Source organism: Macrobrachium rosenbergii, chromosome 41, assembly GCF_040412425.1.
Source record: "Macrobrachium rosenbergii isolate ZJJX-2024 chromosome 41, ASM4041242v1, whole genome shotgun sequence".
Taxonomy (NCBI): domain Eukaryota; kingdom Metazoa; phylum Arthropoda; class Malacostraca; order Decapoda; family Palaemonidae; genus Macrobrachium; species Macrobrachium rosenbergii.
Genome location: NC_089781.1, coordinates 23015381 through 23082880, shown reverse-complemented (window position 1 = coordinate 23082880; position 67500 = coordinate 23015381). Strand labels below are relative to the sequence as shown.

Below are 67500 nucleotides of genomic sequence, written 5' to 3'. Positions count from 1 at the left end.
TTTAAAGGTGACAGGTTTCGTATCGAAGCTCGAAAACTTGATTACCTGAATTAAGTTGGAGATGACCACGGTGATGATCATAACCGCTGACTTACACAAACCTGAGAAGTAGTTTTGCGCACATACGCACACACACACACACACGTATACATTCATATGATATATATATATGATATATATACAGTATATATATATATATATATATATATATATATATATATATATATATATATATATATATATATATATATATATATATATATATATATATATATATATATAAATATATATATATATATAAAATGTTTGTATGTCCGAGAGAGAGAGAGAGAGAGAGAGAGAGAGAGAGAGAGAGAGAGAGAGAGAGAGAGAGAGAGAGAGAAGATGACCCACTTCAGTGCCTTGCAGAAACCAACACAACTGGTATATAGGTGGCGTAGAGAGAGAGAAAGAGAGAGAGGTGACCCATTTCATTTCTTGCGAAACCAACACAACTGGTATATCGGTTGCTTAGAGAGAGAGAGAGAGAGAGAGAGAGAGAGAGAGAGAGAAAATGACCCATTTCAGTTCCTTGCGAAACCCCAACACATGAATGACGGGTATATCGGCGGCGTCAGTTTTGCTTGGTAAATAAAATCTTTTCCGATCGAAAAACCTGATGATGCGCTCGCATGACATTTTTACGGGCGGTCGTTTACGGCCGCGCGCAGACGATAAGCGAACGTCGTTGAGGATGTAAAGAACTGCAGTCTATTGATTGCGCGGACGTTAGAGATTTGCTCTTTTTGAGAAATGGACCCCACGGGTGATTGGTGAAGGTCCTGGGAAACCCCCCCCCCACCCCGCTAGTCTTATATTTTAAGGCGGGAGGAAAGTGGTGGGGGTTGTGGCAGTGGCCAGGTTGCCTTGTTTGGGGGTGCAAGGGGAGAGAGGGGGGGTTTACTTCGTGTTGGTTACCCCTTTCTAGTTTTGAAAAGAACTGTCCTCCGTGTAACTCTCCATCCAGCATCCCCAGTTTGCAGTCACAAACCCACTACTCCCGTCTTGGAGCATTTTTGTGTCATTTCTGTTTACCGTATTTTCGGATGCTGTCTTTATGGTTATATATGGTTATCGTAGTTAAATCATAACTTTCTTTCTGTATTTATCTTTATCTCCTTCTTCCTCTTCTTAATGAGCGCCATATTCTTTGGAAGTTCGGGTTTCAAGTCAGTGGCCCATGTGGGCTTGTCTCATATGAATAGGGCTCATCTTCTGAATAATAATAATAATGATAATAATAATAATAATAATAATAATAATAATCATCATCATCATCATCATCATCAGAATTCTATCGTATTTTCGGATGCTGTCTTGATGTTTCTGGATGGTTGTCATAGTTAAATCACAATTTTCTTTGTATATATCTTTATCTCTTCTCACTTCTTCTTAATGAACACCATATCCTTTGGGAGCTTGAATTTCAATTCAATGGCCCATGTGGGCTTGCTCCACATGAATAGGGTTCATCTTCTGAATAATAATAATAATAATAATAATAATAATAATAATAATAATAATAATAATAATAATAATAATAATAATAATGAATTTTTACAACTTTTGAAGTAGCTCTTGATGGGGCATTATTGTCATTACGGAATTAGGAGGGTCTAAAGTTTTGCCTGTCGTTTCATTACTTATTACTTAAGAGGGAGCCTTTATTCGTGAGAACACAGTACGTGATATATAAATGCATCGGAATCCGAAAGAGTTTTTAATGTAATGCTAAATAGATTTTACTAATGAAGACGTTTAATTCTTAGAGTTACGATCATGATAGAGATTAAACTGTTCTAACGCACATGGTTATAGCTTTTGTAGGTATTTCGTAATGACCACTCATTTTATCGTTCATTAGCTAGAAATTAGGAAGAGGAAGTGACTTTCTACAAATGCAGTATTTTTTTTTTTTTTTACATCGTTGTGATTTTTCTGTCGGTTGTGTAAACATAGTTTAAAATTTTGAATAGCCAGTCCCCAGTTAGGTAAGAAATTCGCAGTTTAATGTACCTGAATAGTTTCTCTTAATAATGTCGAGTTCGCATTGGTGTTCTAAGAGAAAAATATGAAAGATTACATGCTGTGTAATTGTATCTGTAAATGTTGTAGGTGAAGTCCGGACGCATTTTCTTGAGATGTAACCGAGTACCGAGACCTTTCCCTGAAAAAAGCGGGACGTCATACCTTAAAAACAAACCATAGAATTTCTTGAAAATAATCTCATTATGTTTCCCACACCCAAATTACAAAGTAGGTGCGAACTCTAACCTAACCTAGCCCAACCTAACCTAACCTAACCTAACCTAACCTAGGGACATGGCAAAACAACCAGCGCTGGTGCAGTACCAGCATACATCTCTCAGGCATTTGCAGTCGGGACAGCATTTGAAAGTATTTGTACTACTGCCTGTGGCAAGTGGGACATGCTATGTGACATTAATTTACCCACCACCCAATGAGCAGCACATGATCATTGGCCTCTGTAAGTTGCTATTCACAACCTTGAGGGCAAACTCTTTTGTTCAGGCACACTTTCTATATTAAATCAGTTATTTTTTAAACACAAATTGTGTTAGTTATATCAGCATTTCGCTTTAGCCTTTCCTCTCCTAATATTGCCATATATGAATATTGCTCTCAGTTATATCAGCATTTCGCTTTAGCCTTTCCTCTCCTAATATTGCCATATATGAATATTGCTCTCCGTGGAAGATTGCATAGCTAAGCAATATTATTATGGACAGTTCGTTAATGTTAGCTCAGTGTCTGGAATGAGAAGGATAGTAAAATATGTATATCGACTGATAACTCACATCTTACCAAGATTTAAGTTAGCTGTCCCTAAGAGAGGACAACAGTTGTATTGTTGTATTTTATACGACATTTATCAGAATTGACCTGTAGAAATTTTCATTTCCTTGTGAAAATGACTTTCTCAGGGATTTGCAGCCTTTACCCCTTTGATCTTTCACTGGCAAATAGGGATCTGCAGTCTGCTTTTTCAGGTCAAATACAGAAGGAAGTATTTTAACTGCTAGGTTATCAGTGTATTATATAGTGCATGCTTCTTTTGCCATTTGATTAATATATATTTATATATGTAGAATCTACTGGTCACTTTTACCAGATACGTATGTAATTGTAATAGCCACAATGCCCTCTTAACTTCTCGAATTCTTCGCGCTTTTTTGGATATGCTTGTCACTACAAAGCCGTAAGATCCAAGCGCAAAAACTGAAGAGACTTTGATGCCCGGTCGCGGGAAACGAACCCGCGTCACCATAATCAAAAGGAGGTCAAGTTGCCGACCTGACCACGACAAGGGTGAAAGTCTATTACATCTCGTACATACATATACCTGTCGTTTTCAGATATATTAGAGCTGGAATAGACGCATCCTCACCATCGTAGCCAAGTGGGCAATCGTTTTTATTGCTTTTTAGGCTGAAATATATATGTAGAATCTACTGGTCACTTTTACCAGATACGTATATAATTGTAATAGCCACAATATATATATATATATATGTATATATGTATATATATATTTATATATATTATAGTTTCTATATATATATATTTATATTTATTATAGTTTCTGTGTATATATATATCTTTTGCCATTTGATTATATATATATATATGTATATATATATATATATATATATATATATATATATATATATATATATATATATATATATATATATATATATATATATATATATATATATATATATATATGTATATATTGAATTTTTCAATCAAGGCTAAGACTTTTATACCTATCATTTTGAATAATTTTCAGTATGAAAAGGTTGCTGCTGTACTTTTCATCTTTGTTGTCAGTGGGATGTGGGCAGCTGGTATTTTTTCTGTTTTTTTAGTATTGCAATTATGCTTTGCCGTGGTGATATTTGTTATATGAATCTACACTGCTACACCTGGGTTATAGTTGGCTGTTTGCAGTAATATAGGCATTTTAGTTTTCATGAGTTTTTCCATAAAAATATAGTAATCACATTGTGGGTTCTGGTACCTAGATATCGTTATGTTTTTGGTACAATTTATTCTACCCTTAAAATATTATACAATACATACATACGTACACGTATATATAGTTATATACATGTATATATATATATATATATATATATATATATATATATATATATATATATATATATATATATATATATATATATGTATATATGTATGTGTGTGTGTGCATACATGCATATGCAAAGACATATAAACACCAGATACACATGATACGTATAATTATGAGAAAGCAAGAGAAGGTGAGAGAAACACATATAAAATAGTATGAATTCTAGTACATAACCTTTCAACCTTTTCACACGCATACACCCTCACTCAGACAGAGAGAGAGAGAGAGAGAGAGAGAGAGAGAGAGAGAGAGAGAGAGAGAGAGCGTCTTAGAAATGGAAAATGTAAATGGTGAAGTAGAGAAGGAGCGAAATGAGCAAGATAAGACAACAAGTCTCTCAAATGGAATTCTTCGTCTTCCTATCCCCACTGTCCCTCAGGCGCCTCTCTGATAACGGGCAAAGAGCATTCAGGTGAAGTGCCAACGTTGGCACTTTTACTTTCCCGTGTATTTTCCGAGTAATGGCACGCAGAAAGTAGCTGCCTGGTTCTTTCGATTGAGAGGAGCCCTTTGGTGCCAAGTCATTGGTTAAGGATCTGCCCTCGACCAGTCAGATGGATCCATACTCTTTAAGGCGCTGGAAGGACCGGCAGGCATTTTTCATTTTCCACCCTGGCCGGTCCTCTCAGTCTCTCCAGTTAGGAGATAGCCTCGGAAGGCAATGCCCTCAAGAACTCAGCGGGACGAAATGGTGGTAGAAGCTGAAGACATAAGGTAGCCTTATCTCATTACCAAACTAAAATGAATCTTGACGTTTTGGGAGAAAAAGGTTTTGAGTTGTTCGGTTGCATTTCCAGACGTTACACGAGAGCGTTCGTCCTCGAGGATTTGTCATTGAATTTTTTGGATTTGATGCTGCTTTAAACAAACGGTTAGGAACTTTTAAGCTTTAGTGAATGGTTTATAGGCGGTATTTTAGTACTTGGCACTTTTAGTACAGGAAACGTTGTGAAATTAAAGACAAAAGGAGTTGAAAAGTTAAATTGAATCAATACTCAGTAAAATAATGATTTACTCATAATGAAACAAGTATATAAAAATTTTGTAAGGCCAATGTGATGAATAACAGCTTCACCATATTTCGGAAACTCACTAGAATAGTGAAATCAAGATCATTTCTTCATGTTGAAACTTTATTATAACATCGTCGTGCTAAAACTCTTAACAAGAGATCAGCGAAAGTTTCCCCAGCTCGGTATTTTAGTAAATCGAATGCTCTTATCTCTTCGTTGCTATTCGCTCCTTCTCATGACATCGAAAGCACAGAGGAAACCCTCAGGCAGTGTATCCGAATGCCTTATTTGCCATCTCTTAAGGTTCAGACATCACAAGGTTGTACGTCACCATCCGCGAGAAGCAGCGAATCCCCTTGGGGAAGTTGCGAAAGGTGGGAAAATACAACGCTCTGAAGAGTGGGCATGGAGGAAAATCCTAGTCACTCTTAAATATTAGATTTAGCAACCTCTTTATTGCTATGAGAAACAGGGAAAGGGATTTGCTTTTTTAGGCGAATTTAACCGTGGCATAAAATGCTTTTTAAGACACACAGAAACTGAGACATTCAATAAATGGAATTGTCGTTTTTGACCAGTTGCGAAACACTAAAAGTGTCTCCCGGCTTGTCCGCTGTAAGACATACGAGCAATTATCATTATCATTGATTGTTTTGTTGTTGATATGAATAATAGTTGGAATGTCAGTTGCTTTACTTTATCCAGTAGAAGCATGTATTTTAGTGAAAGCAACAAACCAATCATTACCGTCCTAAACATTAAAGTTATGGCCCAGGAAAACAACGTGGCGACATTCTAGTGTAGTAGCTACTAATCGACAAGGAATGAAAATGCAGGAAAAATGGATTGCCTTCCCAATGAGTTACAGAAATCTAAAGGATTCAAGTGACGTATTTGCCCCATTGCAATTTTAAACATGGTCCTTTCACAGACTTCAAAATGCATTACAATCTAAACACCCAAGTTTTTTCACGCGTTAAACCGTGCCAGCAGTGAATCGATAGATTGGCAGTAAGAAGTAACAATAATTAATTCATAGTCTTTCAAATGTCCCTGTGAAATTGATGATAATTTTTATTCCTCTCAGTGAATATTAAGCACCGGAAAAATAGTTCAGGCTTTACATTTTAAAACAGATTCTGCTGACTTCATACATTCTCTCTCTCTCTCTCTCTCTCTCTCTCTCTCTCTCTCTCTCTCTCTCTCTCTATATATATATATATATATATATATATATATATATATATATATATATGTATATATATATATATATATATATATATATATATGTGTGTGTGTGTGTATATATATATATATATATATATATATATATATATATATATATATATATATATATATATATACATATATATATATATATATATATATATATATATATATATATATATATATATATATATATATATATATATATATATATATATAATGAATATAACAAGAGAATTGAAAAAAAAAGTATTAACTTTTGAACAAAGAAGTAGAAATTACGCTGGTTTTTTTCCATGGACATAAATACTGTACCTTTTCCAAACTTCCATTTTCTCTTGTTTTCACATTTACTTGACGACTTGAATACACAAAGCATACTTTTGCGCTTGAGCCGTAATTCATTTTCCTCAGATTTCTCATCCTAGCTGTTCTTCATTTTCACTGAAACTTCCCCTACTTGGAATTACACCCCGACTCTGCCTTTTTCTCCCCCCCCCCCGCCATCTTCTTCTCCGGCGGTCTGTCATTTGCCGTCTCGTTTTCATCTTAATGGTTTCAGACTCTCGCTCAAAGACCTCCACAGCACCTCCGTTCCCTCTCGCAGTCACCGTTCGCTTCCTTATATAATTGTCATTTTATCGAGCTTAACCTCCTTCGTGCTCTGTTCATTTATCTGTCAAAAATTGTCCACCTTGTTCCTTTTTTCTCACACTAACACATTTGCTTCGCAACTTTATGCACAGAATCATTTGATTGTTCTGGAGAAATGTGTACATGATGCTCATGCTTGAATTTGCAAATGAGTCCATATAGGTGAATGGAAACTGGAGCAATTTCACCAAAGTGAACAAACTGGTAAACGGTTGCTTCAGCATCTCCGAATTGTCTGGAACCTCCGCTTTGAACTGACCCCCACTCATAATGATGATAATGAAGAAGGAGACAAAGACCTCATAGAATGCTATGAAGAATGGTGTATGCCAAAAGGGCATCGGGAGTCACTGAAGATCACCATTCTGTGAGCTAAATTACTTTGAAATTAATCGATTCTAGTGCCAAGGGGATCTAAATTGTACCTTCCTTTAAACGTTAAAGTTTCATCTATATGGACTCATTTACAAATGCTTGCATTTGCATTTGTAAGTGAGTCCATATCGATGAAACTTTAACGTTTAGAGGAAGGTACAATTTACAGTAGATCCTCTTGGCACTAGGTTTCGATTAATTTCAAAGTAATTTAGTTCATATAATGGTGATTTTCAATGGCTCCCGCTGCCCTATTGGCACACATCATTCTTCATAGCATGCTATGAGGTCTTTGTCTCCGCCTTCATTACCATCATTATGAATGGAGGTCAGTTGAAAGTGGAGGTTCCAGGCAATTCAGAGATGTTTAAGCAACTGTTTACCAGTTTGTTTATTTTGGTGAAGTTGCTTCAGTTTCCAAAATGACAAAAAATTAAAGCAGAGAAATGCTTATTTAGCATATAAAATAAGGAGCATTGAATGTTTAACGCACACTCGCCTCTCTCTAAAAAGTCTTACTCAGTTTGTGGCACTGCTAACATGTTGGTTCAGTTTGGCTAAATGTTTTAAGCAAAGAACCTCTAGCTTACTTGTTGCTGTGCGAGGTAACCTCGCAGTGGGTCAATTTTTTCGTGCCTTTGGTCTGAATTTAACTCTTTGGAGGTCATATAAAACTGTAGTCTGTATTGCATCTTTAAAAATTTAGGATTTAGGGTACGTGAGCTGAGTGCTGTACTCTCTCTCTCTCTCTCTATGTATATGTATATATATATATATATATATATATATATATATATATATATATATATATATATATATATATATATATATATATATATATATATATATATATTATACACGTTTCACAATGACTTCTTAGCTTCTCAGTTTCTTCACACGCTTTGGATACTCATGGCACTACAAAGCCTTGAATCCGAAATGAAGATTTAATGAAGAAATCTCAACTTCACGCGAGGAAATTCCAGCTCTTGCACCGCACATCGGATTTGGGGTGAGGTTAAAGTTTCCAGGCTTGTCCATACATATACATATAACATTTTTAAGTTATGAATATTTATAACTGGAACCACAGCAGATAACTCTAGATGTTTTCCTTGAAGATTTTACGAGCAACGTCTACTAGTGCAAGCACATTTCTGTTAAGATGTTTATAGTGTTTTCATAGAATTTTTCATGAAAAAAAGTTTCTAGAAATTTCGCAATGACAGAATACGGTAAAATGTATTCATGGTTCCCTATAGGTTTCGCGTTATAGTCACGCCGTTACGTCTCAGATATCTTTCCGTATCCGAGAGCAAACTTAACTTTTCCTCTTTCTCTTCTTTATTTTAACTAAAAAGTGTTCAATCTAGATACGTCATCAAAACAAATAACAACTTCTCTGAAGACTGTAATATTTACCCGTAGACCTAAAACTGTTCGAAGAACACTGCCCTATTAACTTTTATGTGAAAGTTTACTAATAATGTACTCTTGGATTAGAGTTTTATTCCGGCGAGTTTGAAATTCCTGAAAAGGAAAGAAAAAAAAAAGGCAAAATAGTTCTACCACCTTTTGCTAGACGCTTTATTGTAGCCGTCAGCATTCATTGATGCACAAAGACTTAATTAGATTTCTAAGCGAAGATCTAAACTATTTACGTTGTAAGAGTTCCTAGGGAATCATTTTTTCTTCTGGTACCCCAAAGTATACACGTTCTCTCAGCATAAAACGCTGAATGTATATCCATTTACCGATCTTTTGGTGGTGAATGTTCCTTCATAATTAGAATAGATTTTCAAGACAACTAGTGCCGCGTTTATCCTTTGAAAGCTAGAACAGTGTTGAACGTCTGTTCATAAACTCTACAATATTTTTCATACTTGATTGACCTATGTAGAGGGTTCACGTGCTGTATGTCTGAGTTCTCACAGATACGGCAGCGCAGTCATATTCAAATTTCAGTACATTTCCGTTCTGCACAAATACCTGAATTTTATTTCTCCAGTATTTTTGCTTATTGATCGTTCCAGGGGTATCTTCTGGCTACTCCCGTCCTTCCTCTTAGAACACCTGTTATGCATGAAGTAATTACTGTTGCATGTTGTCTGTTCAGTGTTGTCAGTTCTTACCCTTGATGTATACGAATATGTAAGCTTTCGTACTTTCGTATTACAATACTTCAGAAAGTGATTTTTATTAAGCACACTTCTTTAATTCATTGCAACTTTTGGATCCCTAAAAAGCGTTCTCTTTTAAAACATCTTGTTATTGTTTGCCGTAAATGGCTGGCTGGGAAAATCCTGTGCTGAAAAGATTTATTTCTTTAAATCTTACTTACATTTATTATGTCTCCAGGCTCGCATTTCCTTCAGCTACGGTCAGAAATCTGTGATATTATTTATTTATTCGTTGTTTCACTTTTCCTCCGTGGCATTTGCCTTTAGACATTTATCACGTTCCATATCATCGTGAATCAGTTATATATATACATATATGAACGACAGTTCAACTCGAACGTTTCGTCAAAAGTTTTCAGCGAAAGCTATGTTGGGTATGCGATAACAGTTGGAATGGCAATCATTTGTAGCAACTAGAACGCACATTAAGTAGAAACCAAACGAGAGTCAAGACTTTAATGTCATCTCTTGATGGGAAGAGGTGGTGGGGGGGGGTGAAGTGGAGGGGAGGGGTAGGCACTGTTGTTTAGGCTGGTTGTGGAAGCTTTGTTTAGAGACAGGGGATGGCGGGTTGGGGGCGGCTAGGGTTTAGTTCCTTAAAATGCGAACGGGATAAGACCACTTAAATGGTGTAACGAGTCTTAATGAAAACAAACAGCCGCGATTTTGTTTTTCCTCAGCAGAGACGACAAAGCTGAGTTTTAATGAGCTTTGGAAGGATGGCTTCGTAACGGCAGTCGAGTGGGTACTAAGGAAAGGATGCTGGCGTTTTAGATACAAGAGATAAAGAACATTGTGTATATATATATATATATATATATATATATATATATATATATATATATATATATATGCCTATCTATATGCATCTGTGTCTATCTCTATATATATATATATATATATATATATATATATATATATATATATATATATATATATATATATATATATATATATATATGTGTATATATATATGCACACACACAGAGAAAAAATGAATATTGATTTTTACAAGTCTGTCTCTCAAAATTATGGTAAAGTGAATTGAGGTGTTAAAGGTAATATTTTAAGAAATATACAGAGGTATTATTTTAAAAATATAAAATTTTAATATGATGGTCATGGAAGAAATAACAAGTTTAATAGTCATTCAGAATAAACAAATAACAGAAAGGGTTGGATGGGATTCCATTCTTTACATCATGAATTTACTTTCCGAGGAAGTATACGAGCACATTGTTGAGCAGTTTCTTAAATTTACGTGGCACTTTGAAACTAACTTATGGAATAGAAATTACGTCATCTCATTCTTGGAGCTTGAGAAAGTATATTTACGTGTATTCTCTTATTCAGAAAAACATTTCTCTTGTGGTAATATACCAATTCTTTTCTTGGCGTTCTGTACGCAGGCGTAATGGAGCTTTTTTTTTTTTTAAATTTTTTTACGTTATTTATTTATAAAATTGAATGATTCATAATATAAAATAATTGTTAAGCTTAGAGATTAAGTTGGCTTTCATTTTCGAACGTATATGTGAAGCTCATTATAATTTAAACTCAATGAATCAGTGGATATTCGTGCAGACTCCTCCAAGGAATGTGTTATTGTATCGAAGTGCTACCCCTTTTATCCATTAACTTATAACAGTTGCTAATAGATGTTTCTAATATCACGTAATGGGGATCATTGGGAAAGCCCTAATGGGCGATTGTGACGTAACCCCACAAGAGTGATAGGCCTATTTAGTACCGTGTAAGAGGGATATCTATCAGGCCTATGTCACAGGAACTTGGAAACCAATTAGGACTTAATTTAGTCCCCTCTCTCCTGCCCTCATTCCCTTCTCTCACACCGTTGGTGACAAATGTCGCAATATTTAACCCTCGGAGGACTTTGGATCACTTCAAAACTCGCTGCATTTGAGGGACGTCTAAGAATAACGTTTCTAACAACGTTTTGCGATGGGTCTCCACAGGAAATTGGGTGTTTTTTTTTTTATTGTAATACACACCCAGATGTTTCAAAACACCGAGGTAAATATAAGTGACCCTCTTTTAAAGGTATCTCCCTCAGGGGGTTAGTGCCGTCAGTGCGCCTCGTTCGGTGCACTGTAGACATTACTTATGGTTCTTTGCGGCGTCCCTTCGGCCCTTAGCTGCAACCCCTTTCATTCCTTTTACCGTACAAACTTTCATATTCTTTTCCCTCTTACTTTCCACCCTCACTAACAATTTTTTCATATTGCAATTGCGGGATTTTCTTCCTGTTACACCTTTCAGACCTCACTGCCAGGTTTCGTTTCAACGCTGAATGACCCTGTAGGTCCCAGCGCGTGGCCGTGAGCCTCAATTCTATATTCTATTCTTTTGAAGGTATCATCATCTTCACTGGTTTAGTTCGACCTTCGGTCATACTGAATCGTAGTTAAAAAGGTATGGACAACATAAAAAGGTATGGACAGCATTTTTTCGTACTGCTTCTTCAGAATACTCAGTTCAGCAGTTTTGTATTGGTGCTGAAAAAATTCTAGATGCCTCATGCGATAAATGTTAGTATTTCATATCCTTTTGCTACCTATTCGCTGTGATCTGGTGATCAAATTCTGTTTGCATTGCTCTCCCTTTTATGAAATCAGAATGAAATCAATATACTTTCTCTTCGAAGAATTAACCCGCAGGTTCAGTCTGTGTAATCTGTTCAAGGAAAAAACAGTCGGCTTTAAGTGATGTGGTACAGGTCTCTAGAGAATCTGTTGTCGTCTCTCTTGATACCTTTGCAATCCGGCTTATGGCTAACTCGTTTGTAGCTTTTAGTTTTCTGTAAAAGGAAATTATTGAGATGGCTTTGTTTGTCCGTCAGCACTTTTTCTGTTTGCACGTTTTCTGTCCGCCCTCAGATCTTAAAACCTACCGAGGCTAGAGGGCTGCAGATTGGTTATGTTGACCATCCACCCTCCAATCATCAAACATACCAAATTGAAGCCCTCTAGCCTCAGTAGTTTTTATTTCATTTAGGTTTAAGTTAGCCATGATCGTGCTTCTGGCAGTGCAACAACACAGGCCACCACGGCCGGCTGAGAGTTTCATGGGCCGCGGCTCATACAGCGTTATACCGAGATCACCGAAAGATAGATCTGTTTTCGGTGGCCTTGATTATAAGCTGTACAGAAAACTCGATTGCGCCGAAGAAACTAAGGCGCATTTTTTGCTTGTTTTATTGAATCACTTCCTTCTTGTTTTGGTTTGAAACGACTCTTAAGTTTTCCGCCTTTCCTATTTAGTGGCCTAATCCAGTCTACCTAATTTCCTTTTTTTTCAAGCTTCTGCTAACGATCCATCCATTTATATTTCTTATTTCTTTACTTAGTCCGTTTTTTCCCCGTATTCAATCCGGAATTGGTATTTTTTCATTTATTAAGTCTGATCTTCAGAACATATTTGATTAGGGATTCAATAGCGAGCTGAAGTTTAATACATGCACACAAGGCACAGCAACATCCTAGTTTTGTTTCTTTGAACTTCTGGTGTTCAAGTCTGTTTCATTCAAATGCAATAGACCATAATGAGTAAAAAGCCACAGTAATGTAAATGATAGACTGTATTTTTCCAAAATACAACAAGGAAAAATACGGCCTATCACTTACATTATTGTGGCTTTTTACTCATTATTTCCGATCACAATATAGTGATGCACCACAGATAAGATATACCTTAGTTGCATTTAAATAATAAAACAGTCTGTTCATTTTATCATACTTCGAATGGCTAAATCCGGTTCGAGAAAATGAGGTTTATTGTGTAGATGCCGCATATTCTTGTCATCCTAAGTATTGTAGTTTTATGTTAACTTTTCTTGTCATCCTAAGTATTGTAGTTTTACGTTAACTTTTCTTGTCATCCTAAGTATTGTAGTTTTATGTTGACTTTTCTTGTCATCCTAAGTATTGTAGTTTTACGTTAACTTTTCTTGTCATCCTAAGTATTGTAGTTTTATGTTAACTTTGCTTGTCATCCTAAGTATTGTAGTTTTATGTTAACTTTGCTTGTCATCCTAAGTATTGTAGTTGTATGTTAACTTTTCTTGTCATCCTAAGTATTGTAGTTTTATGTTAACTTTTCTTGTCATCCTAAGTATTGTAGTTTTATGTTAACTTTTCTTGCCATCCCAAAGTATTGTAGTTTTATGTTAACTTTACTTGTCATCCTAAGTATTGTAACTGTATGTTAACTTTTCTTGTCATCCTAAGTATTGTAGTTTTATGTTAACTTTTCTTGTCATCCTAAGTATTGTTGTTTTATGTTAACTTTTCTTGTCATCCTAAGTATTGTATTTTTATGTTAACTTTTCTTGTCATCCTAAGTATTGTAGTTTTATGTTAACTTTGTCCTTCCTCGTTCTGAATATGGTTCTCTTATTTCGAGTACCTTTTCCATGGTCCTTTTTTAACTGAACTGAATCAGTTGGAATTCTCTGTCTCCTCTTTTCAGCCAAAAGATTACTTCTGCTTTGCTCTTTTCTGTTGGTTCTATTTCCCCAGATGTTAAACTTTGAAGAGAATCCCTCTCCTCCTCCACCCAGGTGTCCCCTAACACCGGTTAGGCCTCCCCCTTTGACATTTACTTTGTGGAAATCAGTAATCCCGGGATTACAATGTTCGGTGACTCTTTCTTTCCCCGAGATCTTCCGTTAAAGCTCTGATCTTTGTTCCTTCTTTCCATTCTTTAAGAGATGCTCCTTCATTTTCCTCCGGGTTAAGACGCCCCCCCGTTGTTGTCTTTTAAGATTCGTGTACTTGTAAGTATAGTGTCTGATAGCTTTGTTGGATATGTCATATTTTGTCGAGTAGTTCGTATAACCAAAATCGTAACTCCTTATAGGATTCGGTAATCTCACTGGAGATGAGTGGCCGCAGAGGAGGAGTTTTATGAAGTGGGTCCTAACACAATTAGGGAATGGCTTTTTGAGGGAAGGGACCTTCGACCCGTTAAATATTGACGTCATCGAAAACTGATTATATTTTCGTATTAAGCAATATAATCTCCCCTCCTCCCCCACCCCCGAGTCCTCTCTGTTGTTTATTTCTGTTCGTTTACCAGTATCTGGAAACTTGGTGTTTGCGTTGGTCCTTTTCGTTGTGTGTTTCTTGTAGGTTACTTTTATATCTTGATATTATCTCATACTTTATAAGTTTACTTTACTTTTCAGTCTGTAAAGGCTAGGGGAGAAGAATAAGAGTTATTATAGATATAGTTATAAGGGAAGGTTGACCATGGATGGGATGGATTTCCTCACTTTAATAGAGAGATCCCCTCGGTTCCTCACGTCCCACAGGGGAATATTTAAGGGTCGTGGGTGGGTGGAGAGGGAGGGGAGGGGGAAGGGGGGGAGAAACGCATCACCTTTACTGGGGTATTTAAGTGGAGTTTAGGCAGATAATAATCACCGGGAAAGCTCCCTCCTCTTTGTGGTTTCTACTTAAGGAATGAGAATTAGGAAGAGGTGGAATGTAATTTAACCTCTTTTTTTTTTTTTTTCCTACCGAGGATTTTTCTACGCTAGTTATTATTTTATTTTTATTATTTTATTTTTCTTTTGATTTCTTGCTGGCCTTCACTGGGAATCACTCAACAGTCAGTCATGTTGAAGGATATATTTATTTTCCGTCGAGATTATTGTTTGTAATGATTAATGATATTATTCCCTGGGGTTTTATTGCATTATGGTGTTGATAACAAACAATTTGTCTCAAATTTTCCAGTGGCGTGTGATGCAACACAACAGTGGATTAGGTAAAGCCTCAAGGGGTTCGTGGAATTATGATGATTATGATTGACATAAATTGAAGGCTGATTCCATTATGACACCCATTATAATCAAATGAGGTGGGTCTAATTGGCCTTTAATACGACCCTCCCTCTGCCCAAAATAGCATTTTGGGTACAAAGGAGATTAGTATTTGTTATCCCTTTAACAGTTACTTACGCAGCACTTATGCAGAGTGGATATATTAACATTGGGCGTTCGGAATTTTCAAACGGATTTTGAGCAGGCATCTTGAAGTACGTGTAGTGACATTTGTTTTCAGTGGGCTTCTCCCTAGGGGGGTTAGTGCCGCCAGTGCACCTTATGCAGTGCACTGTAGGCATTACTTAGGCTCTTTGCAGCGTCCCTTCGGCCTCTAGCTGCAACCCATTTCATTCCTTTTTACGGTACCTCCTTTCATAGCGTATGCCTCTTTGCAGTTTTTAATTTAATTTTCATTCATTCATCACCCTACCAAATGACCTGTTTGGTCCCAGTGCTTCCAAAACCTTCGGGCTAGCCCTATGAGAGCTGACAGTCAGCTCAGTGGTCTGGTTAATCTGTTTATAATAATAATAATAATAATAATAATAATAATAATAATAATAATAATAATAATAATAATAATAATAATAATAATAATAATAATCTGCCATCTTACTTTCCATCCTTTCCTGACAATTGATTCATAGTGCAACTGCTTTGAGGTTTTTCTCCTGTTACACCTTTCATACCTTGTACTCCCAATTTCCGTTTCATACCTTTTTGCTGTCCGTTTCCATTTCAGCGCTGAATGACCTCATAGGTCCCAGCGCTTGGCCTTTGGCCTAAATTCTATATTCTATTCTTCTTTTCTGTTCAATGGGGCTTATCGTAGAATACCTTCAGGGTCCCTCACGAAGGGTCCTTTCTTAGCTATGATGCTTATGGTTCTTCGAAATGTTTGCTCTTTTAATGGATTTACAGGGCCTTTCGGGTGGGTTCTTCGTAACGTGTAGTGACTTAGTCTTTGACATAGATATATATACTTTTACTGGGCGAATCTTCACTAAACTCGTCTGGCTTTCCGATTAACATGAATAAATATAAGATGATCACTCAGAACGTATCTAATAGGATGTACGGGGAAGTAATTTACTTGCGTCAAATTAATTATTGGTATCTTTTTGTGTAGACTAAACTTTCCCTGGAGAGGGTCACGTCTGATGACACTTTTTTTTTTTTTTTTTTTTAAAGGGCGAGCAACCATCTTTTGCTTTTTCTAGCTTGAAATTGATGGATGTTGCTGAGTGTCATTCACGTTTTCTAAGAGGTTATTTACACGTATATTAGTGTGAACATTGGGCATATAGTAAAGCAACAAACGATTCAGCTTATATTCATAATTATTCTGGACGACATATTACTATAAAAATCTGTATATTCTCTTCGTTGTTCCTGTGAACATTGCGTATTCTCAGTCTGGATTCCTGGGTGTTTGCAGTGTTCCTGACTATGGCTGGAAGTCTTAGTGTCACTGTCGAGTAAATAAAAGTCGTGTTTGTCACGTCTCTTTTAGTTTTCTTTGAAAGAAAACTATTGAGATGGCTATTTCCCTGTCCGTCCGCACTTTTTCTGTCTTAAAACTACTGAGGCTAGAGGGCTGCAAATTGGTATGTAGATCATCCACCCTCCAATCATCAAACATACCAAATTGCAGCCCTCTAACCCGAGTACTTTTTATTTTATTTTAGGTTAAAGCTAGCCACAACCGTGCGCCTGGCACAGCTATAGGTGCCAACAACACAGGCCACCACCGGGCCTTGGCTGGAATTCTCATGGGCCGCGGCTGAGAGTTTCATGAGCCGTGGCTGAGAGTTTCATACAGCATTTTACGCTGTACAGAAAACTCGATTGCGCCGAAGAAACTTCAGCGCATTTTTTTACTTGATTTTAAGAGACTTCAAATTCCGTAGCCTTTGAATACTTACGAGACGCGGGTGGCATTAATTTTTTAGATAGCCATTTGTCTCCCCGAGAATTTATTGACCCCTTACCCAGGTATATGATTAATTTTGTCTTCATGCGATTAGAATATATGTATTACTCCTTTTCACTTCGCGAGAACCTAAGAATATGATTAATATTGTCCCATGATTAGAATGTATGCATGTATTACTCCTTACACTTCTCTACAACCCACGTACATGGTTAATTTTGTGTTCTTATGTGTAGAATGTATGTATGTATTACTCCTTACACTTCCTTACAACCCACGTAGTGGTTAAATTTGTCTTTTTATGTGTAGAATGTATGGATGTATTGCTCCTTACTCTTCCCTACAACCCACGTACTGGTTAATTTTGTCTTCTTATGTGTAGAATTTATGTATGTATTACAGTCTTATGTATAACATTCTTATGTTTAGAATATATGTACAGTATGTATTACATTCTTACACTTCGCGAGAACCCAGGTATTTGGTTGATTTTGTCTTGTGATGAAACTGTATGTATGTATGTATGTAAGTATGTACAGGTATGTATGTATGGGAAATGACATGTAAGCTGTGGCGTCACGACAGAAATGTAATATTAAGAATGAGAAAATCTCGAGGTTCGTTAAGCTCACTCGATCAAAGGTCCGTAAAAATCGCTAATACGGATGAGATGACAAACGGGACAGCCAAGAAAACAAATTCAATTTTTGAATGACATCAACCATTTATTCACGGTTTGCTGGCTGCTTATCTGACTGTAATACAAATAAAAAAAAATACATGTTTTGCTCTCTGTATGCCACCCATTGGGGGCGTGGGGGGGAAGTTAATAAAATCGTTCGTTGCTCACGAATGTCGGTTTGTTGACAGGAATCTGTCGTATGGGATGCTTTGTAATGATTTCTGGTGGCCTTGTAAGCCTCACTCACAGTAGGTATTTCGTATGTTTCATAGATGTCTTTTATAGATAAACACGCTTTCTTTAGGTTCCGAGTACTTGGAAGTATGTTTAACTGCAAATTGACTTTGAAGGGTGCTTTAATTTTTTCATTCAAGTTCTAATAATAATAATAATAATAATAATAATAATAATAATAATAATAATAGTAATAATAATAATAATAATAATAATAATTATTATTATTATTATTATTATTATTATTATTATTATTATACTATTATTATTATTGCTAATAGATTCACAATTTCGTGAAAAACAATGTTTAACACTGATGAGGAACACCGTTCAGGTGTTCGAAAGTCTTTGATTTTTTACGTAGTAATATATTTACTATATAATTGTGGATTTTTATTACTCACATTATTATTATTATTATTATTATTATTATTATTATTATTATTATTATTATTATTATTATTATTATTATTATTATTATTTCTGTAGTTGTTGCTGTTACATCTAAATATGCCTGAGTGAAACCTTTCTCATCCCTGTGTCAAGAACATCATTTACATCCTGTTCTTGACAAGAAGTAGATTCTTTCCTTCTAGCACCTCATGTGGTGCACTGTGTGCGTTACTAAAGGTTCCTTGCAGCATCCCCTGGACCGCTGCAACCACTTTCATTCCTTTTACTGTACCTCCGTTCATATTCTCTTTCTTCCATCTTACTTTCCACCCTCTCCTAACTGTTGATTCATAGTGCACCTGCGAGGTTTTCCTCCTGTTACACCTTTCAAACCTTTTTGCTGTCAATTTTGCAACTGGGAGGTTTTCCTCCTGTTACACGTTTCAAACCTTTTTACTGTCAGTTCCCGTTTCAGCGCTGAATAACCTCATAGTTCCCAGCGCTTTGCCTTTGGCCTAAATTCCAGATCATCATCTAACCATCAGACTAAAGAGAAGTTATACATTCAACCGGGACTCCATAGCCACCATTTCCACTTCTTTTACGAGGAAGCTCCATCGAATTTCGTGGGACATAACTGGGACTGTATTCCGCGTTTCAATGCGCGGTCAATGGTTTCTGACAATCCGCCGACGAACGTAACGTCCTCCTGGGGTTTTATAACCCGCGGCAGTTGACCGTATCGGGCCGTACCACTACTGCCGAGGTCCTTGGGGCTCTCTACTACCTGTTGGCCGAACGACCTCAGGCCGAACTGGTCGTTCCGCCAGGTATTGACGGCGGCATGAGTAGCTTATGTGAGTGATCACCCCATAATGGAAATTGAAACCCCCTCCCTCCCACCCGCCCCAATCCCCATCCCCACTCCCCCGTCTTCCCCCTTCCCCCTCCACTCCCCCTGCAAGTTTAGTAGCAAACGTGATCTTTTCTGTTCATTTTGCTTCGAGGTTTGTTTCTGTCGGATATCGAGACGAGTCTTTTCTCCGAAGTCTTATGGTTTTTGAGTCTTTTCTTGAAAGACTTATGACTTTTTTCTTTTATTTCGTAGAGCAAGAATTTTCAGTATAAGTGACAGTTCATTGTTTTCTGAGCGCGGTTCCTGTTGATTAGAAAAAAGAAAAATACTACTAAAATGCTTGATGGAAAGTACACACTGAGAAAAAATGTCGTAATATCACGACGTAGGTTGATATTTATCTCTTTATAAATTTCCGACTCGCAATATTTGTCTCTATAAATTTCTGACTTATGTCGGGACCGAACTCCGGTCTCTCAAATGCAAAGGCCAGGGCGCTGCCAATTGAAGAAGGAAGGAATTGAGACGGGCAGTTCAGCTCAAAAAGTGGGCTTTCAACAAACACCCTTAGTTAGCTATGGGTAAATATGTTCAGTAATTCCACAGGTGTGTCGTTAGCTTCTTGAATTACGAGATGTCATTTGTCTTGAAACTCTAATGCAGGGTTAGTAGAATACTCTATTAATCTTGCTCTAATGAAGGTAAATTTGTATGACAAGCGTGCTTTCCAGCAGGCTAGCGAACGTGGAACAGACAGGTTTAAGCTGCAATGAAGGGAAAGTACTGGTTTTGACCGCAGGAATCTTTATTTTACCGCAGCTGTTCATGAATTCATCATTGGTACGAAAAAAAGGGGATTATATATATTTATATATATGTATATATATATATATATATATATATATATATATATATATATATATATATATATATATATATAAAAACGGCTCACCTATGTCTAAATGGGTACTAGCATCGACTAGGTCAAGCGGACTTGCTGAAAAACCGAAAGGGTGTTCCTCAGAGGAAATTATATATATATATATATATATATATATATATATATATATATATATATATATATATATATATATATATATATATATATATATATATGTATGTATGTATGTATATATATGTACTGTATATATGTATATATATATATTTGATTGTACGGATACTTGATAATGAAGACTATTTGCCCAAGAAAGCTTGTAACTTTTTCTGAATAAATACCCCATTAGATACCATCCAGTTTGAATGAGGTCCTTTTAGTATATATATATATATATATATATATATATATATATATATATATATATATATATATATATATATATATATATGTGTGTGTGTGTGTGTGTGTGTGTGTGTGTGTGTGTGTGTGTGTGTGTGTGTGTGTGTATATATACATATGAGTATTTATATAAATACATATTTATAAATTATATATAAATGTATATGTATGTATTGTGCATCAAGATGAGAGTTACAGAGACACGACAAAGTGGTGAAAAGGTTAGGATAGGATAAAAAAAAGGGGTAAATATGTGTACGTTCATGTAAGGGATAATTATGCAAGCTCTAAAAATGATGACGCCACTGGAGTTACTGCTGCAATAGTGATAACTATTTTGCCGCCTTCGTAATTTTACAGAGTGATCACCGACACCCTGTTTATTTTTTGTTTTAACACATGGTTGAAATTAGAATGACTGAACGTTGACAAATTGAAAACTTGGAAAGAATGGGACTGTTGACAATTTATCATAACGACAACAATCTGACGTGGAACATATAACAATATACTAAAGTGAGTAATTGCCTTTTGCTTACGGAACCAGGTGTTATTGGTATCCGTTTCATTAGAACGGACGATGTCACGAAATTCTTATACCTTTTTAACCATCTGTCTTTCTACGTAAGCAATGTTCGTTATACGTCGGTCATTCAAAGAGATTCTTACGACTAAAGGGAAACTTCACTGTACATTACTTCATAATAATGAAAATTTCATTATTAAGTACTTCGTAATGGGCGTGCTCGTACGCATATGCATGTACACACTGAACAAATGCACATAGATGCGCATCACTTAATATAGGCAATCCTGTAGGTACCAGGGTAGTCATGGATACAACTTGTTTATATATAATGGAAAAAAAGAGCGTATTTATTCAAATAATGAAATGCTATAGATTTGTTCGCCTCTTCCTCTCAACCAATATCATCATATTATTTTTTTTATATTTACACAAAATATCAGTAGACTAATTTTCTTTAGCATGCTGAGGATTGCTAAAGGACGATACAAACACAAGTTTAGGGCATGTGAAGATATTTCTTCTTGGTAAAGTAAATATATATCTTCAGTGTGTCTCGTCCCCAAGACATTGGCGATCATGGATTTCCAAACTTCCCTTTTTCAGTCCCTCTTATTTTCACTTAAAAAAATACACCAACTCAACGCTATTTTTTTATAGAAATTTTTGCCAGCAACTCATGTTGTTCTCTGTCAAAAGTTCCGTAGAGGGGTATTGCCATCAGTGCACCGCACGTGGTGCACTGTAGGCATTACTCAAGGGTCTTTCCAGCGTCCCTTCGGCCCCTAGCTGCAACCTCTTTCATTCCTTTCACTGGACCTCCGTTCATATTCTCTTTCTTCCATCTGACTTTCCACCCTCTGCAACAATTGTTTCAAAGTGCAACTGCGAGGTTTTCCCCTTGTTAAACCTTTCAGACCTTCTTACTTTCAATTTCCCTTTTAGCGTTGAATGACCCCACAGGTTCCAGTGCTTGGCATCTGGCCTAAATTTTACGTTCTATTCTGTTCTTCTGTTATAAAAGCCTTTTCTTGATTTATGAAGCACCCTGACATATCTTCATGCACGTCAGTTGTAGGTAATAGGAGTTAGATTTTGAAATCATTAGATTTTGAAATCATTACAGTGTATCAATACAAGTCATTGAGACTGTAATGCTTTCACCCTTCCTTTAAGAGCAAAACGCGAGTATCAGTGGAAAAGAATATCACAGTGAGCGCACACACATTGCTATAAAATGAATATTTATCGAAGTAATAAGGGAACATTAAAAAAAATCATATTAAATCGTTTACTGCCGTTTATCAATATCTCCAAGATTTCATATGAGATTTTTAATTTTTATTTCACAAAATACTAACACCACGATACAAAGACCACAACACTCCGATTTTATCTTTTAGGTCAACAGAGCTACAATGTATTTTTCACGAGACGTGGGATCGATCTCAGGTTCAGCTGGCAAAGCAAGGTTGTGCTGGCGCCGAGACTTATACGGGGCCCCATATATGTAGCGTACGTTGCACTGCGGAAGTTTTCGACGAAAAATATTCCTGTACGCACGTGGAAAGAGTAAATGCAAAACACTGAAAGGTGGTATCCGAACCTTTTCCGGGTATTCCAGCTCAGAAATTTATAGCAAAATGGGAAACGTTTCATTCGAAGTTTTGTTTATTTTCTCCTTTCATTTTCTTTTTGGACGATTTTTTTTTTTTTTTTTTTTGTGTGTTTTCGCCGTTTGTACTAATAGCAAAAACGTCCAGATAATATCAGCTTTTTCCTCTTAGTTCCTTTGCCCGTCTGACCTGTTGTATTTTTCGCCGAAATACGATTAGTTTTTTTTTTTCGTTAAGTCGTAGTTGAATGTATTACAGTATAAGCTACAGAGTTCATTTGCCCTGGAAGTTTCCATTTTATTTTTGTAGTGCTTTTATGTAGCATGTCAATTTTCGGGCCATTTTTTTTTTTATAAGGATTTACCTTTTGAAGGATTTTATGTGAATCAGTGTATTTCCCATAATAATAATAATAATAATAATAATAATAATAATAATAATAATAATAATATGCAATATTTTATCTGTCTTATTCCTTTTCGGATGTACCCATGAATGATGAATAGAGAAAACAATCGATTGTACAAAAAAAAAAAAGTTTGCATGTGTGTATTTCCCTTGATTGTATATAACAACAACAACAACAACAACAACAATAATAATAATAATAATAAAAAAAATAGTTTGCATGTGTGTATTTCCCTTGATTGTATATGATGATAATAATAATAATAATAATAATAATAATAATAATAATAATAATAATAATAATAATAGTGAGCAATGTTTTACCTGTCTTAGTCCTGTTCGGATGTACCCATAAACGGTGAATAGAGAAAACAATCGATTGTGCGAAAAAAAAATTGTTTGCATGTGTGTATGCGTGTGTTTCCCATAATAATAATAATAATAATAATAATAATAATAATAATAATAATAATAATAATAATAATAAGCAGTATATTGTGCGGAAAAAACAGTTTGCATGTGTGTATGTTTGTATTTCCCATGATTGTATATAATAATAATAATAATAATGAGCAATATTTCTCCTGTCCTAGTCCTTTTCGCATGTACCCATAAATGATGAATAGCGGAAACAATCGATTGTGCGAAAAAAAAAAATTAGTTGTCCTTGTCCGTAAAAGAGACCTCGGAAAAGGCTAACGTGGCGTGACCTCTATCAGTGTTTTAGGGGTCCTTAATGTCACCTTGGGGGTGCTAAACCAAGAGGCCGGCGGCTTACAGGTAGTAAGGGCGAGCATCCCCATATGGCCGGATCTTTATTAGCTCGCTTACGGATACGGGTGCGCTAGAATTTACTCCGGCTAATGGACCACAAACGCGGATGTTTATTACATCGTCAAATGGCGCACATTAGATATAATGGGGGGTAACATGCACCCATGCCGCCGGTCATAATGAAGGCTCCATTATCGTCATTGTAAATTTGCTGTCGCCGCTATGGCAGTGGATAATAATAATAATAATAATAATAATAATAATAATAATAATAATAATAATAATAATAATAATAATAATAGTAATTTTCTAAAGGGTCCACAGTAATGTAATTGTTAAAGGCTCCGGTAGAATTTTATAAAAGCTTTCGAACCCTTCTCTAGGTTCATCTTCAGAGAAGGGTTCGAAAGCTTTTATAAAATCCTACTCGCGGCTTTAACAATTATATTATTGTGGACCCTTTAGAACGTTTATGAACTCTCGTGATAGAGAGTTTTTTTCCCAAATAATAATAATAATAATAATAATAATAATAATAATAATAATAATAATAATAATAATAATAATAATAATAATAATAATAATGGTGAAGAAATCCACAATGGTGTAAGTGTGAATATGAATTAAAAATATATACAAAACTAGAGCTTTCGAGAAGAAATCCGTAGTAATGAAGAAGAAATCCAGAGTGGTGTAAGTGCGAATAATAATAATAATAATAATAATAATAATAATAATAATAATAATAATGGTGAAGAAATCCACAATGGTGTAAGTGTAAATATATACTAACAATACATGCGAAACGAGAGTTCTCGAGAATTTGAATCTAGCAGGTTCCCGAAAGCTCTCTTTCTATATATATTTTTCATGTATATTTACACTTACACCTTTGTAGATTTCTTCACCAGTTTAGTGACTCATACTATTATGAAATAATAATAATAATAATAATAATAATAATAATAATAATAATAATAATAATAATAATAACTATCGGCTGTTACTCCACTTTATTTTATCGATAAAAAATTCCACCGTTCCTCGCCATAGATATTCCTCTGTGTCTGGAATAATACCCAAAGTATTATTAGTTTCGCCTTTGGTAAGTAGCTGACATACCTCGGAGAGTTCATAAATATTTGTGTTGAAATTTGGGCGCAGCATAACACTTGGTTATGGCAGAGTATCTGCGCTTTAACAGTTCTAAAATGCCACCAAAATCTTATTAGTTTTTTCGTCAACCATGAACAATGCCTCAAACATATTTTCTAGAAATCCTTGTGCGTTGTGTTATCGTGGTTTAAATATTTTATATAATTTTTAGTTTTCAGTAAAAGAAAACTATTGAGATGGCTTTTTTTGTCCATCTGCAGTTTTTTCTGTCCACACTTTTTCTGTCCGTCCTCAGATCTTAAAAACTGCTGAGGCTAGAGGGCTGCTAATCGGGATGTTGATCATCCATCCTCCAATCATCAAAGATACCAAATTGCAGCCCTCTAGCCTCGGTAGTTTTGATTTTATTTAAGGTTAAATTTATATATATATATATATATATATATATATATATATATATATATATTATATATTATATATTATATATTATATATGTGAATATCCCTTCTGGCCACCCCTCAGTGGTAATGGTTATCACACTATAGCAATATTATTAGCCGTCAGGTAACAGAAGGAATAGATGAAACTTTAAAAGCAGAACTGTCAAAACTAGTAATATAATCACTGAGAAATATTTTGCTTTCTTTACTAGACCAGAGTAAATTGACAGGATCGAAATGGTGCCTCATACTGCAAAGATGCCGTGTCCAGGTTGTCTTTTCAAAATGGCTCACATTTTGTGAATAATGACTCGTGAAACTCCTCCCAGTCGTCGATTCATTTTGGGTGCTTGCGAAAAGAAAGACGATTTTTTTTTTTTTTTTAGTTTTCAGTAAAAGAAAATTATTGAGATGGCTTTGTCTGTCCGTCCGCACTTTTTCTGTCCGCCCTCAGATCTTAAAAGCTACTAAGGCTATAGGGCCGCAAATTGATATGTTGATCATCCACCCTCCAATCATCAAAACACCAAATTGCAGCCATTTAGCCTCAGTAGTTTATATTTTATTTAAGGTAAAGTTAGTCACGATCATGCGTCTGGCACCGCTATAGGTGCCAGTAACAGGCCACCACCGGGCCGTGGCTGAAAGTTTCATGGGCCGCGGCTGAGAGTTTTATGGGCCGTGGCTGAGAGTTTCGTACAGCATTATACGCTGTACAGAAAACTCGATTTTTTACTTTTTATTATATAAAACATAACTGCAGTCGTGTCGTTTCGAGTTTTCCTATAGGAAATTGCCACAGTATGTTAAGCATAACCTTGAAGCTGTTTTAGCCGTTCAGGACAGAAATCTCCAGCGTGGCATGCTCCTGGGGTTCCTTGAAAATGCAGTTGATGGTCGAGGTTTGTTTTTGTCGGCGCAAATCTCATTTTACGAACTCGCAGACCCACCAGATATTGCGTCGAAAAAAAACACGCCATCGATTTGAACTGCTGAATAAGAATTGTAATAGCGATTTCATTATGGAGGTTTATTGCGTGCTTCAGCCGCCAGGATTGGCTCGAAATTGGCCGTGAGAGCCGCTGGTTAGGGAAGAATCGCCTCCGTGATATTTCCATCTCCTAAAATGAGCCATGTTTGAACCTTTTTTTTTTTTCATGTGATTTTTTTTCTTAAGATGAAATGCGCATTAAATTTTCCAGCAGCGTTCTTCTAGACTTCAGCGAGGAGGAGGAGGAGGAGGAGGAGGAGGAGGAGGAGGAGGAGGAGGAGGAGGAGGGGGTCCTGGAATGCAGATCTGGTTAAGTGCTGGGAATAGGCTTCTTTAGTTATTTATGCACTGAGTATGCAGTGCATTGGCATGTTTTAGACTGAGCTTCTTTATTATATATGCTGATATTTCTCAATGCACTTTAACGGGGCATTTTTGTTGTCATCGAATTTTTGCCCCGACAAATCTGAGGATCCTTGGATAATCAGATTTTTAATAAGTTTTTCGAATTACGATATGTTACTGATTTTAAATGTAGATGGTATAACTCCAGATTGGATCGGTACCTTAATCCCAAAACTTTTGACAAAATAGGGTTTGGACGCGTAGTTGATCTTTCCTTGGCTAATATCGATGGCCTTTGAGGTATTTTTAAACAAGGAAGATTGCTGTTGAAGTAAATTACGTAGCACCTTTAGGAACGCTATATATTTTGCCATGATAAAACAAATGTTCTTACCATGTTTATGAAAACATGTCTCATTGTGTTTTACCCTTGAAAATTCTTCATTTTCCGGCCAGAATTAGCGAAGTGGCCTCAAGACATAATATATAACCTCATTTCTTAATGCAGACTTATGACACAAGTCTTGTGGTATTTCATATTCCTCTAATTATGAGCTTTATATTAAGATAATTCACATTTGCTTTATAGACAGAAAATTTTCTTGATATTTAGCCCATCGCTTGATTCAGTTTAAGGTGCATTCAGCTTTAGACAAGTGAAGAGTTGTCATCACGTTTGGGTTTTTATTCCAGATATTTGACCCAGATACGTTCATGCATATAACTGTGTACATAAGCATGCCCAAACATATGGACGTAAGCACAAAATTGCGCATCTTTCACTTCCTTTTGTGTGGTTGAAGCAGAACTTTACTCTGTCCGATTGTGTTTTGATATGTTTGATTTTATGAGCTCTATATTCTGTAGTGGGTCAAGCATACTGAATCTGTATTTTGCAGTGGGTCAAGCATTTTGAATCTGTATTTTGTAGTGGGTCGAGCATATTGAATCTGTATTTTGTAGTGGGTCAAGTATATTGAACCTGTATTTTATAGTGGGTCGAGCATATTGAGTCTGTATTTTATAGTGGGTCAAGCATGTTGAATCTGTATTTTGCAGTGGGTCAAGCATATTGAATCTGTATTTTATAGTGGGTCAAGCATATTGAATCTGTATTTTGCAGTGGGTCAATCATATTGAATCTGTATTTTATAGTGGGTCCAACATATTGAATCTGGATTTTATAGTTGGTCAAGCATATTGAATCTGTATTTTATAGTGGGTCAAGCATATTGAATCTGTATTTTGTAGTGGGCCAAGCATTTTGAATCTGTATTTTGTAGTGGGTCAAGCATATTGAGTCTGTATTTTGTAGTGGGTCAAGCATATTGAATCTGTATTTCGCAGTGGGTCAAGCATATTGAGTCTGTATTTTGTAGTGGGTCAAGCATATTGAATCTTTATTTTGCAGTGGGTCAAGCATATTGAGTCTGTATTTTGTAGTGGGTCAAGCATATTGAATCTGTATTTTGCAGTGGGTCAAGCATATTGAATCTGTATTTTGTATTGGGTCAAGCATATTGAATCTGTATTTTGCAGTGGGTCAAGCATATTGAATCTGTATTTTGTATTGGGTCAATCATATTGAATCTGTATTTTATAGTGGGTCAAGCATATTGAATCTTTATTTTGTAGTGGGGCAAGCATATTGAATCTGTATTTTATAGTGGGTCAAGCATATTGAATCTGTATTTTGTATTGGGTCAAGAATATTAAATCTGTATTTTGCAGTGGGTCAAGCATATTGAGTCTGTATTTTGTAGTGGGTCAAGCATATTGAATCTGTATTTTATAGTGGGTCAAGCATATTGAATCTTTATTTTGTAGTGGGTCAAGCATATTGAATCTGTATTTTATAGTGGGTCAAGCATATTGAATCTGTATTTTGTATTGGGTCAAGCATATTGAATCTGTATTTTATAGTGGGTCAAGCATATTGAATCTTTATTTTGTAGTGGGTCAAGCATATTGAATCTATTTTATAGTGGGTCAAGCATATTAAATCTGTATTTTGTAGTGGGTCAAGCATATTGAATCTGGGTTTTATAGTGGGTCAAAAGCATATTGAATCTGTATTTTGTAGTGGGTCAAACATATTCAGTAACAGATGCAAAAACAGTTAACAAGTTTCCGCCAGTGATTCATCTCCAAGAAACGCCTTTTTCTGAAACATTACAGTTATGGCGTCCTGCTGTCGCCGCTGTAATTAAAATTGCTCAACAACCCACCCCCTAAAAAAAAAATGTTGCATCGCCACCAGTACGCGACAGTAAACGCGCCGTAATATACTTTTGCAAACAGGCACGTGAATAAAGAATTTGTATGCATGCATGGATTTCATCCCTTTTATAGATGAACGTAAACAAATCCAAACTATTTCGGGCATTCCGTTCGACTATTGGTGGGCAAACAGCTTACAAATGTTCAAATGCAACGCAATCTAGTTAGTGTCATTTATCCTATCTACCCGTTTGACAAAGTAATCGAATTGCAGCCATTAATTATAGGAGCAACAAGAGCGCAATATAGCTTTTATTCGTAACTTCCAGTTGTGTTTGTACGTATGAGAGAGAGAGAGAGAGAGAGAGAGAGAGAGAGAGAGAGAGAGAGAGAGAGAGAGAGAGAGAGAGAGAGAGAGTGGAGGGTCGGCGTTTGTTTTTCATCAGGGACTTTGATTCATTGTTTTATTTGGATCGATTTCAATTTTTGTTTATTTCCTGCGATTTTTATTTAGATTTTACTTGGCTGCATGAACGGCGTAGGAATGTTTGAACTCTCTCTCTCTCTCTCTCTCTCTCTCTCTCTCTCTCTCTCTCTTTATTTTTCTCATTCCCTTCCTCACGCCGAAACACGCCATTTGAAGAGCAATTAAAAGGTACTCTTACCTGCCTGTTGGCGATGGTCAGTTTATTTCAGTTTTGTTTATTGACCCCCGTTGACATTAAACCAATGGACCGTCGGTATTGGCGATGAAATATATATGCTGATAGAGACCAGGGGCCCGGTTGTCAACTGCTCTCCGGCACCGGAGTGGACTGCGTGTCAGCGATATCGTCCGTTCGCAACACTACGCTGACACGAATATAATTCTGCCGTTTAGGAGGGCTGAAGATACGTTCCAGAAGGGAACGGGGCGGCGGTGGATTTTACTCACCAGTATTGGCATCCTGTATCTCGTCTCTCTCTCCCTGAACATTTATTTATTGATTATTATTGCTAGAATCGCCTGCTAGTTTTGCTTCAGTTACCATTAAAGTGTTTTATTGTTTCCAGTTGTTAATGACTTCCATTCCCTCCTCGGACAGGAGCGGTTTTACAATTCGCAAGGCTCTTGCTTGGTTATAAAGCCACAGCCGACTGATTTCCTTATGTCTGGAAACTGGAAACTCGCCAATTTCTTCTTCTTCTTCTTTTTTTATTCTTTGGGTAATTGTGAGAAAGAGTCTGGAGGGAGATGAAGGACGGGAGACCCCCACGCTTTCGTGTTTTTATTTTTCGATTTTTTTCATAATGCTCGAATGATTTTTGGTCTTATTGTTCTTGCCGTTTCTTTGTAGGAAGTTTATCCAGCTTTTAATTGTTGTGTTACCTTTTTGTGACTCGTGTGCACTGAGTTCAGAACCCGGATGTCACGTCTCTTGTGCACTGAGTTCAGAACCCGGATGTCACGTCTCTTGTGCACTGAGTTCAGAACCCGGATGTCACGTCTCTTGTGCACTGAGTTCAGAACCCGGATGTCACGTCTCTTGTGCACTGAGTTCAGAACCCGGATGTCACGTCTCTTGTGCACTGAGTTCAGAACCCGGATGTCACGTCTCTTGTGCACTGAGTTCAGAACCCGGATGTCACGTCTCTTGTGCACTGAGTTCAGAACCCGGATGTCACGTCTCTTGTGCACTGAGTTCAGAACCCGGATGTCACGTCTCTTGTGCACTGAGTTCAGAACCCGGATGTCACGTCTCTTGTGCACTGAGTTCAGAACCCGGATGTCACGTCTCTTGTGCACTGAGTTCAGAACCCGGATGTCACGTCTCTTGTGCACTGAGTTCAGAACCCGGATGTCACGTCTCTTGTGCACTGAGTTCAGAACCCGGATGTCACGTCTCTTGTGCACTGAGTTCAGAACCCGGATGTCACGTCTCTTGTGCACTGAGTTCAGAACCCGGATGTCACGTCTCTTGTGCACTGAGTTCAGAACCCGGATGTCACGTCTCTTGTGCACTGAGTTCAGAACCCGGATGTCACGTTTATGTTAAAGCCTTGTAAATGATCCACAATATTTCTGGAAGCATAGTGAAAAGATAAAGACGAATTTTGTCCATTATTTATCCATTTGCCACTGAATATCTTCATTCCATGCATAAGAATATAATTTGAGCGGTGTCTCTATCTTTTATTTCACGTGCTGACAACCAAACATTGTTTGAAAACCTTGCGTACGCTATGGTATTCATTTATTCTTATACTTAGTTCCCTGTAAAAAAATAAAGCGAAGAAAAGCAGGTTTAGGCTTTTAGAAGTTCGTTGTGACGCTGGTTGTGATATCAATGAACATGCATCGCTGTGTATATTCAATAACATTGTTTTTAATTAAATGTGCCCTGAGTTAAATCCACTATTTGCAACAGAAATTATTCTCGTAGGGTTTGCTTATAGACTGTAAGTAGCTTAGATATCATAACGCTGACAAACGAAATAAAAGCCTTGTATGTATGATGAGTTTGCTTCTATAATTATAGATGATTACGATGCAGTTAGCTATGAGAATTCAGTCAGATTTGTTCAAAGTAAGTAACTGGGAGACTAGAGCAGCTCCCAGGAAGCTCCTCTTTCAAACAGTAGATTTTTTCCTTTATATATATATATATATATATATATATATATATATATATATATATATATATATATATATATACATACATACATACATATATATACTGTACTGTGTATATATATATGTATATATATATGTATATATATAATGTGTGTGTGTATGTATCAGTATCAATTAATGTAATTTTCAAAATCAAGTTCTATCCCCTAGCTGACGATGGATTACAAAAAAAAAAAAAAAAAAAAAAAAAGCTTTTACTGCCACATTCCTCCATTCTTTTAACCGATGAATCATGGGTTACCTGCCACAACACCAACGCTCGTGCACACACACACACACACACACACACACACACACACACACACACACATATATATATATTTGTATATATATATATTATATATAGTGTCGGTGTGTACGTAGTTTGGGCATACTTAATTGTATACATTCCTGCTTTAACGTTGTTGCACGTGCTTGATGTATCGTAGGCCTGTGTGTTTACTGAACTCCTCTCAGATTCTTGTATGGTAAAAGAGTCTTTTATGAACGTGCTTGACAGTCAAGCTTAAATTATCATTCACTCCTATCGGCTGTTGTCATTATAATGCTTCCTTGAGCCAGAAAGATTAAGCTGGTCTTTGAGTCGCGGCCAAAATAAAAAAAAAAAAAAAGGCAGTTGTCGTTTCAACTTTTAATTGCCCGACTCATCCTTAGTCTTTGGAAAAAGAACCTTCTTGTTATAGAACGAAATAATGCCGCTGGCTTCGCTGAGCAAGGTATTAGAAATAATCGCACCGTTACCTTTTCCATCCGAAGCTTTTATTGATATTTTGACACTCGTATTAGGATTGCTGAATATTCACTGCATTGTCCTTTTATTTGAGAGTTAGTAAATTCGTCACGTTTGTCAATGCAACTGTTTTTTTCCCCTTCCGACGCCGACGAGTCAGGTATGATTGGCTTTGTCCATGGGATTTTTTTTTTTATTAAAGAGAGTAAATATTCAGGTGCTAATGATTAATTGAAAATATCAGTGCTAACATGTCGTGGGCAGATCATTTTCATTTTAAAATTATGCGTGCAGTCACGAGTACACACACACACGTATATATTTATATATATATATATATATATATATATATATATATATATATATATATATATATATATATATATATATATATATATATATATATGTTTTTTTATTTTTTTTAAAAGAAAGTAAATATTTAGGCGCTAATGATTAATTGAATATCAATGCTAACATATCGTGAGCAGATAATTTTTATTTTAAAATTGTGCGTGCAGTCACGAGTATACACACACCTACAATCATATACATATATGTATTTTTTTATTAAAGAAAGTAAATATTCAGGTGCTAATGATTAATTGAATATCAGTGTTAACATATCGTGGGCAGATAATTTTATTTTAAAATTGTGAATGCAATCACGAGTACACACACACACACACATATGTATATCACACACACACACACACACACACACACATATATATATATATATATATATATATATATATATATATATATATATATATATATGTTTTTTTTATTAAAGAAAGTAAATATTCAGGTGCTAATGATTAATTGAATATCAGTGTTAACATATCGTGGGCAGATAATTTTTGTTTTATAAAATTGTGCAAACAATCACGATTACACACACACACATACATGCTGTATATATATGTTATATATATTTTATATATTTGATTTGAAATCCCGTGCTACGCTACGGCACAGTACGCGGATTTAGAAGAATTCGCTTTGCGGTCAGCTATTAGTTTTCAGAAAGCATATGAGGCACCTTACATTACCAAACTCCGGTACTGATACTCCCATTAGCTGTGCAACACGTAATTGAAAAGCGGGATATTTAGTGTCCTTAGCCTGCAACCCCCTCCAGAATAAAAGCTCGTAAATTTTCCCAGGCCTCTAAAAAATTACCATTGTAATGGCTGCCCTTTTTTTTTTTTTTTTTTAATTCCAGATCTGCAGTGTTTAAAATTTTTGCAACTCTTGGAGTTCCTTAGTATCTGCAGTTTTTAAGACGTTTTACATTCTTCAGTATTCTGAGAAATCAGTAAAGGCCTTATAATGAATGCTGCATATAAAAGGCTGTCTAATTCGTTATATCTTTCTAATGGATACCCTGTGATGGAGGCGAGTCTAATTCATTATATCTTCCTAATAGATACCCTCTGATGAAGACGATTTTGGCGAAGCTGTTATTGCCTGTAATGGATTCCAGATTCCAGTCTTGAAGAGACGCATTAAGTTTTAGTAGTCAGTTTTGTGTATCGGTTTTAATACCGACTAACTAGGAACATCAGCGGTTAGGAATTCCATATAAGTAAGGGGAGGGGGTTTGGGGGTCGCGTTTAATTAAATTCATATTGGCCTTCCATCTACTAAGGCCTATCCAATTTTGAGTGGAATTACTCTGGCTGACTTTGACGGTGGTTTGCTTCTGTCAAGTGTAATTTGATATTAGTATGTCTCGCGTCGTGGGTTTTAATAGTCTCGTGAAAGCTGCTGCTCTTCTCTCACGGCTCTTCATGACCTGACATTTTGCTGTGGGTGCAATGTCTTTTCTCTTTCTTTAACTACGACGCTCCTGCCGTTGAATGTCTTTCCAAAAATGGTATGTATTATCACAAGTTCTATATCAAAATCATAACTGGCTTTTCCCTGGAGATTACGACTCTCCTGCCGTTGAATGTCTTTCACAAGTTCTGTATCAAAATCATAACTGAAATGGTAATGTCTTTCCAGAAATGGTATGTATTATCACAAGTTCTGTATCAAAATCATAACTGGCTTTTCCCTGGAGATTACGACTCTCCTGCCGTTGAATGTCTTTCCAAAAATGGTATGTGTTATCACAAGTTCTATATCAAAATTATAACTGACTTTTCCCTAGAGATAACCAATAAAACTCTCATATGTCAACCCTCAATTTATGTAAACATTGTTATGAAGTGGAATGTCATTTCAGGTTTCGAACAACGAAATATTTTTGTTTGTATATAAACTGGGTTGAGGCTGCGTTTTTTTTTTCTGAGGATAATTTCAGGACGGATTTTATAGGAATGAGTATCTTTGCAACCCACAAAACTGTATCAACGATAATAGTTGCATGTTTTCAGGTATTTATTAAAATCACAGTTGAATAGACAAACCAAAAATAATAATTTTAGGAAGCGTTTGTATGAAGGAAATTTCTAAATGATTCAACTCGGTTTCAGTTTATTTACATACGACAGTGTTTGCTTTTGTTTCCCGTCTTTTCTTTCTTATGTCAAATCTTGACTTTTTATTTGTGTCCTCAGCTGGGAAACAAAAAAAAATTATACCTCTCTTGACTGGGAAAGTATTCGAGAACTGCCAGTAATGCTCCTTAGAGTCGGTAACTTAATACTCTATTAGTATTTTGTATGTTATCAGCTTCGTGGGCGCTTGATAATATGGATGGCACCTAAAAAAAAAAAAGATTGTCGCTATATAGATTCGAAATAGGAAAAATAAAAAAAAAAAAAAAAAAATGTGTCGCTTTTTAGAATTTTGCGAAAAAACAACATAAATGTTATAATGGGTTTATCACTTTTTGATACAGAAATAATTCGTTAATAAAGAAATGAAATAAAAAAAATTGTGAAATATTGATAGTGAAATATTTTGAATTTCATCCTTTTCATAGCAGAATGGCATTCTAGTATATATATAGTATTTGGAAACAAGGTTTTCGACTTTTTTTATCTGATCCCGCAGGCTATCACACTTTCAGACAACTTAAAAAGCAAAAAATTGGTAAACAACAAAAAATAAATTGTGTCTGTCACAAAACAAAAATATGTTCGTACTTTTAGTTTTATCAGTGGAAAAGAAATCATTGTGTTTTTCGGAGGGCTGTGTCGACTTTTGTTTAGGACTATTCCAGACTAAAAAATCTCACTGCCCATATATATATATATATATATATATATATATATATATATATATATATATATATATATATATATATGTATGTATATGTATATATTTGTATATATATACACATGTATATATATACTAACACACACACACATATATATATATATTATATATATATATATATATATATATATATATATATATATATATGTATATATATATATTTGTATATATATACATATGTATATATATACTAACACACACATATATATATATATATATATATATATATATATATATATATGTATATATATATATATATATATATATATATATATATATACATACATATATGGGAGTGAGCATTAAAATGTAATTAATCAAGCCAGTGTTTTTTAGATCGCCTCTGACTTCTTTAACATATAAATTCTGTGACATGTTTCTCTAAGCTCTGTCAATCATTAGATCACCTCTGACTTCTTTAACATCGAAGTTCTGCGATATATTTCTCTAAGCTCTGTCAGTCAGAAAGATTGTAGATGAAAGTTTATACCACCAACAACAGTCACCCGTAAATATCTGATGAAATACAAATGTTGGCTGTCAGGCCGTTCAGAAAAGAAAAATTGTGTCCTAACTGTTATGGAATATCATTAATTCGATCTGAAGGATATAACATCCTCAAACAAAATGGAAGATGGTTCAGTTTTAAGGAAGTCTAAAGAGAAACGTATGCTCTTTATACCTCTCTCTTCCTTTCCCTCTCCTCCTCCGCGTCTGGTGCCCATTCATCTCTCTCTCTCTCTCTCTCTCTCTCTCTCTCTCTCTCTCTCTCTCTCTCTCTCGACTTCGACACAAATTGGGTTCATCTCGGCTGTGTCTCATGAGATCGTCAGGAAGCGATTCGAAGCTGAAATATCATTCCAGGGACCAGAGAATGGTTATGAAAAATCTCGGAGCATGAATCGAAATATAAATGATTGCATATCTTTAGTATCTAGCACAGATGCAAGGGAGAAGTCGGTATTCAAAAAATTTGGGAGGAGGAATTGTTGGAAATATAAGATGTTGATTATTAAACAGACATCTGACAGACTATGAATTTATTAATTTTTCATTAACAGTCAGAAATCTCTCTCTCTCTCTCTCTCTCTCTCTCTCTCTCTCTCTCTCTCTCTCTCTCTCTCTCTCTCTCTCACACGCATTTTTCCTCAGGCGATAGACGATTTGTGGCTTAGTGTAGCAATCGGAATTATAGAGCGCGGTATCGCAGAAGAACCACTGATCACAACGCTAAATCCCTTTCCAATTGGGAAAGGTTATATCTGAGAGAGAGAGAGAGAGAGAGAGAGAGAGAGAGAGAGAGAGAGAGAGAGAGGGGCCTGGGTGCAGGGGTCGGGGTGGGGTTGGTATCAAGTATACGATGGGTATTTGAGAATTGTTAAATCTCATATTATGAGGTTTTATTGTTATAGTTCTCTCGACATTTTTTGTGGCACTGCTTTTAGAGGGAACAGCTATAAAGTTCGAAATTTATACTTTAGTACAATACAGACTGGGTAAATGATTAATGGGCCACCTTCAAATTATTGATGCAGTTGATTTTTTCCTAGGTTGATTTTTCACATATATTGATTATTGGACAACTGAAAAACAATGAATGTTCAGTGAATGATCATATTTGATTTGTTTTTAATTTGCCTATTTTATAAATGTTTACTAATAAGCAACCAAATAGTCATTCATTTGTAACTGAATGTCTAAAGTTGATGAATGATGTGGGTGCATTTGAATGCATTTCTCTGAGCTGCAGACATATAAATGTCTGCAGCTGAGAGAAATAAATTAACTGGTTTTTTAAAGGTCTCTATTGCTGGGTATTGTAAGTCTTCATCCGTACTCATTGGGCTTATTCAAATGGATCCGTTACTGCACAGTCGAAGAGCAATACAAAATTTAGACATGCTCGTAATATTTCGACTCGATTCATTCCCACCCCATCGGACGATTTCAGAAGAAAATTTCGGTAAAAGCAAACTAGTGTTACACCCATTTGCATTTTCGCGAAGGCCCTCCAGAATGTGTTCAACTCCTCCGGACGCTCTCTCACTTGCTCGAGCGCGCCACACCTCACGTTCCTCCGCTCTTACAGACTCATCATCGAGAGCGATGGCAATTCAAAAACCCATTTACCATGAATACCCAAAATTGGTTCTCCAATTATCCTCTTCTGATAAATCGTAGAATGGAAACCCAGGCTAAGCCTTGCCCATCGCAGCTCTTCCCATCCCCCCCTCTCCCCACCCCCCTACCCCCCCTCTCACCCTCCCCGTTCCCTAAGCCTGTCGCTCCTTCGCTCTCTCTTTTCATCTCTTCGCAGTAATCCTAGCAAACTAATGCCATGCAATGTTCCAGTTCAGAGAGAGAGAATGTGTCTTGAGGGAAAGAAAAGGAACACACACTCAGAGAGAGAGAGAGAGAGAGAGAGAGAGAGAGAGAGAGAGAGAGAGAGAGAGAGAGAGAGATAGGGAAGATAATGCAGAGAGAATAAATCTAGGGATAAGACCTCCTTCGCCCCGCATTATCACACCCCGATCATCTATAAACAATTGGTGGAATCGGTTCCGATCCTTTACCGTGCGACTCGATTCTCGTCACGTCCCGGGAATTAGCGTCTGATCCTCCGACCCCGATGCTGCTGCTCTTCTTTCTCTTGCATATAAGATGAGTTCGAACACTTCTGTTCTATTATGTACACCGATTCCTCTAAGTGGATCTCTCTAGGAGGCTGGAGTACTCCACACGCTGGTTTTGTGTGATGAGCGTTGTTCTCTCCGCCTTTCATCTTTCCCCGAAGGTTATTTGCGTTTTGTGAGTTGTGCTGCATAAATCAAATCTCTCATCCTTGTAGTTCAGAAGAAATATAGTTTTATTTTCTTTTTGTTGTTATTACTATTCTGATATTCTGATATGCTGTCCCCTATACCTGTCTTGTATCACTTGGGTACATTTATCAAATGGTGAGGCACTTATAATGGCCTTGAATTTACATGACGTATCGACCGCACAGGCTTTTAGTAACTTCTACTTTTAGATTTCATACATATTAAAGAATATAGAGGTAGAATGAGAAAGTTGAGAGTGAACGTGAGGAAAAGCATGGTTATGAGGAAATTGAGAAAATCAGAAGATGGAACAGTTTATGTTGGTATGCATTGTAGAAGAATGGAACCGGTTGATTTGTATAGGTGTTTGGCAGTAAATGTTAGCATATAACAGTAAGACGAAGGGATAGTCACAAGAGTAGGTGAGTGAAGGAAGGTAACTGGGTATGTTGAGACGATTAGGAAGAGACAGGGAGTGTCCATGCTGCCCTGAAATGGAAAACCGCTGTATTTGCAAAATTTGCGAAATTGAGATATGCCACCTACTGGGCTCGTGAAACACTAATACACAAGTTACTGCAGTTTCAGGATGATTCTTCAATGCTTTCCACGAGTATTTAAGGGGTCCCATTTGCAGTATCTGCAAAATCAGTAGTAAGGCAAGCAAGTACCTACCATTTTTCTCAGTTTTGTATTTTTGCAGACACTGCAGCCTTCCATTTAGGGCAACATGGATATGAATGTGTGGTGGGATTATAGCGTTTAATGTGAATGGAAGAAAAAAGAAAGAATTAATAGGATGAGACTTATAGTGGTACCTTAACCACTACAGCCGAGGATCAGTTAAAGGATATCCACAAAATATAAGGTCATGTTAACAGCTTATCAGGGATGAGCTAATCACATAAACATTTTTCAATTTACAGGTCTGTTTTAGAAATTTTTCGATTATCTATTCGTTCGTAACAAAGGAGCCCGCCGATTTTTAGGCTACCAGCTTAGCAATTCCATGGTTGGCTTTGTACACTTGCTCTGCCCAAAAGCTATCCGACTAGACACTGTTTTCGCAGCATTTGCATATTTGCAACAGAATCAGCTGAATTTTCCCCAACGTTATAGCTAACCACTTTACCAGCAGATCTTAATATAATCAACAGCTGTCTATTTAAAAGTATATCCCATTTTAGATCTTGTTTTTGAGAGGTCATGGGCCAGTTCCTAATATCTTTTTGACCATTAATGTTATCGGTAATTGCGGTGATTTGCAAATAACTGAAGAACATTTCATTGATTTAACCCTGCGTAGAAATCCACTTAAACGAGAAACATGCTACGTGTTTAGTAAAGATTAAAATGCCTTCAATTCAGTAAAACCGAGGGTTAACAAGTTTAGGCAGGACAAAACTTTAACATGATAAATTGTGCCCATTGAATAAAGAAATCATCTCGGATAATCCTTGAAAAAGTAAAACTGATAACCGGAAACTGAAGGAACAGAAATATGCGTCGTAGCCAAGGAAGCAAATGAAATAATACTCGTATATAAAAAAAAAAACAGAAACAAAAATCGCAGAAAAGAGTGAAAAAGTCGCCATAACAACGAGCTGCTCCCCTTCGAAAATAGACTCTTCTTTGGATGAACATGCGGGGAAAATAAATACATTTCACAAGATGTTATTTCATTGGATAGGGGGACGATGAGAGAAGTCGACATTAGTTGAGAATGATTGGAAATGAAAGACGAGAGATTCAATAACGCACGAGAAGAGAAAGGACAGCTGAAGGTAATTCGAGAATCGGAAGGAAAGAGAAGTTGAATTGAAAATAGATTATTAATAGGAGAGAGAGAGAGAGAGAGAGAGAGAGAGAGAGAGAGAGAGAGAATTAGTTTCAGTATGAAGCATATGAAAAGAATAGAGCTATAGGAAGAAGGCTCAGTTGTTCATTCGCATGGTAGGAGAGGAAATTATGAAAGATACACAGCAAGAAGAGCTGAGGATTGTATTGGGTAAGACAGAAATTAAAAAAGAATAATACTAATTTCATTTGAGTCACCTTTTTGACCAAAATACAATATTTCAAGAGGACAAATATGGTTATTTATACATACATATATATATTGTATATATTATATACATATTTATATTATATATATTGTATACATATATACTGTACATACATATACATAGACGTGTATATATATATATATATATATATATATATATATATATATATATATATATATATATATATATATATATATATATATGCACATACTGTACTAGACTCCAGTGACGGTGCTCTGGAAGAATAAAACTATTTAAAAGGCGAGAAGAAATAACATTCAAGAAACAAAATCCCGTCATTGAAAGTTAGACAAATAATCAGGATATATTTCTCAAGCAGATAATATATGTTTCTGGCAGCTCCATTGTCGACTTAACTTCCCGATTTCTTCTCACTCCCTGGAAACGCTTGTCACTATAAAACATGAGATCCAATTGAAGGAAAAAAATGAAGGAACTCTGGAGTCCGTTGCCGGATTCTTTGCGATCCAAGCGCTTAACGTTAACCTCACTGACGTATTGTTTGCGGGTTCGAATCCTGCCACGGGCTTCCAAATTCCTCGATTCGTTTCTCCATTTGAATATAGTGACGAGCATATACACAGTGTGAAGAAATCGAAAGAGGTCATTGTGGTTATCACAAATACACAAACATATACAGTATGTATAAATCTATATAATTTATATGTATATGTATAGATATATATTAATCAGTCAGTCAATCATTTCCTGTGGCACCAATGGGGATGCATAGGGACATATATATATATATATATATATATATATATATATATATATATATATATATATATAAGTATATATTTCTTTAGTTGAGTGGCCTTTCAGAAGGTATTCATTCATAAGCATATTCAGCCTTTTTCTATTTCCTTCCACTTAATGTTATAATGGCCTTTCAGAAAGAATTGATATGTATTACCTGTGGATATATATATAAATCAATGGGCATAGCTTCATATATATATATATATATATATGCCCATATAGGATATATCTATTGTAAGTGTATGGTATTCATATGGATATTATAATGGATATGTATATGTATATGTTATAACAATATAATTTATATATATATATATATATATATATATATATATATATATATATATATATATATATATATATATATATATATATATATATATATGGACTGTCGAGGATTTGGCAACTTCCCTGACTGCTTGAGATTTGCAGATGGCACGTTCGTGTGAGTGAAGGGCGGCCATGTAATGCAAGAAGCCGAAGGACACCTTTAAGAGAAGGCTGACTTGAATTTCACTCTGGAGTGAAAGAGTGATGGCACTCTTCTATGAAGAGCATGAAGGGAGAAAGTAGATGGTATTGTCTGAATTGCTTTTGTGAATTCCTTCCTCCCCTTCCCGCGTAAACGGCGGAACTACTGTATACCTATCGGGGCCTTCAACACCAGGCTTCCTAGGCGTTTGTGAACCTCTTCTTAAACTCTGATTTGTAATTGACCATATTTAAGTATATGTGGGTAAGGGGTCATTGCCTTTAATCACCCTTACGTAGCTATCATGACCTAGTGTAATGTAGAAACTGGGGATATATCTACTTATGTATATATATATATATATATATATATATATATATATATATATATATATATATATATATATATATACATACATATATGTATATTGTATTATATATATATATATATATATATATATATATATATATATATATATATATATATATATATATATATATATATATATATATATATATATATATATATATATATATATATATATATATATATATATATATATATGCGTGTGTGTATGTGTGGTAGTGTGTGTCTGTGTGTCTGTGTTAAAATTCTCAGCAAAATCTCGGTTAAAATAGCTCTTTGCCCCGTTTATTAATCCATTAGCAGTAATTTTGCAAAAGATTATTTTTTCCCGTGTAGGCCGTTATTTGAAAAACATATTTACCGTCACATAGGTCTTCTAATTAATATACTGACTGATTTCTAACTTCGTTTTTTCTTTTAATCCAAAGAAACTGAAGTTTCTCCGCCGTTGTCTGTGCAATGAAATTTCTCACGTTTAGATGAATGGTTTGTTGGATAGTTTGTTCATTTAGATGAATGGTTTGTTGGATAGTTTGTTCATTTAGTTGAATGGTTTGCTGGATAGTTTGTTCATTTAGGTGAATGGTTTGCTGGATAGTTTGTTCATTTAGGTGAATGGTTTACTGGATAGTTTGTTCATTTAGGTGAATGGTTTACTGGATAGCTTGTTCATTTAGATGACTGGTTTGTTGGATAGTCTGTTCATTTAGATGAATGGTTTGTTGGATAGTTTGTTCATTTAGATGAATGGTTTGCTGGATAGTTTGTTCATTTAGATGAATGATTTGGTGGACAGTTTGTTCATTTAGATGAACGGTTTGTGTGATAGTTTGTTCATTTAGATGACTGGTTTGTTGGATAGTTTGTTGGTGCGTTGGCTAGAGGTGAAGACAGCATCCGTAGAACGGTTTGGAACTGTATGGGAAAGCAAATTAAACATGACAAGAGGAAAGGGGTGATCGTAGAGCAGTAAAGAAAAAAGTCCTTCGGTTCAGATTACAATCTTTGCGATCCCGAAGGCGACTAGAGAAAGATAAAGATTTATGGAGAGAGACAAGAAGCACGACTTGAGACGAAAGATGAAAAAAAAAAGATGATTTGAGTTCTTATTCATGTTATTTTCAGGGTAAAACCATATATTGATCATCGGTGTTTGTCATCGTTTCGTAGAATGAGTGTTCGTGTTTACGTTGGTAAATAATTTTAGAGTGTCTTGTACATGTGAAGTTTTTGGTTCGAGGAGGCTTCTACAGCATTCGTCAGATACAGGTTAACTAACTTAGCTGAAGCAGTTGTACGTCCCTATCTGTTTCCATCGAGCTTGTCACCGGTGTAACTAGAAACCCATCTGTAACGTGGTTCTAGATTCTGCTTAGGTGCCGAAAAGTAAGGATAGGATGAAGATCAGGATCAGAATGTTGCGTATCGAAATGTTGCTTAACCTCGGAATGATGCTAATCAAATGTTATAGGTAAGAGAGGCGAGGATTGCTTTCTGGGTGCTGCTGTGAAAGTTGGATGATTTTTTCAAATATAAGTGGCATCAAAAGTAAAGTGAAAAGTTCGTTACTAGTTGTATATTTTCTCAGGTAGCCGCCGTAACAATGCGTGGGATAGAGGAGAGATTGGTTTTGGTGATGAATAAGAATAGCTCGTGTTGTTGCTAACGAGCTACTGGTTTTAGTTTTCTGAAAAGAAAACTATTCCGCCCTCAGATCTTAAAAACTACTGAGGCTAAAGCGCTGCAAATTGGTATGTGATCATCTACCCTCCAATCATCAAGCATACCAAATTGCAGCCCTCTTTTTATTTTTTGTTTTACTTAAGGTTAAAGTTAGCCATAATCGTGCGTCTTCTGGCAACGATATAGGCCAGGCCACCACCAAACCATGGTTAAAGTTTCATGGGCCACGGCTCATACAGCATTATACCGAGACCACCGAAAGATAGATCTATTTTCGGTGGCCTTGATTATACGCTTTACAGAAAACTCGATTGCGCCGAAGAAACGTCGGCGCAGTTACTTGTTTTAAGATGCAATAATTTCTTAAGCGACCCGAAATTAATTTCAATCCTCAACGGAAACAAACGTTGTACATTATAATGAAAAGTATCTAACAATTTATTGTATATTTACTTATTCAGAAAAATGTGTTGATACTAAAGAAGGTGGAATTAATATGGCAGAGAGAGAGAGAGAGAGAGAGAGAAAGAGAGAGAGAGAGAGAGAGAGAGAGAGAGAGAGAGAGAGAGATAAATGCTGAAGGCATCATCAGGAACCATTGATGTTGTACCTCAAAGTAAACTAAATATGTCTTCAAGGTCAGAAAGTCCAAATTTCACCGAAATGATAATCTCTGGCGCCTTTCATGTTTTCAATCGGCTTATTGTTGCAAATGTTCAATTACTAGCAATCTTTCGATTCAAGCTTGTGTAGGAAGAGATGAAATCAGGGAGATTAATTGGCAGTTAGAGTTAGTTAATCTGTGATGGGTACCTTTGTGAATTAGAATTATGTAAACAGATCCCTGCACACACGCAGTTTCAAAAATTCAAAGACCAAGAATATTGAATGTAATTCGTCTTAGTTTTAAGAATGTTCTTATTATTTGTGTGGCAATATCGTTAGCTGCATCTTCAGAAGCATGTAAATAAACGTAGACCCGTTAATGAGCTTCATATATTTTTCAGCGTTCATGTCAGTTACAGTGACGGAAATTTGTTAGGTCTTGAGTATATCTCCCCCTTTATTTACCAAGGGTGGTGTGGAATAATAATAATAATAATAATAATAATAATAATAATAATAATAATAATAATAATAATAATAATAATAAATATTATTATTATTATTATTATTATTATTATTATTATTATTAAACAAAATGGCAGTTTCAACAGCATTTATTTTATATAGTAAACGCTCAATTTTTCTTATCAATTGGGCGTTTACTATATAAAATAAATGCTGATGAAACTGCCATTTTGTTTAACAAAACTTGTATTAAAAAAGGTCTTTTTCCTATTATTATTATTATTATTATTATTATTATTATTATTATTATTATTATTATTATTATTATTATTATTATTATTTCACCAAACAAACACCCAATGTAAATGGGGTATGCATCTTGGAAAAGCAAGACACTGCACCAGTCACTGCCACTTGCATCCTTTTACAGCTGAATTAAAGTTGACCCCCTTGCATAGCCTAGCAGCCGCCTCATACAATCAGAAAGTTGCCGTGTCTTGCATTCATATCTCTCCCTTACCCCTTTTGCTTCTTACATGTCAGGTCCTATTCTTGGTGACACTTTAGTCGCCATTTCAAGCCAACATAGGTCTTCCTCTCATCCTTCCTTTCTGGACCTTCGGATTTTACGCCCTTTTGCTGAGTCTGTCGTTTATCAATCTCTAGATGCTTTGCCACGTCGTTTTATTTTAACGTTTCTCGCTCGTTCAGCCTTGCTTGTTTTTCTTTGACCGTTTCGCTATCTTTGAAGATTTGAAGGGTACGAGAGCCAGTCCTGTCGTCAAGTATGATTACTGGGTGGATTTTCTTAGACTGAGCATCTGTCAAGATGACTATGCGGGTCCCAGAATAGCTTCAGGAATTCCAAGTTATTATTATTATTATTATTATTATTATTATTATTATTATTATTATTATTGCTGAATTTATTCTCCGCATACACATGAAAAAAAATTAAGATTAAGCAAACGCCTTTTACAGTATTTGCATTATCTTTACGAATTCTCAGCATCTATCCAAATCTTCAAATAATATTTCTGCCTTTAGAGAGGTATATTGTCTATCTGTGGATTTCAGCTTGGCCCAATTGAAAACAGTGTTGTCGTCACGCGTCGGACTGCGCTACGGTGATAACCTTTTCCTTTCACGCCTCACATGTTTCCAACTTATTAGGGATTTCAAGCTCTGAGGAATAAGGGAAATATCACAGAAGACTAGTCTTTTTGAATTTCTCATAAGTAGCTATTACTTGAGTTTTTCTGATGTTTGCCTTACTCCATTTTGAATATATGGATCTCTGTAAGAACTCATTATTATTTGCCGCAGTTTTCCTCATCTTTGGATAGTTGAATTGTATACTACAAGATATGCATGCTGGAACTTTATTATGGTACAATTACAAATCGTGCGACGAAAGGTTATTGATGTCAATCTAGAATGCAATATTTTGGGGCAATTAGACCCTTTCACCAACCGTCGCTGTCACGCACCCCAGTGGACTGTCTGTTATCAACTCTGGCTCTTTACAACACATCTCGCTTATCTTGGCTTTTTTTTTTTTTTTGCCTTTCTGTGAGTTCTTTTTACAACTGAGTTTAATCCTGGTCTCGTTATCCTCTTGCGTTTTTTCTTTTACATTGCCAGTGTGCGCAGTCCTCTATAATGTCGTTGCTCTTCTCTTTGCCGTCTCTCTCTCATTGTAGCCTTGTCCTCCTTGCCGTTGTCCTCTTTTTTTATATCCTCCTCCTCCTCCTCCTCCTCCTCCTCCTCCTCCTCCTCCTTTTTCCTCCTCCTAATCCTCTTTTCTAATGTACATTGCCAGTGTTTTGCCGTCTCTCTATAATTTTAGCCTTGTCCTCCTTTGCCGTCTCCTCTTTTTTTTTTAGCCTTGTCCTCCTCCTCCTCCTCCTCCTCCTCCTCCTCCTCCTCCTCCTCCTCCTTTTTCTTTTACATTGCCAGTGTTCGTAATCCTCTATAATGTCGTTGCTCTTCTCTTTGCCGTCTCTCTCATTGTAGCCTTGTCCTCCTTGCCGTTGTCCTCTTTTTTTATCCTCCTCCTCCTCCTCCTCCTCCTCCTCCTCCTCCTCCTCCTCCTCCTCCTCCTCCTCCTTTTGGGAGCTTCCATTCTTGAAGGGTCCGAAGAGGTGCTGCCTATCTCCGCCTCCTTCCACTAATGGATTTCCTCTGCTGAACTTTGAACACCGTCCCTCCTTCTCTTCTCTCCTCTTTCGCTATATTTGTCCGACATGGGTTAAAGAGATGAGGAAAGAGGTTCCTTCTTTCGAGGAGAGAGAGAGAGAGAGAGAGAGAGAGAGAGAGAGAGAGAGAGAGAGAGAGAGAGAGAGAGCAGGCGGAAGGAAGGATGAGGTCAATAGGAATATCCTGAGGGAGGAGAGAAGGGTTGAAGGATGCTTTAGGATGAGGCCCCATTTGCAGTGATAAAAGTGTCCGGGAGAAAATCCCACCTGAGTTGGGATTAAATGGGACGACTGGATATTATGGGTTAGTAGGAATAGTGCCTTCCTTCGCTTTCATCTTCAGTGTTCTGTAAACAGCTGGTTTGTGGGGGCACAGGGATGAAACTGACGTAGGATTGGTACTTTGATACATTTCAACGTTGTTCGTACTTGAGGTCGTAGGGTTGACACTGACACATTTTAACGTTGTCCGTACTTGAGGTCGTAGGATTGACACTGACACATTTTAACGTTGTTCGTACTTGAGGTCGTAGGATTGACACTGACATATTTTAACGTTGTCCGTACTTGAGGTCGTAGGATTGACACTGACACATTTTAACGTTGTTCGTACTTGAGGTCGTAGGATTGACACTGACACATTTTAACGTTGTTCGTACTTGAGGTCGTAGGATTGACACTGACACATTTTAACGCTGTTCGTACTTGAGGTCGTAAGATTGACACTGACACATTTCAACGTTGTTTGTACTTGAGGTCATCGAACGGAGTGACTCGACTCCTTGGATCTTTCGGGTTTTACTGTACAGACACCAGTCAAAAGGGTCCGTAAAATAGCTTGTGATATTTCATTAAAGGCTGAATAATTGTGACAGGAAACTCTGGGAAGAGTAGGCCTACGTCTAAAGTAATTTTCAAAGATGAGGTTGCTAGCCTTATGCCCTTCTCTTTCCCTGGCTGAGGCACTCACCTCTTAGTTTATCAACCAGTTGCATAATTCACTAGAGACAAATATAGTTGCTGTTGTTCATAGATGTTTTAAAACAAGTTGTCAGAATTAAGTGGGGTTTCGCTTCCTGCCTTTTCCGAAACTGTAATAAACTGGCTGAGGATGACTCTACAGTGATACAGTGCGGTAGTTTGATAACTTGTGATGATAACGTACGGTATGATGCAGTAGGCTTAGATCTGACATGACCAGGAAGTATGTTGAAGTGTCATAATTCGTTACATGTGTGAAGATGTGGAGCGATGTTTCGATAGCTTGGACTTTTTCCAACTTGCTTTCAGTCGCAATAGTGATGTACTCGTACTTTTAAAAGATTTACCTCTTTCACTTTTTTTTATTTTCTTGATGTTAATAATTTCCGCGTGTAATTTTGCATTCGAGACATTTTTTCCAAGTTTTATATATCGTTTATTATTTCATATACGCGTTTTATAATTTTCCCGTCGAAAATGACACCTCTTTGGAACAGCAGAAAGTTATATCCCTTTGGAACAGCAGCCGTATTGCCTGAAAGGGGTAAAATCTGCTGAGTGCGGAGAAAGGATCCCAGACTTCTTTAGGAAAATAATAATAGCGCGAAAACCCATCAGGATCTTTCGACCCACTTTGTCCGCCTTCTCTGCCATAATATATTCTCGATGTCTTTAGGACTGAAAGAAAATTTGGGAGAATCACGCCAACCGGAAGCTCAGCTCTGTCTTTAGGTGGATTTTAATTGTTTACACGAAAACCGAGGTTGGGGTGTTTCCTGTAGTTTGATTTGCAAATCATTATTATCTCTCTCGCTTCCAGGCGACCTGCAGCAAAAGGTTCTGGCTGTTCAGATGTGTGTGGTTTGGTCATCACGTGAGAGAGAGAGAGAGAGAGAGAGAGAGAGAGAGAGAGAGAGAGAGAGAGAGAGAGAGAGAAAGTGCATATTATTTTGAGGTAGACATATAGCGGAAATAGATTCATCACGAGAGAGAGAGAGAGAGAGAGAGAGAGAGAGAGAGAGAGAGAGAGAGAGAGAGAGAGAGAGAGAAAGTGCATATTATTTTGAGGAGACATATAGACAAATGATTCATCACGAGAATATTATTTTGAGGTAGACATGCAGGAAATAAATGAAAAAAATTCATTTTCATGATCTTGAAGTACAAAAAAACGTGCAGAAATAAACCTTGCATTACTTTTACGGCGAAAAACATTTATTTCATTAAAGGGAACTGCAGACGGTGGCGAAGTTTTGAAAATGTGCAATGGAAAGACATAGTCTTGCACTCCATAGCTTAATCTGGCTATAATATCAATTGAAAAATGAAACAAGTGAAGCCTCTTATGTTCCTTATCACTCAACTGGATTCAGTATCTTTTATATACAATTAAGTTTAGGGTCTTACATGCGTGTTTCATATGAATACTTGATGATTCTGAATAACAACAGCAGTGGTAAAAATAAAAATAATCACTCTATATTTTATTGGAAGAACGCAATCTAACAGTGACGACGAGATGAAGTGGCGCTTTGTTTTTATGGGTATTTTTATCCTCTTTTTTCCTTTTCATTTAGATTCTCGTTCCCAGCGTCCAGTTTTGCATAGGGTAAAACTCGCCCCCTTTATATATGAGAGACAACGAGAGGTTTAAAGCATATGAGGTCAAGCCAGCACATCGCGGGGCAGTTTATGACTCATTCCTTGCACTGTAAAACATTTTTCATTTGTTGCTTGATTTTCTGTTGCAAGTGTTCTTGTTGTTGGTTAATCGTTTTCGGATATATATGTATATATATATATATGTATACATATATATATATATATATATATATATATATATATATATATGTACATATATGTGTGTACATATATGTATATGATAGACATATATATATATATATATATATATATATATATATATATATATATATATATATATATATATATATATATAATATTTGTTTTAATCATAGGGCCTTTCTTGACTTCCAGCTGGCGCTGGTACCCATTCACTGCTGGATTAACTGGGTGCGGTAAGCCATATCTATATTTGCATCCATATCAATATTGTATATATATATATATATATATATATATATATATATATATATATATATATATATATATATATATATATATATATATATATAGTTATATCCTCAGATTGTCCTCAGATCGTGATAAGGTTGCTTGCTCCTTGTCCCTACTTGACTTCCAGCTGACATTGGTGGATTAGCTGGTTGCTGTAGGCCAGAATTGAACCACGAGCAACCGGACCTTTTGGTAGAACGACAGCACTGAGGAAGAATTGTTCAGAAAATCATTAGATGAGAATTATTATGCGTTTTGACGATGACAGCAAAATATGAAAGAAAATATAAAAAAATGAATATGAACAACAGGAAAGTCAAGAAGGCAAATGAGAGCCGGGAAGGACAAGTAGGTAATGTTAGAATTGATGGTGAAAGTAAGTGTAGTGAGCAAAAGATGGAATTTTTGAAGTAATCATTGAGCCAGGTGTGTTGAAGAGAAGAGGGGTGTTGTCAAATGCGAATGAAAGAAGAAAGATATAACCCGTTAAAATGAATGATTAATTTAGGGTGAATGGCGTAAAAGGGTTGAAAGGGCGAGAGAAGTGGGGGATGCAAATAAGTAGTGAAAAGTGAACGTAGGGGCAAGGATAAACGTTTTGAAGTGATCTCGTTACCTGGAGGGAATGGGGAAAACGGAGAAAATGATTCGGAGAACTGTGAAGCTGCTATCATGCAGAAGGACCTTAATGATTTTTAAAAGCATTTGGATAAATTGATAAAAAGTGAGAGTAATGATGGCGGACGAAATGCCAAAAAATTCACGAAACTGAAACTTGACGACGCTGGCAGGCGAAGAGAAAGAGCAGGTCATAGTAAAAAGAAAAAAGTTTCAGCTAAATATTTGCATATGGTAAGAAAGATAAGGCATGAAATATGTATGTACGCTCCAAAGTACGTTAGTTAGGTGCCTTTTATTGATGATCCCTTCACCATTATGGAATCCTGTAACGGACTATTATCCATTTTCCGGGAAAACCCAAGCTGGAAAAATGTACTTATTTTCATATTTTAGAATGAGCGTTAATTTTGAAATGCGGGAAATTGTGGTGTATATTCAAAAAGTATTTACTGAACGTCTTTAATTACCATTATTGTATCTAAAATATAATAACTTCTGTATCCTTCTAGGTGGTATTATATCAGAGATGATTAGGTAACCTTAGTGATCACTTACTGGTAGACATTCCAGTGGCTCGTCTTGATCCTGAGGTGCAGTGTAACAATTAATTGAGAACGACAATAAGCGACTTTCATGGGGCTAGAGATTATTGAACAGACCCAGAATAATAGATTAACAAAAGCAATTTTCACTACGATTTCGTAAAATGATTATTCGATGTTTTAATTACGAGTAATTAGAAAAGAGATCCAACAGGAAATCTGTCAACAATATTCAGGCAAACCATGTTGAAGAGATTTAGAGCAACTGCACATGACATGCTCGAATGGCCAAAAAGTCCTCCGGTTAAAGAAGACCTGCACTCGGCCGTGTAAATAAAAAAAAGAGGAGAAAAAAATGAAGGAAAAACGAGAAAGAAACAGAAAACCATTGTGACAGTCCTTGACAATATGAAAGCTGAGACAGACAGACAGATGGGCAGTTTGACAGATGGCGTAGGAACAAAGGAGAGAGAGAGAGAGAGAGAGAGAGAGAGAGAGGGTTCGCAATACGAGAGAGAGAGAGAGAGAGAGAGAGAGAGGAGGCGCTTTTCCGAGGGTTCTCTATACGAGAGAGAGAGAGAGAGAGAGAGAGAGAGAGAGAGAGAGAGAGAGGAGGCGCTTCCGAGGGTTCTCAATACGAGAGAGAGAGAGAGAGAGAGAGAGGGTTTCAGAGAGAGAGAGAGAGAGAGAGAGAGAGAGAGAGAGAGAGAGAGAGAGAGAGAGAGAGAGAGAGAGAGGAGGCGCTTTTCCGAGGGTTCTCTATACGAGAGAGAGAGAGAGAGAGAGAGAGAGAGAGAGAGAGAGAGAGAGGGTTCGAGAGAGAGAGAGAGAGAGAGAGAGGCGCTTTTCGAGGGTTCGCAATAGAGAGAGAGAGAGAGAGAGAGAGAGAGAGAGAGAGAGAGAGAGGAGGCGCTTTTCCGAGGGTTCTCAATACGAGAGAGAGAGCGAGAGGAGGCGCTTTTCCGAGGGTTCTCAATACGAGAGAGAGAGAGAGAGAGAGAGAGAGAGAGAGAGAGAGAGAGAGAGAGACAGACAGAGACAGAGACAGATTGAGAGAGAGAGAGAGGAGGCGCTTTTCCGAGGGTTCTCAATACGAGAGAGAGAGAGAGAGAGAGAGAGAGAGAGAGAGAGAGAGAGAGAGAGAGAGAGAGAGAGAGACAGATTGAGAGAGAGAGAGAGAGACAGACAGATTGAGAGAGAGAGAGGAGGCGCTTTTCCGAGGGTTCTCAATACGAGAGAGAGAGAGAGAGAGAGACCTTTTACAGACCTTACAATTGTTCAGGTTCTCAGGTCCCTCAGTGTGAGGCACCTTTGATGTCTACCAGAGAGTTGCTAACGCATCTTCCGGTATATTTTGCATCTTCCAGTCTTGGATGGTCTGGGAGAGAGAGAGAGAGAGAGAGAGACAGATTGAGAGAGAGAGAGAGGAGGAGCGCTTTTCCGAGGGTTCTCAATACGAGAGAGAGAGAGAGAGAGAGAGAGAGAGAGAGAGAGAGAGAGAGAGAGAGAGAGAGAGAAGGCGCTTTTCCGAGGGTTCTCAATACGAGAGAGAGAGAGAGACAGAGACAGATTGAGAGAGAGAGAGAGGAGAGGGTTCTCAATACGAGAGAGAGAGAGAGAGAGAGAGAGAGAGAGAGAGAGAGAGAGAGAGAGAGAGGAGGCTCTTTTCCTCAATAGGGGAGAGAGAAGAGAGAGAGAGAGAGAGAGAGAGAGAGAGAGAGAGGAGGCTCTTTTCCGAGGGTTCTCAATACGAGAGAGAGAGAGACAGAGACAGAGAGTAGGGGGTGAAGCAGAGATCTAAAATCCTCCTTAATCTTCGCTAACTTAGATGACTTTGTTTTGCCAAACTACCCAAAGACTTCGCTCATAAAAAGGCTGTAGTGAAGATATCAGATCCTGTCTCGTCATCCGGAGAATAATACGGTCATTTCTAGGCTTCATTTTCCTGGCTCGATATGCTTTCCTTCTTCTATTAGAGTCCTGCTTGTACTTTATTGATACCTCTCTCTCTCTCTCTCTCTCTCTCTCTCTCTCTCTCTCTCTCTTGATGCTTTATTTCGAATTCTTTTTCATAAAGCCTTATATGGCGCAATGACTTCTGGGTGTCCTGTCTTTTATTTCAGCCCGTTGACGGCATTGCTCATTCTGTCTGTAGCGCTTTACCGTCTTATTGGAAACCGTAGAAAAAAAAAATACTCCTTTTATGTATTAATCTAAGTTTTTTTTTTTAATCATTGTTTGATGATGTCACTTTGCGAGATGGTAGGACTGTTGAACTGTGTAATTTCAGACTTTAAACTCCGTAGGGGGTTAGTGCCGTCAGTGCACCTCACGGGATGCACTGTAGGCATTACTAAAGGTTCTTTGCAGCGCCCCTTCGGCCACTAGCTGCATCCCCTTTCACTCCTTTTACTGTACCTCCATTCATATTATCTTTCCTCCATCTTGCTATCCACCTCCTCACAATTACTTCATTGTGCGGCTGCTAGGTTTTCCTCCTGTTACACCTTTCGAACCTACCTACTCTTAATATCCTTTCCAGCGCTGAATGACCTCATAGGTCCCAGTGCTTGGCCTGTGGCCTAAACTCTATATTCCATTCCATTCATGCCCTAAAACTAGATCAGATCGTTTGGTTGCCTGTCGGTAGTATGTGCTTACAAATCAACATAGGTATCGAAAATTTAGCCTGATTACATTCCAGGTTCTCGGAAATCTCTATCCTTAGCTTTTTAGTTTTCTGTAAAAGAAAAATATTGTGCCGGCTTTGTCTATCATTCCGCACTTTTTCTGTCCGCCCTCAGATTTAAAAAACTACTGAGGGTATAAGGCTGCAAATTGATAGCCATTATCGTACATCTGGCAACGGTATAGGCTAGGCCACCACCGCCCCGCGGCTCATACAGATGACACTGAGACCACCGACAGATAGATCTGTTTTCGGAAGCCTTGATTATGCGATGTACAGAAATTTATTACTCGTTTTTATGAAATGTATTTGCTTGAGCCTTTATATTTTTCGAAATCAGTTATTTCGTGTGTGGAAATATTATTTATTTTGGACCTGCCTGATCTTGGAAAGTGTAGCCAACAGATATTTAAGTCGTATATTTTCATGTTTCACACATTTCAAGCACTGTATACAGTATCATGATAATTTTTTCAAATTCTTAAATCTACTTTTTTTTTGTTAAATGGGGTTGGAGCTTCTTAATACTGATATATTATGCTTAATCTATATATATATATATATATATATATATATATATATATATATATATATATATATATATATATATATATATATATATATATATATATATATATATATATATATATATGTGTGTGTGTGTGTGTGTGTGTGTGTGTGTGTGTGTGTGTTTGTGCGCGTGCGTGCGTGCTCAGGAAGCTTTTTGTCATCGTAATGACTAAAACGGAATTTGAGACTTCGACAGACTTAGGACAATTCTTTAAATGTTTCCGATAGTAATAAAATCAACAAATCCTCCGCTTTGACATTTCGTACGAAAGTGTTTCAAACATCTCGCAACAAACTACCGGCGCTAAACAGGAAATGTCTGTTTCATTTGGCTTTATTGATTAAGGTGGTGAATTTCGCCGAGCGAAAGGGGGGCAATAATGGTTTTATGCGGATGCTCCCAGAAAATAGTATTTTTGCTTCATGCGCTCCGAAATAACCTCGTCCTCATTAAGCATTTGCAAGCATGGAGGAAAGATTTGCAATTTTGGAATTTAGCCACTCGCCGATTTGAAGCGAGACAATTAGGGTGGGTCGCTTTGTCGGCGTTTTGTGTTCAGCATATAACACCAGTGGTAATTAAAACGTCTGATACTTGTGCAAGTCCATCTTTTACATTTTTGTTTTTTTAATATGTGAACAGTTTTGTTATGAAGGAAAATTGTTTCCTAATTACATTAAAACAGCGCTTCGTTTCTGACGATGGAAAATAAATCAACGGTTCTGTGAATCAGCAAAACTCATTTCATCTCTGCCAATTAGGTGCATATGATTGAATAATCGATTATTGTTATCGAGAGAGAGAGAGAGAGAGAGAGAGAGAGAGAGAGAGAGAGAGAGAGAGAGAGAGGTTGGGTGGGGGAGAGCCTTACCACATGCAATCCAGATTATTTCGCTAATTACTATGCCAGTCAAATTGTTGGAACAGGGAATTACAGGGACAGACGAAAAAACCATGGCCCCTCATAGTCTTTTATTAATTTTTTGTATCATAATTACGCGAATGATACCCCACTTTATTGGCTAACTCTGCCAGTAAGGAAAGTCCAGCATTTTGGGTTTTAATTAGGTCGGGCGAAAATACAAAAAAAAAGTCTTTAATGCAGAGGCTGCGATGGTAAGGCATATTGCAGGTAGATGAGAAGGGGGTTCGGGGAAGGGGTGGTAGAATGATTTGGGGGGGAAGGGGGGCGGGGACTTGGGGAACTATGTAGATATGGTAGGGAACTAAAAGAACTAGAGAAAACGTTGAAAGTATTCGAAGAATACTGGAAATATTCATTATCAGGAAGACTTTTACTATACTTGAAATATTTTATTCTTTTTTGTGCCCATGGGATAATGACGTAGTTTGGCCTTGATTGCTTGACGAACCCGGATGTGTTTAGATCAAGATTCAATTTCCCGAGTGTGTGAGTTCACTTTCATTCTCACTATCTTTTACCTCCTGGCCTTACACTATTCTGTTACTAGGCGCAGAACCTGCTCATCATTGTTGTCAATACTTAAAAACATTCCCCTTTCACGCAGTTTTCCGTTTTCAACCCATCAAAATAGAAGCAAGTAAGCTGACTGCCTGTGGTCTGAGCCAGCCTGTACACCTTAATTATCTTAGTAACATGCATAACTCGAATAGATTCTGAAATGGGCAGCATTATTACGGAATATTTCCCTTTATTTTGTGTACTTCGTTTTGTGCTTGTGTGATGCAAAGATAAAAATAGTTATGTTTCTAATGCGAGTGGTGCGTTGGCGCGTGCACTGCGTCCAAAAAGAATAGGTGTCAAAAATATACCAAAAGATTGACAGTCCCTGTGAATGTTGAACAGAGACAAATTTTGAGCTTATATTTTGGTCTCAAAACCCAGACTCAAGATTTTTTGAATTATTCTGTTATTTATGTGTATTTGAAGAACTCCTAGAGTATTCAGGTCTAGAGTTTTTGCCAATCAAAGGCACTGTCGAGTGAAATTAACAAGCTATGAAACATTCAACTTGGATGTCTTTGAAGAGTATAACCTTGCAAAGATTATATTGTAGCAAGTTAAGTTAAGTATATCTTAGTTTAACCAGACCACTGAGCTGATTAACAGCTCTCCTAGGGCTGGCCCGAAGGATTAGATTTATTTTACGTGGCTAAGAACCAATTGGTTACCTAGCAACGGGACCTACAGCTCATTATGGAATCCGAACCACATTATAGCGAGAAATGAATTTCTGTCACCAGAAATAAATTCCTCTTTCTCTTCATTGGCCGGTCGGAGGTTCGAACTTACGGCCAACAGAGTGCTAGCTGAGAAGGGAACCCAGTCGCCCAACGAGGAACTATATTGTAGCCAGACGGTTGCGTATAAAGATTATGTTTTGCTTTTGAGAATTATGAATTTTTGAGAGATCAGAACGCGCCCACAAATCTATTCTAATTATTATATAAAACCTAAGTAACGTTGTAGTAATTTTGCTCGCAGAAGATTACATTCTGCAAAATATAGACTACTGTAGAGGCATAATTTTCCTAGTGGATTGCGTCTCTTTGAAGCAGGAAGGATCTTATTCTTTGTTCTTTTACTCTTTTCTTATTTTTGACTTTAATACTAGGTCAGTTATTCTTTGTTCATTTTTAAGTCATGGTATGACATGAAAAAATATTTTTAAGCTGTAATTATTTTGCAGAATAATTTCTGATATAATTATTTGGCAATGATTTAAAATTATCTCTATTAGATTTCCAACTTCTTGATTTCTTTTTGACGAAGTTTAATGGATCTCTCTCTCTCTCTCTCTCTCTCTCTCTCTCTCTCTCTCTCTCTCTCTCTCTCTCTCTCTCTCTCAACACAGCAATTTGAAATGAGCGAACACTTCCGTCTGTGTGCGTTGAAAACGAAGACAGTTATTAGCTTTAAAAAGTGAAGGTTTTTATGAAGGAAAACGAAAGGATATTGTTGCAACATCATGTTTGTCGCACATTTATGAGTAGGGCTTTGATACGGAGTATTTTTGGTATAATATCGTTGTGGAAACATTATTATAACGATAAATATAAGCTAAGGGTGGTGAAAATATGCTGAACATATTCGTAGAATTGTTTAGTTTTTCTCAAGAAGTAATATGTGATAAATTCGTTTTTATGAGTTTAATTCCTCTTTTACGTGTTTTCTGTTCATATACATCGGGTTGTCTCCTTTTTTTACCCGAGGTCATTCCCTTAGAGTTAGATATATTGCCTGCCAGGTCTCGTAATAGAGGCTAAGCACGGAATTCTCACCAAAGACCCCTAAGATATAAAACCACTTGTGCTTGGTTTACATGGGTTATGCAATTGATGAAGCAGTTGCATTCATCCTTACTCTTTTCCATCTCCTTCAAGAAAGGAAGAAGTTGCTTATAAGCCGGGAATTTCCACATGTAAAGTTTCGGATGTTGGGAGAAGACGAAGTCGGTAGTGAGGTTTACAAGGGCGCTCCTGAGACGACCATTTCTAAATCACTTGGATAACCCACGAGGGAGCCATTTTACCCCTTATCACGCCGAAATGCTCATTTTGAGTTCGAGTTACCCATTTCATTCGGCCGGCGTTTCTTGCTCCACGCTCCTAAAATTTTTTATCTAGCTTTCTTTCTACTCTCTCCCGTTTTGCTTCTTCATTTGCCATGCAGATCGTTTTATCGTTGTCTTTCGGAGTTTAAGATTATGAGGTAAAACAGGGTATTTTCTCTATGAATTATGAACGCAGCGCAACTGCAGTGAAGAATGAGGTCGAGGGTTTTTAGCTTATAATTACGTAGAAGACACCAATGTGCATGCATTGCGCCAGTCTAGAGTGATGCATAACCTGAGGTTATACAAAGCCTTACTCGGAAAATAGTGCGAATTAATTTCCCCTGCAAAAGGTGCATGTTTCTTATTGGTTACTATAAGTTTTCATTTTAATCACAATACTTTTTCGTCGGAATCGTGTACCCTGTATATTATGATCATTATTTGTCAAGTAAACGTTTTAGTACGATCGCCATTTTATGAAAAGTCTTGAGTGGGTGTCGGGCACAAAACCAAGTTCTTTATAGTTCCACCCATCCTAATCTTTCACCATCTGCCAGAAATGAATTCCATAAATTCATATTTCACGGTCTCGTTCCCTATCGAAACCTCAAGATTTATGCGGCAAGTTTGGTCGCAGTATTAGTATGTGGAATTACTTGAATTTCTGGGTTGTCGGCAATTAACCTGTTCGAGATGTCGCTTCAAGAAACTTTTCAGAAAGTTCCTTGTCCTGGAACAAGCTCCTGCTTTCATGCACCGCCGGTTGATGGACTTCCATTATGAAATTCTGTCACATTTCACGTTGCTCAAGTGATGGATTTTATTATTTTCCACTTCATTTTCCTAATTTTGTTTGTTACTGTCTTCATAGCTTTTTTCTATTAAAGTGCAGTTCTTAATATTTCCTTCATTTTGTTTTTTATTCTCCCCATAACTTATTTCTATTATTGTGCTATTTTTAGAATATTTTATGCTGCGCGTGTACCCCGCGAGAGAGAGAGAGAGAGAGAGAGAGAGATTATCGTTTAATGCCAAAACATAATACTTACCTTAAAATGGGCTCCGGGAAATGTAGCGAAAGCCACGCTAAATAAGTCAGGTATTTTCTGACTTCCTTACTCACGAACATTTGTTTTAAAAGTAGATTGCAGCAGTAATGAGCTGTACTTAAGTTGTATCCCCAAATAATGAACGGCCAACTTTTCAATCTTGAACCTTGAGATTACTCTTCTTTTATTACAGAAACTGTTGGAGTTCCCTGGACCTGAGCTTTCACTTTGAAAGTAAATAGGGGATTTTGCAGTTGTTTTGGTGAGTGTTTGTCAGTGTTTTTTTTTTTATAGTTATTATTATTATTTTTCTGAAGATGAACCATATTCATATGGAACAAGCCCACCAAAGGGGCCATCGACTTGAAATTCAAGCTGCCAAAGAATACAGTGTTCATTAGAGAGAAGTAACAAAAGGTAATGGAAATTAAAAAAAGAAGAGACCACTTATTAAAAAAGAAAAAAAAAAGATATATGAATTAATTGATAAATGAATTGATAAAAATGTAATTAAATCATTTAAATACATTTTAATATTTTGGCACATGAATATAGTCTGTTTTCTTATATGCTGAGTCTGTTATTAATTTCGACGCTGGAATGTTAGGTTACTACGATACAACTGGAAAGACAAAATTACCAAAAGATTTCTCTCTCTCTCTCTCTCTCTCTCCATGAGCTCGAATTACTTTTATTGCGTTTTAAGTGCAACTCAGACATGTTGTATATTTTGACGAAATTTTCTCGATGAGTGACAAGAAAATTATGCTAGTAAGTCAGAAGGTTAACTAAGAGTTTTAAAAATTTATGTAAGCAATGTTATTATTATTATTATTATTATTATTATTATTATTATTATTATTATTATTATTATTATTATTATTATTATTATTATTATTATAATACTGACCTTGACTAAGGCCAATACTATATTCACTCAGCCACATTCGATCTAGTATTGACTTGGTAAATCACAGGTCAGTTATTCATACCCCAAAAGAAGAGGTTTGTATTATTATTATTATTAATTATTTATTTATTTTGGTCTATCACAGTCATCCTATTCGATTGGGTGGTTTTATAGTGTGGGGAGGTTCCGGGTTGCATCCTGCCTCCTTAGGAGTCCATCACTTTTCTCACTATGTGCGTTGTTTCTAGTAGCACACTTTTCTGCATGAGTCCTGGAGCTACTTCGGCATCCAGTTTTTTATTATTATTATTATTATTATTATTATTATTATTATTATTATTATTATTATATTATTACTGAAGACAACCAAATCATTTGGTTAACCAGTTAGGCAGACGGGTAATTTTTTCCCTCTTTACATTGACTGGCTAGTTGTTATAAATATATACTCATGCTTAACAGAAAGTTCCAAAATAATTTTTTGCCAATTTGTTTTTCGCTATGGCATCCACTTCATTGCGCTTAACCCCGCGAGCTGAATATTAAATGAAATTGTAGTATTAGGTCTTATATGCTTGGAGAGGAGTTAGACTGTGCGTGATTTATACTTTAGATCGAAAAGGGTGCCCATCAGTAAAGAAAAAAGGAAAGGGGAATGTAGTTGATGTAGAACAAATATAACAGAAGTGTTCAAAATATGTTGTCTTATAAGTAGTTTGTAACGCAATGTGTATTGGTATATGGAAAACGCGCAGTAATGAAGGCGAGGATTAACCTGTGGAATCTCCTGTATCAAATCTTCTTTCTGTGGAATCTCCTGTATCAAATCTTCTTTCTGTGGAATCTCCTGTATCAAATCTTTCTGTGGAATCTCCTGTATCAAATCTTCTTTCTGTGGAATCTCCTGTATCAAATCTTCTTTCTGTGGAATCTCCTGTCTCAAATCTTCTTCCAGTCCAGAAAATTTAGTTAAGGAAAATGTCATACCAGCCAGAATAAATCGCTTGCAGTAGATTAAGGTCGGAGTTTTGTGATTGTTGGCGAATGGCATCTTAATATTATGAACGAAATTAAACTATTCCACAATTAAATCCCATTAATCCGCGCTCACATGAAACACGGCAGGCGAACAGCAAATTATGGGGAAGATGTATAAAGGCAAATGAACGAAGTTTTGAACAAAAGTACCGAGCGGCATATTAAAAATAGGCGTGCTGAAATTAGGAACTCCTCCTCAAACTAATCCTGCCGTCCGTCCACGCCCAAGGAGGAACATGGGTGGGTCTACCTGAACTTTTTATTCCCTCCCCCCCCACCACCACACCGTACTCCGTCCCCGAAGGGGCCCGCCCGCGCGACCTAAAAGTAGGGAATAAAGTTGATCTAAGACGTCTTTTGGGCGAGTCAAAGAAAGCGAGAGAATCTGGAAGCAAAAGTCTATAGGACCCGCTGGTCCCTTAAAACCATCTGGAGAACTTTGTCGAAACTTTGTTGGGTCGGAACGGAAGGTGTGATCTTTGAAGATGCTCATTTCCGCCCCAGAGATTCTCCTTCAGAGAGAGAAGTTCGATTAGAGAGAGAGGGAGAGAGAGAGAGAGAGAAAGAGAAGAAAGAGATAAATTAGACCAATGATACGCACAGACTTGCTGTAGCCCTGTGGTATTTCAGTTTTAGTTTTTAGTAGATAGGTAATTCATTTATAATTATTTTCATTTTTGACGTACTTTCCTGATGGGGAAATACCTCAGTTCCAGTCCGATTCCTTGTGATAAACTCTAAAGCTGTTGTATCTCTCTCTTCGTTGTTTGAGACATGATGAAGTATTTGACTTTATTACATAAATGTCATAACTGAGGAAAGCAAAGTTTAGATATGGAACGGGAAAACACTAGCCAAGATAATTATTTGATCTTTGGGGAACTGGCTGTCAATAATTATTAATCAATATCAGTCTTGACTGTATATTAGTTCAGAGGACAAAAGTAGAAGAATGTTTTTTTTTAAATATTGACGTATTTTCATTCTTGTTTAAGTACCTTTAATTAAAGCAAGTATAAAACTCTTGGGTTAAAAGGAAGATATACAGGAGGCGTTCTCTATCAAGTGTGATTGTCATGGAGTACACTGATTTGTTCCAGTAAAAAGAAATTATTCTAGTCCTTCACCATTAGGATTTTATTTGGCTAGCACTGTCGATAAGCACTTTTGAATCTTTCCTTTGTAGAGAATTTTTCCATTCGTTCGTAGTCTTAAGTTGCTAATCTGATAAAATAACTAAGTACACCGTAAGCCACATCAGGTAAAACTTCCCTATCCGTCTGTGAAATTTTATGTCATATTAGCCGTACGTTCTAAGCTGTTTATTTTATTTTTAATATACATAAGCCCTGAGTTGAATGCCAGACCACTAGCGCTGTCACATCATGTTTGTTACCATATGCTTCTAAGCAGTAGTTCAGCTTGAAAAACTCTGACGCATTTTGAGCTAATTAGGATATTTTTCTTTCTGAGGAATTAACTCTACAGGATGATAACAATTGGCTTAATCCATGAAAATTTTTATTATGAATACATAATTACATTTGGTTTCATGTAACGGTAAATTTCACGCATTTAAAGTTATAGTCGTTAAGTATCAGCTAAATATATCACCAGAAATTTACAATTTGGAGAGCGAGTTCTCTGTAAATTTTTGTAATGTATATTGTTAGATGTCTGTGAGGTATCACAGAAATCTTAGTGTTGCCTATATTATGAAAAGGTATTCCAGTTTTCTTTTTTGATTATTTTGAAATTTTGATATTATTACTTAGTGAATGTAAATTTCCATATTAGCGTTGTGATTAAAACATACGTTTCCAGTATTTTTTTTAGATTATTTTGAAATTTTAATGTTATTACTTAGTGACTGTAAATTCCATATTAGCATACGATTTCAGTGAAGTAACTCCCTTACGGTAATAGTTTTGGCGTGAACTTTGGCATTAGAATTTTTGGCTGTTGTTGCAGATATACACTTCAATTATTGTGTATTCCGGATGATACCGTCTCATTGTAATCATCATCACCAAACCAGTGATCCAGTCTTAAATCATAGTGTAACAATCCTCAAGTTTAATGTAGCCTAATGCTGCTAAGGAAAGTGTATCAGTCATTTAAACTATCTAAACTATCACGGGTTATGTTAATCCAAAGTATAACTATCCCATTTTGTCTTCCGATTCAGCAAAAATGACTAATGAGCTTCACTCAGAGGCGAGAGCAAAAGAAATAATTCACTAGTGTTAAGAGAGAGAGAGAGAGAGAGAGAGAGAGAGAGAGAGAGAGAGAGAGAGAGAGAGAGAGAGAGAGCGCTTTTAGGTCCGAAAAGCCGAACCAATCCATAATAAAATAGTCGTCCTTCAAAGCCGAAAGCGAGATCGACAGAAAATGGATCAAGTCGTGATGTTTGTAAGCCCCACATCCAATTTCGTCTAAGTTGGCCAACTTCTTCCGAATTACCCAAGTTGGACGATGAAACAAAGTCATGGTAAGAGACACATACCGCCGCTATCTCGTCTTTCTTAGCAGGAGGAAGTAAGCAAACAAAGCACGGTAGGAATAAGTCTTTCGCGACAGGGAGGGAAGGAAAATGTTTTTATTAGATTGGGCCTATTATTTAGGCCGAGTGGAGTTCGCATCTCTTGTTTTGTTAGTACTTGTTTCTGTTTTTTTTTTTTTTTTCTGCAAGCTTTTAAACACGCGGAGATGAGCCAGTACACACTTGAATGGAGCTAGATTAAACATGCCTGCGTTTGTGCGAGCTCATTAAAAAGTACTCACACACACTAGCGGATCCAGAAAAATTTCATGGGGGGCCCCACCAATATTCATATTACGCACACACACACACACACACATACATACATACATACATACATATATATATATATATATATATATATATATATATAAAAATATATATATATCTCAATTTTATTTCTTTAATAGACTTAATTTTTTTCTCATTTTTATATTTCTCATCTATGTTATTATCTAAATATTCAATATTATCCTTTTGTCATTATTTTTCATGGGGGGGGCACGTGCCCAGGAGGCCCCCCACCCAACGTATCCGCTAGTACTCACACATGTGTTTGTGCGCATGATCTCAAGTAGTTTGTATGACAAATATCGTAGTGCGTAAATGCTAACCTGTAAGATCAGGCATGTATTGATGCTGTAGGAAGCTTTTTTTTATTGTACTTGTAACTCTGTGTACATATTCATATACATATTTACCTATTTATGTTGATTGATTTATATTTATGACCTCACTGTGGAAACCTTTCTTCTTGCTACTTTCTTCACGGGGTCAGTTTTCCTGTCAAAAAATGAGGTGTTAATTGTTTTGGTCCCCTTGAACGCATCATGTCTAACTGTCCTTATTTTCTTAATGTAATTCCACCCTCGAAATGTAATTCCACCCTCGAAAAAACATCAATTCTAAGGGATCGTCAATAATATATATGCATATATACACAATATATATATACACATATATATATATCTGTATATAGATATATATAGATATAGGCTATGCTAACTGTCAGACAAAGGATAAAACAGGTTCCTCTAGGAACAGGTATAACACATTTGTCATATATACATACATATGTATATATATATATATATATATATATATATATATATATATATATATATATATATATATATATATATATAATGTGTGTATATAATGTGTTGTGTTTGTGCGTGCGTGCGTGCATGTGCGTGGAATGTCAAGTAGTTCTTTTAGTACTTACAAAACTAGCATAGAACTACTAGCTATCATAAACCAATTATTGGGTCTTGTAATGTCAGGCAGTTTCACTGAATGAGGTAAATTTTTGTTAGAAAATGTCACATATAAAGAAACATGGTGACTAAAGCAGAGAATTAAGAGAGATAAGTAAGTTTCTAATGGAGCACGTCCGTTCTTGTACTTAATGTTTCTCATGAGGGTTATACAGTTAATTTAATTTGAGAGGATCACGAACAAAATCGTTCATTAAGAACGAGATTAGCCAGAATAGTTTTCCATTTAGATGCTATGAATATTTTCACTATAGTTCTTCATTGGAGGGGGTGGGTAGAGCTCTCGGCTAGCACGCTGTTGGCCCAGCGTTCGGCTCTCCGAGCGGCCAATGAAGAATTAGAGGAATTTATTTCTGGTGATAGACATTCATTTCTCGTCATAATGTGGTTCGGATTCCACAATAAGCTGTAGGTCCCGTTGCTAGGTGACCAGTTGATTCTTGGCCACGTAAAATAAATCTAATCCTTCGGGCCAGCCCTAGGAGAGCTGTTAATCAGCTCAGTGGTCTAGTTAAACTAAGATATACTTCACTTCTTTTTATATATGAAAGTTAACAGGATTTTTTAAATTCTTAAATTTCTTTGCAACCAATTAGGATCTGTTTCCATTAGTGATGATATGAAAACTAGCCATAAAGAATGAGCATGTGTCAAAAGATCTGTTTTCTGCGCTGGTACGGCATACAAATTTCCCCATTATTTTTCCTTACACCCTCACGGACGTTTTAGCAACTTCTCGAATGCTTCTCTTGATTCTGAGCACCCAAGTTCCTTCCCTTTTTACTTCGACCTTATTAAGCCATAAAAATTGAGTTCTCAAATCTTTTCCTTGGAATTTGGCGTGACGCCAGAGTCTTTGCGAAGCCATTTTTTTGTTTGCATGCATTTTCCTTCAACTTACGTAATATTTTCGAAATTCTTGCCTTGGGGAATCCTTGACTAATTTCGTCTTGGATGTGTGGTAAAAAAAATCTTTTAACATTTGCGGAACATAGGGAATAATCTAAAATAATGAAAAGTCTCAATTTTCTGTTTAGGAATTATTCAGATAATGTAACATTAGAATGTTTTATTGCCATTGTTGGTTATGTAACAAAATAAAATCTTAGAAAATACACAAACGGTTCGTAACCCCAACGATCTTTTGTCAGGTGTTGTTAATTCCTTTTTCTGAAAACGCCGATTTTAAGCATTTTTCTGCACACGGTAGCACTCGTACACTCACGCTCACACTCACACTCACACTCACAGACACAGACAGACACACACACACACACATTTCACACATGTTTATATATATATATATATATATATATATATATATATATATTTATATATATTTATATATTTATATATACACCATCATTATTTATTTGTGTAGTAAGGATTTTTCTATTGGTAGAACTTTAGGAAATTTAATCTTCTTTTTTTGTTGCAAGTACTCTAAGTTTAGAATTGCTTCCACTCTGGCTTTGGACGAATTTAATTCTCATTTTCCCTTTGGTGATCTGTTTTGAGTATTAATGATTAACAGAAGACGAAATCATGCCAAGGAACTTATTTAAGAAATTTTTATACTTTAAGATGTTATGTCAATGACAGTTCTCTTTTAAACTATCTACAGATTGGAATTGAACTGATTTGTAACCTTCCTGAAATAATTAAACTTGCCTCGTGAAGTAGGGAATCTACCTTTTGAAGAAGGTAAGCTTATCAAAACTTACCCATGAAAATAGGTAAACCTTTGGATTAGCTGAGCTGAACTCTTCAAATAGTTAAGCTTACCTCATAAAGTAGTTAAGCTTACCTCTTGAAGTAGGTAAACCTACCTTTTGAAGTTGTGAAACTTTCCTCTTGAAGTTGCTAAACTTTCCTCTTAAGTAGCTAATCTTAGTTCTTAAGGTAGCTAAGCTTACCTCTTGAGGTAGCCAAGCTTATCTCCTGACACACACACACACACACACACACACACACACACACACACACACACACACACACACACACACACACACACACACACACACACCGCGAAGTTCAAAGTCAATTGATGTCTGACGGTTGAGAAATGAAAATGCCTTAAACATTATGGCTTTCAGTTTTAGAGATCTGTTTTTTATTTTTTTCCTCTCTCCCATCCCCTTTACCCTCTTACACTCCCAGTAATACAGTTTCTGTGATGTTGGATCCAATTGTCATTTCTCTCCCGC

At 36.4% G+C, this 67500-nt stretch overlaps 1 protein-coding gene across 1 annotated transcript; it reads right to left on the bottom strand.

Annotated features, from left to right (window-relative positions):
* Positions 1–30686: 30686 nt before the first annotated feature.
* LOC136827054 (uncharacterized) lies at positions 30687–61421 on the bottom strand. Its single transcript, XM_067084805.1, has 4 exons — positions 61212–61421; positions 47194–47473; positions 34135–34242; positions 30687–31345 (listed from the first exon to the last, which is right to left on the bottom strand). The coding sequence occupies exons 1-4, from the start codon at positions 61419–61421 to the stop codon at positions 30687–30689; spliced, it is 1257 nt and encodes a 418-aa protein (XP_066940906.1).
* Positions 61422–67500: the final 6079 nt, after the last annotated feature.

Coding starts and splice junctions, on each gene's coding strand:
- LOC136827054 (XM_067084805.1), bottom strand. CDS start 61,421: ATGACATTTTCCTTAACTAAATTTTCTGGACTGGAAGAAGATTTGAGA. Junction 34,243..47,193: donor GGATTACGAACACTGGCAAT/GTAAAAGAAAAA, acceptor CGTCTCTTCAAG/ACTGGAATCTGGAATCCATT. Junction 31,346..34,134: donor AGACTCGCCTCCATCACAGG/GTATCCATTAGA, acceptor TTCTGAACTCAG/TGCACAAGAGACGTGACATC.